The sequence below is a fragment of the Micropterus salmoides genome, unplaced genomic scaffold (assembly GCF_014851395.1).
Source record: "Micropterus salmoides isolate LMB-PRFRI ecotype aquatic unplaced genomic scaffold, ASM1485139v1 Ms_hic_scaffold_3, whole genome shotgun sequence".
Lineage (NCBI taxonomy): Eukaryota > Metazoa > Chordata > Actinopteri > Centrarchiformes > Centrarchidae > Micropterus > Micropterus salmoides.
Genome location: NW_024042261.1, coordinates 39,905,934 through 39,978,022, shown reverse-complemented (window position 1 = coordinate 39,978,022; position 72,089 = coordinate 39,905,934). Strand labels below are relative to the sequence as shown.

Sequence of the window (72,089 nt, the reverse complement as noted above, 5' to 3'; positions counted from 1 at the left end):
CACACACACACTCATTTACACGTTACAACAGTGCTGTGGCGCAAAAAGCACGTAGACGCGCAGGAAAAATTTCCATGAGAGAAAATCTTGATCATACAAGAAGCTTTCAAATCATCAATACTGTGATCGACCCCCCCCCCCTTCTTCTTCTTTTGTTTCTTTTTCATTTTAAGATAACTGTCAGCTGTGGTTTTTATATGTTTCAATAAGGCTTTTGTCTTCACTTGGAGGGTCCGCTACGAGCCCCGGACCAGATCTGCTCCTGTGCAAAATAAAAAAGGAAACACCAAACTGGAGGTCAAAGTGAGTGAAGTGTGAGCGTACCTCTGTGCCGGTGTGGAGCGGAGACATGTACGTCCAGCTGCCGGTGAGTCCCTGCAGACCCCGCTGATCTCAACTCTTCCCTCCCTCCCTCCCTCTCTCTCTCTCTCTCTCTCTCTCTGGTGTTCCTGCTGTTTCACCGGCCGCTCCGGACGCATTGGATCAAACACTCTCCGTGCTTTCAACAACTCACCCCCCTCTCTTTCTCTCACCCTCTCTCCCTCTCTCTCTCACACACACAAAACGGTCAAACACGCACAGAAAGCTCTTTCAGTCCTCCGGTTCGTCCGCTAACCTACTTGGCCACGTTTTACGCACCAAAAGCACAAAAAAGAGAAGTGAATCCATCCAACATCTGTCCGGTAAGATCTTCCTGAAGCCTCCACATCCGCTTTGAGGTTTAGAAAAAGTTCAGAAAAGAAGAATAAAAGTTTTAGAGCGAGTGTTAAGAAAGTGGAAGATGTGGAGATGAGCTCCGGGCGGCGGAGAGTCGGCTCCGTCTGCTGCTGCTGCTGCAGGGGACGGAGGGAGGGGGAGGTCCAAAAACCATCAGAGAGAGAGGGAGAGGGAGAAAAAGAGAGAGAGAGACTTCTGACAACCGGCCAGCTGTTTACAAGCGAACAAAACACTTTCTAAGAAACAGTTTCACTCTGCAGAGTCTGCTCTAATCCTGCAGATAAAGTTACAGCGGCTCTTTAAAGAAGCAGCAGTCAGTGTGTAGCTGCTGAAACTAAAGTTTACAGGAGAAGCGCAGGTGTGACTGATAACTTTAATTGAGGCGCTGATCATTAGTCTAATTAGTGTCCTTATAAACCAGGTGAGCCAACACTGCCCGATGGAAGGAGGCCTTCAGTTCTGTTGTTGGTTACATGATATGAAGTGTAAAACATCAGCCAACAGATAGTGTGACACTGAAGTTTGGATGGAAAACAGTAACACAGACAACAAATAAAAAAGAGGTTATGAATATATTTAAAGGGATACATGAGGGTTAATGATACCCAGATGCATGCATTTACAGTACACACAGACCACAGCTGGAATTTTACTTCACTTGAGCATTTTCTGCTCCTTTATACTGCAAATGTTGTCCTTTTTACTCCACTACATTTATCTTTAGATACTTTGTAGATTTAGAATATTACTACGAAATATAATCAAGCATTATGTATTATTATAGAATAAACAGTAAAGTAAAGTAAAGAGGTGGTTTTGTGCTTTTTGCCTTTTTCCTTCTCCTTTGATTTATAAACCTTTTCTGTGCTTAAACAGGTTTGCAAAGTGAAAAAGCCCAAAGAGAGTTCCCATCTCCCAAACACTAGCTACCCTCCAGGCAGTCAGTGGACATAAAGTTGTTCCTGTGATGTAGAGACAGAGCTCAGTTAAAACTTTATGGATACAGATTAATAACTCACCGCTCTGAAACTCTCGCTCCAGTCCGGCTGAACCCGAGCCGTTTACCGGCTTCTCGCCGACCCGCCCTTCTCTGCTTCTGATTGGCTAGTAGTCCTTAACTAGGAACTGAGCATGTGCAACTCCCAACAAAGATCATTTAGAGACAAGATGTATCACTCCACAGCTAAAACGAAGCCTTCAACACAGGCTGAAAAGAGGAGCTGCAGCAATGTGCAGTAGGACACAAATATAACCATGGAAACCTGCTCTGGTACAAACTCTGAATAAGATGAGGAACCTGGAAATGAGCAGAATATAACCTCTTTAAATAATTAAGAAACACAGAAGCAGTTTCTTCCCACAAGCCATCACTCTGATGAACAGCTGATTTCTGAATCACAGTGTCAGGAACTATTCCTGTGCAATAACCCAGTAACTCTGTCTCTAATCAGCACCTGTTTACTGGTTTCCACTTATTATCTATTTATTCACCATTCTCTATTTCAGTGCTGTTCATACTATGTCATATTGTATATACACCTCCCTCAGGTCATAAGGTCATAGGTCTTATTTATTTTTTCCAGCATCCTTTGCACTGTGCTCCATCACACTGTGTACATGTATGTGTACCTGTATATCATATCCACCTTCAACATGTACATAATGAGAATAATAGTTTACTCTTGCATCCTTTGCACTCTGATCACTGCACTATTTCTCAATATGTCTATATTGTTTTGTTCATAGTGTGTATATTAGTGTTGTCTACACTGTAGTTTGTGTCTGATTTTATTTATTATTATTTTATTATTGTGTTATTGTATCTTTGTACAAGTAAACACATCGTGAGCAATTTACAATCCTGAGTCAAATTCCTCGTATGTGAACACATACCTGGCAATAAAGCTGATTCTGATTCTGATTCTGATTAAAATGAGCTCCACTTTTACCAGCTGCAACATTAAAGTGATGAAGAAATTAAATCAGAATCAGAAATACTTTATTGATCTCAGAGGGGAAATTCTTGTCTCACAGTTGCGCGCATTGCACATCAAGGCATAAAGGACTAGAAATAATAATAGAAGTTAGAAGGTATATAAAGAAATGTATAAATATAAAAAGTATAAATATAAAATATAAAGAAAACATATAAAGGAGTATGGATATGTACAATATTTACATTATCAATAGAATTGTTAGTAGAGAATAAATAGAAGCAGAATTGCAGTGGAGAATATTGCACTTTAAATATTAAAACGGGTATTACACAGAATGTGAAGTATTTCACTACAAGGTCCAGTTTAATAACCAACTAAGGGTTTATTATAATTATAATCCAATAACATAAAATGGGCCGTTCTGCATGATGTGTACTTTTACTTTAGGCATTTACAGTGAATGCAGGACTTTTACTTGACAGAGAGTATTTGTACACTGTGGTAATACGAGGATCAAGGAGGATATAGTTATTGTCATCACTCAGCTATCAAACAAGCGACATGTAAACAGGCAAACAAATAAACATGACAAAAGAAAATACACACCACAGTTAAAATAAAATAACCATCTATAAAAATTATCAGTGGTATTATTACTTTTACTTAAGTAACACATCTGAGTACTTCTTCCACCACTGACAGTATTTCTTATATTTGTTTATTACATCGTTTTAAAATGATCTTTAGAATTTCTGTTTTCTTTTATTTATATTTATTTTATATAGTTCATTAATCACTATAAAAAATAAAAATATAAAAATATATATATTAATTATCTCTCTCTCTTTGCAAACATGTTTTAAGATTTGATGGTAAAGATTCAGCTGAGGACGTTTAACAGCATCAGGCCCGTCTTCTAAATGGATAGTGAGAGAGCCATAACTGCATTTCACTGGTCACTGGAACATAAAAACTGAGGACTTTGCCCCAAAATAAGGTTTAAAAAGTGTTTTTCCCCAGAGACTTTCCAACAGTGTTGGGGAGTAACAAGTTACCTGTAATTTAGTTATGCAATTTAATTAGAAAATAAATCCAACTGTAATCTGTTACTGGGAAATAATTACAGTTAGTCATGAAAATGTTCACGATTACTCCGGGGTTACATCTGAATACGTCCTGTAAAACGCTCGTCTATATGTTGAATAATATTCATTTTGTTGCTTTGCATGTTTTTCATTTGCACAGAGTTCCTGTGGCCGTTTCCAGCCACAGCTGTTAAGTGTGATGCTGTTCTGATGCTTCTGATTGGTTCTCCTAAATCCAGACATTTCCACTGCAAATTAGAGCAGAAAATGTCTCCAGACTGCAGGAAATTAAGTGCTTAATGCTCCCGACCAATTTTCAACAGAAAGTAAAACCTAATTCTAACCTGAACACTGAAACCAAGTCTTGATCAAACAGCACTTTCTACCTGTGTGGACAAAAACTGATCGGTGAGTGTGCATTAAGGTTAAAGGGTTAAAATCCTGAAAATAATTAAATATTTGGTATTTTTAAGCAGGGAAGACGTTTTTTAAGAGATTAATGAAAAAAAAAAGCAGAAAAAATATTGATGTATGATGATTTTATAGCAATTTTTTGTGCATGTACAGTTTTAGCCACAAAGGTGTCCAGAGGGTGCAAAAATTGAAATCTGACGCCACATAAAAATACTAATGCAAACAAATCAATTTTGTTGGAAATCTTTGACATATCCAAGAGTCTAATTACCACCAAAGCCTCACCTCCCTACTATTTATTTCAAGGAAAATAATTCACATTTAGTGTTTTTATATATATAATTAATAATTAAAATGACTAAACTGGTATTTAAAGGGTTAAAATCCTGAACATTATTAAATGTTTGGTAGTTTTGAGCAGAGGAAAAGTTGACTGAAAATGAAATAAATATAGATGTATGTTGATTTTATAGCAGTTTATTTGTGCGTGTACAGTTTTAGCCACGAAGATGTTCAGAGGGTGTAAAAATTTGAGGAGGGCATTAAGGTTAAAGTGCAAAAGCATGAAACACACACATTTACACAAAGAGCTACGTGGAAAAGGGAGACATTCTTGACCACATCTGTTCCTTCTAAACAACCAGTTTACCAGTCTGGACCAGTCAGCGCTTTATACTGGACACACACACACACTCACTGGTGGAATGCATCCACAAACAGAAGCAGATGTAAGCAAGTGTGAACACTTAAAATAAGGACACACACACAGACACAGACGGTAAACAGAGCTGGTGAGCTGGCACCGGTCCTGACACTGTTATTCCAAACTCAGACATTCCTCAGCTCACTTTCCTATTGACAAAAACCCTGCGTGTGTGTGTGTGTGCGTGTGTGTGTGTGCGTGTGTGTGTGTGTGTGTGTGTGTGCGCGCTTCCTTTATGTGACAATACACACAGTCCCCGTAACGTAAATCATTATATTATAGGGTGAAAGTTTGGTTTTACAGCTTGGGGTAAGTCTCCAGGAAATGAATGGAAGTCTATGGAACGTCCTCTGAAGTGATGGAAACGCCGCAGCGTAAAACACTTCCTGTCACCAGGATGAACTAACTGTTGCATCATATGAGCAGCTAAAGTATTCTGAAACTTTTTATTGGTTGTGTTCAGGTGCTCACAGCTCTTGGTTGATCATGGTCTTGGTCTAAAACAGAAGAAGTCTGCAGCTACTTGATTAATATGGATATGGAAAGATGATAAACTCTCCTTCAATGAACATATTACTGCTTTAGTCAAGAAACTTAAAGTCAAGCTTGGCTTTTGTTTCAGAAACAAATCTTGTTTTACTTTTAGTGCTAAGAAGAAACTTGTGGAAGCTACTTTTCTGTCTGTAATTGATTATGGAGATATATTTTACATGCATGCTGCATCTTCCACCTTGCGTCATGTTGATTCAGTTTAACATGCATCACTACGATTCATAACAAATACAAAGTCCCTCACACATCACTGCCTTCTTTATGATGTAGCTGGTTGGACAGCACTTAAAACAGCTCTGGTATATCTTTATTTATAAAGCTATACTTGGCAAACTTCCACTGCACCTCTGTAACCTCCTCTCTGTCTGCTCTGGTATCAGCAACGCTCCTCAAAGCTGCTTTTTAACGAGCAACGAGTTGCAACCGAATTGGGAAGAACTGCTTTCTCTTATTCAGCACCTACAGAAAGAGCTGAAGTTAGAAACCCTTATGTCCATTAATGAATTTAAAACTACTGTAGAGAATGTTGTGATGGAGACATGTTCTTGTTTTTCTCGAGAGTCTCATTGTGTTTTTTAACATTTTGTACGTTTTATCATGAAAATGTAACTCGGTGTTTATTATGGATGCATTTGTTGTGATTTGGCTGCTACCTTGGCCAGGTCTCTCTTGGACAAGAGATTGAGATTCTGAATGTCAATGGGACTTCCTGGTTAAATAAAGGTTAAATAATAATAATAATAATAATAATATTAACATTCAGGATGTTTCTCTCATCTTGTTTACCCTCTGATATAAACTTGGCGGACAAAATATTAGAGATGCTTCTCAGTACAATCCACTGCAGTTCAACAACATCACCGCAGGCGTCACTTTGAAACCAGATTAGGGGCGTGATGACACACTCGGGTCACAAGACGTAACGATGCACGAGAATAAGACGAGAAGATTTTTACACTATTTTGAAGAAATTTAAAATGCTGAAATATTTTAGCAGGAGGTCTTGTGTTCCTCCCTCAGAATATCGGCGCATTAAAAACTTAATTTCCTGCATTCTGGAGACATTTTCTGCTCCAGTTTACAGTGGAAATGTCTTTATTTATATAAAGGGAACCAAAAGATTCAGCTGGCAGGTGACAATTCATAGCAGGATCCAGACATCAGTTAATTGAATATAAGGTTATGCACAGACTTCATTACTCAAAGATTTCCCCTCTGTGTGGCTGCTGGAAATCTGCAGAAGGCTCTCTGGCCCACCGTTTCTGGACAAAGCTGCAGAATGTTTGGTGTGACATATATAAGTTGTTCTCTAAACCAAAGTGTCTCTGTGCTCTATTATGTATGGAATGGTGATCACAAAGAAAGTGATCTTAAGACCCTGGAAATCAGACACTGTGCCCCAGTTTAAAACCTGCCTTACTGAGCTCACTAGTATCTTCCATGTGGAAAAGGTTTGATACAACATGATGGACAGTCTTATTAAATTCTCTGATATATGGCAGCCATTTCTGGATCATCTTGCTCGATGTGACACTTGACCTGGGGAAACTCTTTAGTGTGCCGTCCACCTTTCTCTCTGAGCACTAAGTGTTCAAATATGTTGTCAGTGATACAGCACAGAAATCATATTTTTTTAAATATGCCCTGCCCTATATTTTTATTATTTGTTCATTTTATTTATTTTTTTATTTTTTTATATATATATTTTTATATATGCATATATACTATATATTTTTTTTGTTTGTTTGTTTGTTTGTTTTCTGCGTGTTTTTTTTATTGTTTATTGTATTAGTTTTGTTCCATTTGTTGTATTATGTAAAATTTCAACTTTTTAACTTACTCTTTTTGGAAAAAGCACATTTGTTTCTTCTAGATTTAAATGGCATTGCATGTTTTCTCTTTGTGCAAATAAACCTTTCTCAAAGCATTTTCATTTGTTAGGTAACATTTCTTGTTGCAAGCTATTTTTTAGAATATTTTCAACAAATGCTTTCAAAAAGTGATGTGGACAAAATCAGCCATTTCAAAACGTGGTCCCCGGCGTCCCCGGCGTCCCCGGCGTGTAAATGACACCACGATCCGGACCAAACAGAAGAAATCTTATAATTTAATATAATTTTATTTGGGGTCAAGTCAAAAGGCTCGAGTCCAAGAGAAGTCACGAGTCATCGGTGTCAAAGTCAAAGTTTTTGATTTTGTCGAGTCTAAAGTCTTAACATGAAGTTTGGAGCTCGGTGCAGACTTTCAGCTGTGAAAAGGCCCCAAAACAGCTTCAACAAAGACTAAAAAATGATGTTCTTCCTGGAGGTCGGATGGATTACAGGACTGTTTTACTGGACTGGGTTCATTTTTTCCAGGTGTACCTAATGAAACTCAGAAACCAGAAGATATTTAACCCAAAATCTGAGATGAGTCATGTGGAATGGACCGTTTTAATGTTTTGTCGCCCCGATGTGTAGTTGCGTTTTTGAGGAGGCGCGTGTAGGGTACGCCGTCGATTCGACCCGGAAGTATAAATCACCCGTAAGGTTGTAAATAAGGTTTTAGCCACAGATGGAAGTGACGCTGACTTTATACGTTACTGTCAGAGGTGGGCTTGCAACGCAAACGCAGACAGAACAGGCCGATACGGTGCAGTTCAAGGACTTTATTGTCCATAAATGAGCTTACATGTAGGTAAAGGCAGGCAGAGAGACGGGATTCATGTTCAGGTTACAGCAAAGCAGAAAATCAGAAGGCAGATAACAAACGAGATGAGCTGAGAATGAGAAAGAGAAGTGAATGTATATGCTGAGTGGCCGATGAGGGAATGAGTTTCAGGTGAGGGTGGCCGAGGGTGGCCCGGGTAACTACAGGGCTGATTGGGGAAGCGAGAACAGGCGAAAGAGAAACGAGTGCAGAGTCAGAGAGAAAGGACAGAGTCACAGATATGAAACTTGTGCAGTGATGCAGCCGTGAAAGTTCATCTTTGTTTAAACTAGAAACATTGCGGTTCATTTGGCGTGCACGTAGAACACCAGTTAGCAGCGAGGACTTTGTCTCAGCGGCAGATTCACCCCCGTCTGCCTGCATCCTGGTGAGTTCAGGGTGAACCGTCGTCTCGGCTGCTTCCTGTGCGCTGGATCAGCTAACAGCCTCGCATGAAGTCACCGGGGCTCGTATTGATATTCCATCTCTAATAGCCGACCACATTTCCACCGCTTAATGACACGGCGGCGGCCATCTTGGCCCCGTTTGCCGTCTCATTACAGGCTATCTGAGAAACTGACGGCAGCGTGGCGGCACGGCGCGCCCAAACCTCCAGACCTGCCTGTGTGTGTGTCTCTGTTTGTGTGAGAGAAAGGGGGGGGGGGGGGGGCATGGAGGGGGAGGTCAGAGGTCATCAGCTGGAGGAAAGCGTGTGTGTGTGTGTGTGTGTGTGTGTGTGTGTGTGTGTGTGTGTGTGTGTGTGTGTGTTAGGCAGAATGTCTGTGGTATTTAAAGCAGGAAGACGTGTTAAAGTCTGCAGGTGGCTCTTAAAGACAGACAGAGGGAGACTTACAGTAAAGAGAGAAGCATTTATATTTGAGAAAGCTGCTTCACTGAGTATATTTACATGCACAGCAGCATGAAAAGGCTCCTTTCATCTCTTTTTAAGCCCTGATACCCTCACATTAACGGTTTTTGTGTGTGTTTCGCTCCAGTGTTTCAGTTTCTGTTCATCGTTTTCGACATCAGCTCCCCTAAAATCAGGATTTGTGATATTGTGGGGGGTCTCTAAATTATTGACAGCTTGCTTTATTGCCATTTGTTACGGCTACCGAGGACAGCCGTCTACGTATTCTACTGTTGCTGCTGTTTTTCTCTGCATGTTAAGGAGGCTGTGAGATTCCCGGCACAAGTATCAATTAATTTCTAAGATAATTTTAGGTAAACTTCCAAATTATTTAAACATTTTTAACTTTTCAAAGCCGTCATAATCTCAGGTCACATAACTGGCTACAGCTGTGAACGGTTGGTGATCGTACTACTACTGCATCTGGCGTTTCCCCGCAGCGCCACGCAAAGAAAGAAAGGTCGGCTGTGTGAAGCGTGATTGTTGCAAAATGGCTGCATATGATAATAATAATGGTAATAGCCTAATTATTCTTCTTCTTATTGTTATAAGACAAACACAGTCTGGCCTACATGCTTGCAGCAAGTAATGATTGAGGCCACGGTATAGATCGCACACTGACGTTCAGCTACAGCACTGAAACAAAGATGCATTTACACAGTTAGTGGGATTTCTTAAAGAAACGGGTGAAACTTTCAGGTGTCGGGAGGTTGGCAGTCCAAAAACGAAGCACATTGATCCATAAGGAGAAACCATAAATCCACAGAACACTGGAGAACATGAGAGAGACAAGCCAACGAGTGACAGCTGACATCCACAGGAGGCGCAGGTGATCCACATCAGACATCAGTGAACACTGAGACAGGAAGTAAGATAAGACACCAAGGATAGAAAAAACTTCAAGGTAAAACAGGAACACGGGACACATCTGTTTTCAGTCGTGAATAGACCCGCCTCCTTCGCTTCCAGCAGAGTTTAATCTCACTAAACTTTGACAGCCTGTTTGAGAGAGACGGTGGGACTGACGTCTCACGCAGGAAATATTGACCGTTTATATAGAGAGACCACGTCCAATGATTGGGACATAAAAAATGCGTCTGGCCGGAATTTTGAAATCGGCTTTTTCACCATTCATTGTGTGCATTTTTGCATTGCTTTGACTTTCTCTTTTGGACCAAACTCTGGTCAAACTGCATCTCAGTCGACACCCTCAGCACCACACAGGCGCCTGAACAGCGCAACAAAGCGCACAAATATAAATTCCCAGATAAATATCCCGTGTTTCTGTCTCGATCCGTGTGAAGCAGAATGCATGACCTGCAAAGCTGGTCCGTACGTGTCAGTGTCAAATTAAGGTGCTGGTGATCTAGAAGCCAAAACCCTAGTTTATATTCTTGTTTTACAAATGCAGGTGAAATAATCCTCGCAGCAGAGATGGAGGGACACTGTGAGGAAAGTTACTTTAAATTGTGTTTAAATTACAACTTTGTTAGCCCGCTAGCCATGCTAGCTGCCGCAGTGTATACGTATTTATATGTAAACTGTGAAACCACAGGTAGTAACAGAATAACCTTGTTTGGGAGCTTTGAGTGGACGTAGCTCACCCTGTGGTAACCTGAGCAGAGGTGTAGGTTACAGTAAAGGTGCAGTCGCTGGTTTTTAAAAATACAGGCTTCAGACTGCGGCTGCACCTCCAACATGACCTGGACTTGTCTGCCTTGAGACTGATTTACTTTAAACATTTCTTCTGACGTTAGCGAAGGCGCTCTTCACTTCCGACTCTCCGCTGTCCGGGCGTGGCCATGTGAGCCTGCAGCAACATCGTCACGTCGTCCCTTTCTCTCAGATTAAACGAGCTCGACTGGCGTGAATGGTCTGCGAAATGACGTGTCACTGAATAAAAGGAAGAAATGATCTCCCTCTCTAATGACTAGCAGGTTTGTTTGTTTGGGAAAAGGCTCCTTGGAGTGCATGTGTGAGGAGAAAAATCAGGTGAGAACACATCTAGTTTTAACGACCTGCTGCACATCACAGCACACCTGTTGCTCGCTGCAGATGTCGGATTATCGACAGCCTGATGTTTTCTCCCTGCAGCGTCCGCTGAACTCCAGCTGAGGGGTTTTTTGGAGCGTTTCAGTCTCATACTTGTTGGTGAAGCAGCAGATTTTGTTCATTAAATCAGAATTCTGCTCAGATCGTTTTACGGTCTTTAATTAGCAGAGGAGAGAGGAGGCTTTCCAGCCCTGCTGCTGATTACAGGCTTACAGTGTGTGAGAGAGAGAGAGAGTGTATGTGGGTTTGGCTCAGCCATTTTGTCCTAATCTCTCCGTATCTTTGCCAAGAAGCATTTACAGCTGTGGTATGTTGTGTGTGTGTGCATGTATGTGTGTGTGTGTGTGACCTAGTTGTTGGTTGCGTTGCGGTCTCTGGACCTCGATTGGACGAGCGAGCCTCGACACCACGAAAGAAATCTGGGTGTGGTCTGCGGTGCAACAAATCTGAACGCTGATTTTCAGTCTGGTGTTACAGAAATCGGCTGAACATTCGAGCAAATGAGCTTATTTGTGATGACAAACGTGAAATCTAATGTCTGTACAGAGTGGGAGTCAGGATTGTGTTAGCCTAGCTTAGCAGGGTGAAGACATGCTTTATTTATCCCAATGAAATTCAACGTCCTTTCATTGTGTTGTATTAGGGTTAGGTGATGTAACATGCACTGCACTCAGTATGGCGCCCCGAGGGCTAAAGGCCTCCTTCGTCCACACTCCGTATCTCTGGTCCGAGGTGGCGACCCTCAACCATGACACTGGTGGCGTTTAGTCATCTTTAAGTACGTTTATATTCAGTAGCCACATCGTGACAGGCCTATTGGACTGCACAGCGTAAAGGAGTTGCACATTTTGGCACCGCAGAAAGTTGTGATTAAAAGATGAAGTGCTTGTTCCTGCAAAAATGCAATAAGTGCAGTTTCAACCCAGCTGAGAAACATTTCCTGAACAGTTCATACTTTAGATTTTGGATTCATGCTTCAATCTCATCTCTACCATCATGTTGTTGGTCCGCTTTGCTTTCACACCAAAAACCAGAGACTTGGCAGCCGCTCGTTCACTGCAGCTTAGAGGGGTTTGTAATTATACTCAAGCAAAACTAAATAAGGACTTCAAGTTTAAAGAAAAAGGGAGAAGGAGGATGAGTGAATAGGGAAAACAAAGAAGAGAAGCTAGGAGAAGAGACAAAGAGAGGAGCAAGGGGCAAATAAAGTAAATGAAGGAGGGAAAACAGAAGAAAAGAGCAGAGAAGAGGGGAAAATGAAAAAGAAAACTGAGAGAAAGAAGAGGAGGAGTGTTGCAGTGTGGTTTCTGGCAGCCATGTTGGTCTTTTTAACACCAATCAGCTGTGAACCAGCACGAATATCAGACGGTAATTAGTCCGTCTGTGTGTGTGTGTGTGTGTGTTCGAGGTCCTTGGGTTCGTACTGTGGCACCGACCGGTGATCCAGTAACAGCTGAGGATTTAATTTGATGAGGATAAAATTTAAACATAAAAACAGTTTCGTGCTGATAAGAAACAAACAAAACAGACGAGGCGATCGATCAGCGTTCAGGGTTGAATGTTAAAGCCAAATGCACGAGCGGCTGGCTTCTCTGGTCTAATACAAGCACCTGCAGATTTCTGCATATCTGTAATCTAAAGAAGCACATGGATGATGGGAAGCGAACCCACAACCTCCCGATCACTTCTCCTGACACGTTACTGTAGGTGGGGCTTTGACTGTGACAAAACTGTTTCCCCCACTTTGGTAAATCAGATCTGGATCCTGGTCTTCATTTCTTCCTATGCTGTTATTTTTGTAGGCAAATGTGACGTTGGCATCACACACGTCACATGTCACTCACACGTCACATGTCACTCACACGTCACATGTCACTCACACGTCACATGTCACTCATGTTGGCATCACACAGGAAGTGAGTTTGCTGCAACACGTCCTCACTCCCGACTCGTCACACATTGATGTGTCAAGGCCCTTTTGGCATCACTTTTCAACACCCTGGGTCCCCCTTTAGCGTCATCTTTAGACGTTTAGGGCGCCGCAGTCAAGTTAGCAACTTGTAGCAACAACTAAAATGCAACGTCCGGTTAGATTTTCAAAATAAAACGCTAGCGTTTTGAAATATCGCCGTTTTGAAACGGTTATTAAAGTCGTGAAACGTTGCAATTTTGTTGGATTTGGTTTGGATTAAAATAACAACGTAGGTCAGTAAACACGTAAGTTAACTAATGTCACTTGCATAACTTACGCAATTTACGTAACTCGCGTAACTTAAATAAAAATATTTCACCAGTGTCTTACATGTTAGCTACAGTAATCCTACAGCATTGTAGCTATGTGGTTATATAGTCTATGTCAGTTATCATTGTATGGTGCTTGAGACTCATTTAGATTTTAGTAACTTTGCTAATTGTGTTTCATCTCAGTTTCACCCTTTCTCTGTCAATAAACTGACATATGACGATCCCAGTCTTCAGTGCTTGATGGGGGAAAGGGTTTAGCCTCTGGTCACATTGCACTCTGCGGTGATTATCCAAATTATAGGCTAAGTATGGGAAACACCGCTCTCACTACCACCCCCCCTTCACCCCTAAACAAAGCGTCTCTCCCGACTTTTTAACTAACATCATATTCATAACAGCAGCGAGGAGTGTGGTTTACAGAGCATATAGCCTGGGTCTGACGTTTCCTAACGCCACCGGCTGAAATAAAAAAATAAAGCAAGTAAATCCCGACTTTTAAACAGCGGTTTTAGCCTGTAGCAGTTACAAAACGTTACGTTAACGCCGCTCTCTCACGACGAGTCCAGCATCAGTGACAGCAGCTGCCGGAGTTTCTTTCTGAAAGTTTCACGTCGCTGCTTCAGCAGATGCTTCAATAAATCTGATGTTGAAATGTTCACGGTTGAAAGATCTTTGCTGGAGTTTACAATAGACGAGAATGTTCTTTGCATCTCAGACTGTGACACAACGCACTCTCGGGGAGTGAGAACGGGTTGTTTGCGGACGTATGACAAGGTTGAGCGCTAAAGTCAGTTCAAACCAAATAGAATCCCAGCTGGTGCAGGACGTCTTCCTCATCCTGGGTTGACTTTAATGGAAGAGACTTCCTCTGTCAGAGTGATTTGTGTTTCACTTTTCACCCACCTGACATCCGACTAGTTCCCACCTTAAAAGATTTTCAACATTCTTCCTGCGAATGGATTTTATGAGCTGCTGAGTGACTGAAATCCATCTCTCCCTCCTCCTGCCTGCCTTCCCTCCATCGTGTCTCTCTTTTCCTACAAAGTGCGTCCACCCCTGATCCGTGACCTTCACTCTAGCGTGTCGATGACCGGGAAGACAACAGGAAGTGGCCTTGACATGTGTGGCTGAGAAACGTGATGCTTTGAGTTTCCTTTAGACTTAAAACAACACTTGTGGTATTAAAGTTAGAACAACTTTATTGCAACAATAACATTACTGTCAGGCTGACATGTTTCAGCCATTATCAGGGTCAATATACAACATTTAAAAAGCTATAATATGCTTTTAGGGCGTGACGCTGTATGTGTGCCTTTTTATTTCACCAAAATATCTGCGTTCTGATTTATACCGGAATTGTCCAGCGACTACACTAAAGTTTTCTGCTCATGTCTAACGTTTCTACTCCTCGTGCGTTTATGTAAATATCTGGCTTCTCACTCGCAAGCTATACCAATCTGTTCTCATCCCAGAGTGTCACATGTGGACGCCTGGTCAGGACCCCTTAGGCCCCGTCCACACTGCTGCGTTTTCATTTTAAAACGGAGACCTTCTGCTACGTTTGCTCCTCCCGTCCAGACTAAAACGGCGAAAACAAAGGCCTAAAACGGAGACGTTTGAAAACACTGCCGACCCCGTTTTTCCTTTTGAAACTCCGGGTAGCGTTTTAGTGAAGATGGGCAAAAAAGGAGGACTTTAGAAACGATGACGCAGACAGATCTGAATGCTTGCAGTTGCTGACGACTGTGTGCTGCTGACTTTATACCAGGTAGGCTTTGTTAAATGTAGGTTTCACATATTGTCATTGCATGAAAATCTCGCAATTCCCATGATAGAATTTATTGTGGTTTGTGTGAAATGAAAGCTTTTGTTGGCTACAATGTACGGAAGCCCTAAGCAGCCATCGATTCATATCTTTATTTTACTCCGTTTTAATAATTATCTCGTGATGTCGAGATAAGGAACTAGCTGAATACAGGGGTCGGCAGGTGCGTTTCTTTGGGATAATTGTAGACCAATTTTGCTGCGTCAGCAGCAAGTAGTAGCAGTGGTGTAAGCTGAGTTGGTAGAGTGTAGGACTTGTATCCCAAGGGTTGCAGGTTCAATCCCTGCTCTCTGAAAATTTCTTTATTCTTTTGCGTGTTTTTTTAATCGTTCTCTTCAACATTTCCCAACGGCTGTTTCAAAGGCTCTGAAGTAGCCGTCAGGATATGTGTAGTTAAATGGATTCCCCTGAATGAGATGCGGATGAATCTCCTCGGCCTGGGAATGACGGGTAATGAAAAGTCCATAGGTTGATGAATGTGGACCAATCGCTCGGATGCAATCGGTCCACATGTGAATCAGTCATCTTCATAACAACTTTGTTGAACAGGAATATGAAACAGATTTTTTTTTTTTAAAGTTGGTCTTCCATAAGGATCCAACTCACAATCTAGAGACTAAACCTTGAATTTACCATTAAGAAACGTTCTTGCCAACCCCTGTGTTAAACTACTGTTTTGTTATCTCGAGATCGCGAGAAAATTATCCCGCTATCACGGGAAAACGGAGTAAATGTCACGGTTTGAGGTGCGAGCCCAAATGCAAGACACTCAGAGCCAAGATAAAGTTCAGGGATTTAATCCAGTTAGCAGCAACACAAAAACCTGGCTTACAGGTAGTTGAATAATAATAATAATAATCCAAAACAGCAGAGAAACAGGCAGTACGCTTCACACATAACACGACAGAGTGTATTCACACTACAGTGACAGAAACACACACACAGGGACTAACGAGCAGGGCGGCAGTAACACAGGTGACAGAGATCAAGGCTAACGAGGCAGGCAGAGTGATAACTGGCAGAGCAGACTGACAGAAACTGAATAAGACAAGAACTTGAACTTAAGGCACAGGCAACTGAAACAAGAGAAGAAACATACAACAGACTAAAACCTAATCATACCGACAGACTACAGACATAACAGGGAGAACAGACTGAACTAATAACAGAACGCAGAGCAGACATGGGGCAAAAATAACAACCAACACAGACGTAAACAGACCAGGAGTAACACTAAGACATGAAACCAAAACCCAGAGAAGGTAACAAGTATTATAACACAGACAAAAACAGACTAGACAGAACCCAAAACACAACAGACCAAAATAACAGATAAACTGACCAAAACTGGCGGACAGGCAGAATGTGGCAATAAAATAAAGATGTGAATCGATGGCCGTTTTGGGCTTCTGTAACAATGAGCTAATTATTTAAAATGTTGTGAGATTTTTGTACAATGGCAGTAAAATGTTGGATAAGACATGAAATATTGTTCCTTTAAATGTCTCTGGACAAAATGTTTATTTAGACTGTTTGAGGATTTTCATTGTGAACATAAAAGAAAACTGCTCGTCCACCACTAAACGATCCTGCGTTTGGTTTATACTAGTATGGACAGAAGAGGACTATAATACTGTTGCAGTGTGAAAGTGTATTTCATGTTAGTCTTTCAAAGGAAGGAGATATGAATACTTGCAGTTGCATAACACACTGTTTACTGACGACTGTGTGCTGCTGATTTTCATCCGAGAATAAAAGAGGAACCAGAGTGAGCGAAGTCGAGTGTGGCCCTGCCGTCCCTCTACACCATAGACACAAGGGGACACGTTCACCATTAAGTCCACAGAGAGACGCAGAGGGTTACATTCGTGCCGGTGCACGTGAACTAGACGTGCATTTTCAGTCCTTTTAGTACAGACGGAGATCAACTCTGATACGCAGCTAAAACGCTGCTGTGGACGAAGATCGTGTTCATTTAATTCTCCGTGTGGACGGGGCCTCTGTTGCTTATTAACAATACATAGACACGTCCGGTTAGACTTTCAAAATAAAACTAGTCTTTTCGTTGCAGTTTGGTTTAGGAAAAGAACATGGTGTTGGTTAAAAAAAAAAAAACTACGCAAGTTAAGTTCCATAACTAAAACTGGCCTCCTGGGCGAAAGCCCGCTTTGTGGCATGTTTTTATAACAAGCCTACTTTTAGCATTTAACAATGACACTAAGACATCAGAGACACCAGACCCATCGGCGTCAACAGGTCATTTTTCCGGGGCCCCGAATGTAACTCAACAACAACATCAAAATATGTTCCGTATTAATATTCAATAATCTCTAGTCTCGCAGGTCTTCAAAGAACGGAGGCTACTCGCAGTAATAATGTTGAAGAGGCATTGCACAAAATTATTTGAATATAAATGTTGCCAGTCAGTGTTTGCTGCACAAACGGTTAACAGTCCGCCGCAAAGTAGCGAGAATATAATATAACGCAGCTGACACGTGTCGCTCGCTCTGCTGTCTCTGTCCCCATCGCTCAGAGACACTTTGCTCTGTTTGACCGTCTCTCTGCTCCAGGATGCTTCATTCCCTCTGAAGCGAGTGAGCTAAACTTCATCAGAGGAGCTCAAGTTTACACGTGTGTGGATCTGTGGCGAGACGTCTGTCTGATCACAAGTGTTTTAACTTTTCTACATCTGAAGAAGAGCAGTGAGCTCGTCTCATCGAGGCTCTGTGTCTAAAGGGGGCGGCCTACCACCATATCAGCACAGCAGTACCGCAGGGGAAAGCAGGTAGATTTAGTTCAAATATTATGACTTCACTCTCATTAGATGTTTTATTCCCGTAATATTACGACTTTTGTCTCAAAAAATTATCCTGCAACTGTCAGAGAACACAGATCTGTGCCAGAGAATCTGACCTGCTGAAAAACAGGAGCTATTAAAAGTCCAGGAGTTTATTATGAATTAAAATGAATGAATGTATCACTGAGGTGAAAAAGTGCCACATGCACATTTAAATATAGTTTAGGCTACTTCAGTCATGCCTGCATGTGTGTAAATGTATGTATGTAGCAGGGATTAAATTAAATGGGAGAAGTTGATATACAGGAGAAACATATGTGGCAGCGGCACAGAATGCCCGAGAGCCTTTCTGCATTATATTACACTATATTTTCATTGACATTAAAGACATTTCCTCAATAAATTGGTGCAGAAAAATTCACCAGAATGTAGAAAATTAAGTGTTTGAAGCCCAAATTGTGGCAAATTGGGGCAAATTGGGGGGGGGGGGCTGACCAGACCAGACCAGACCCGGTGTTATGGTTCTGCTATGCACAGACACAGGAAACGGGGGGTTTTAGGCCCAGATGAAGACACTTACACAGAGGAGGTATAGTTATTGAACAAACATGTGAACACTTACAGAGACGGAGGGGTAGTGCAAAACCAAACAACTTAAACCCAGAGACAAAAAGGTGAAAGTCCATAAATCCATGTGCCAGAATGAGTAAACTCCACAAAACACTGCGAAACACGAGACGCAGGGAGAGACAGTGAACTGGCAGCAGATCACTTAAATTCACCAAGAGACATAACGAGACGAGACGAGGTAAAGCAAGACAATGACACCGGGGACAGGAAAACTTCAAAGAAGCAGAAGGATTATTCACACAAACTGTATGTAGCTCTGGATGACTTCCTGTAAGTTTATGGCCCTACACTTAGTACTTCAAATACCACCTGCTACTGAAGGTAATACTCCAAAGACTACACTTAGTACTTCAAATACCACCTGCTACTGAAGGTAATACTCCAAAGACTACACTTAGTACTTCAAATACCACCTGCTACTACAGCTAATACTCCAAAGACTACACTTAGTACTTCAAATACCACCTGCTACTACAGCTAATACTCCAAAGACTACACTTAGTACTTCAAATACCACCTGCTACTACAGCTAATACTCCAAAGACTACACTTAGTACTTCAAATACCACCTGCTACTACAGCTAATACTTCAAAGACTACACTTAGTACTTCAAATACCACCTGCTACTACAGCTAATACTCCAAAGACTACACTTAGTACTTCAAATACCACCTGCTACTACAGCTAATACTCCAAAGACTACACTTAGTACTTCAAATACCACCTGCTACTACAGCTAATACTCCAAAGACTACACTTAGTACTTCAAATACCACCTGCTACTGAAGGTTTTCAGCATGGTTCTAATTACAGGGGGGATTGGGGGGGTCTGACCCCCCTAAATAAGGCTTGGACCCCCCCAAAAGAAGCAAAATCAACAGTTAATAGGGGTCTTTCTTAACTGTAATACAATATATTTCCCATATTCATGCCTAATATTCACTTAAAATACGATATCAGACACCCCTAAAATGGACCGTACCATTTTCTGACAATGACGTTAGTTGAGCGTCTTGTCTGCCCACATCACTCAGAGACACTTAGTTCCTTCCTTTAGAGTTTTACCATCTGATGATAGCTAGCTGATCTATCATTTCATTATCTTTATGTCATTTCATTTGAAATTGAAGATTAGTTATCGAAGAGATACATTTTGACTTCAATGGAGAGTTTATTATTTAATTTTAAGTCTTTTGTGGGTATTTTAACATTAGGCTAAGCAGTCGTATGTTTTCACTCTGGAACTCAGGAGTTTTATCTTGCTTGGTAAATGTTAAAATCCAGGTCTCACGCATTCACCATGAGACACACGCGTTTCAGCCAGTTCACAGTTGTGCACAGAGTTGCGCCGCTATGTTCAATTAATGGACGACGATTTTTGTGCCGAGTTCATAGCTTTCTCTGTAGCCTACTAAATGCCAGAGCCGTTTAGCCAATTAGAAATTAAAATGTGTTGTTTCCGGGTAAACTCCGTGATGCAAGCACTGACTACCTCAGTGACTTCCACCAGGGAAATTGCCGAGAATCCCCCATCAGCCTCGAGCTCTGCCTCTACTAAAGAGGGCGTGTCAGTCGGATTTAGGAGTTCCTCAAATTGTTCTTTGCACCGCCCAATTACCTCCCCAGTTGAGGTCAGCAGGGTCCCATCCTTACTGTACACAGCTTGGACGGTTCCCCACTTCCCCCTCCTGAGATGGCGGACAGTTCTGAAACACTTTGGTGCCGACCGAAAGTCCTTCTCCATGTCTTCTCCGAACTTCTCCCACACCCGCTGCTTTCCATCTGCCACAGCAGAGGCTGCAGTCCTTCGGGCCCGTCGGTACCTCGCAACCGCCTCCGGAGTCCTCCGAGACAACAAATCTCGGAAGGCCTCCTTCTTCAGTCGGACGGCTTCCCTGACCACTATTATACTATGCATACTATATTAAAACTATTATATATTATAGCATTAGATTATTATTCCTCATGCATTGATGTAGTTGCTTAAGTCAAACTATTTTAACTGCAATTAATGATTCAGCTGATTAATTTCTCCATTAATCGATTAAATAATAAATAAATTCTGAAAATAGTGAGAAATGCTGTCACAGTTACCTGGGGGCCCTAAATGAGCCCTAATTAAAAATTACAAACCTTAAAATGATTTAAAAATACATTAAAATAATCAAAAGTAAAAGCAGCAAATCTTCACGTTTGTGAAGCTGGAGCCATGAAATGTTTTTACATGAAAAAGTACTAATACCAAAACCAATTAAATTTGACGTAGTTCTACTAGCTGCACATGCGCACTGATGACAATTTTGGATTTATTCACGCACTTCAAAAACATTTATTGGAAGATTTATTATTTTTACATGTTTATTTACAGCATTAAACATTGAAATGTTTATTGTAACAGGCTGTATATTAACTTATTGGGAGAAAACTGGTAGTTTTATGTAAAATCAGACGTTGAGCACCCCCATATCACCAAAATGGCGTGATCCTTGTTTGAGATATATATATATATATATATATATATATATATATATATATATAATAGTCTTTTATCAGATCTACCTATTGTTATACTTTCTATTTGTTCGGGTCAGTAATTAACTTTAGGTAAAATCTAACTGCTAGTAAAAACCTGAGAGAGTTGGCTGGGGCCGAGGGGCCGCTGCCGCAAATATTTCAGTGTCTCCTCCTCTTACACGCATTATCTCACTCCAAACTTTTGATGTAACTTGAGAGCCCTGGTTTAATATTATTTACAGAGACCCAGCGATGTATTATTTAACCCAGATTAGGCCTACAGTGCATTTACAGTCTACACGAGAAAGACGAAAGGAGATACTTGCTAAAAAAGAGCAAGTTGAAACTTAAAATGATAAGAATTAGCAATTAGAGATGATAATGCAGCCTGTATTTTATTATAGTGTCTTGTGCTCGAGAATCCTTGGTGACCCCTGACTACAAAAGTTGTTGTATGGCACGGGGCCCCCATCAACTGGTGAAATGATTTTCATTTATCATCATCTACAGGCTGCAGACATTAGTTGAATTAGCAGGGATATTGTAAGATTCTAGTTTCCTTAAGCACGCGGCTGCGCTGGACTGGGTTTCCTTTTTGACCTGGAAAAAAGGTTTTCAGTAAGAGAGGTCAGGGGTGTGACTCATTGTGGATGACGTCATATTTGGTCAATGAACAGGAGACGTACACGGGAGGTCTTTCCCATAAAGATGCAGACCGCCAAGCTAATCAGACCAAAATATATTAATAAAGATGAGAAAATATTTGGCATCAGAATTCACACGCTGATAATAGAACAAGAACTTACTGACACACGTGGAGTTTACATGATGTTGGTGTGTGTGGAGCAAACATTCCCAACACACATACCAGCACTCCTTCAGCTTCCTGGCAATGGTCTTAAAACGCAGGCGTGTTAACTGCTGCTGCTGTACGTGTTAGCGTGTGCCAGTAGAGCAGAAGTGACTCAATGGATTAGGTTTTTGTACAGTCAGCCCTGTGAGAGTTATCTCTTCTCACTCTAAAATGTGAGGTAAGTGTGTGTGTGTCTGAGAAAAAGTCTAACAAAGACAAGCAGACTCTTTCTGATCATCGTGTGTGTGTGTGTGTGTGTGTCTTTATTCATGTCTACTGTTTCACCCTGCAGGCAAAACACACACACTGATATTATCACGCACTGAATACGCCCACGCATTCTGCTAACAGGATGGCCCCCGCAGCAGTGATTCAACACACTGAAGAGCGCGCACGCACACACACAAAGTCATTGTCCTTTCTGTGTGGGAAACTGAAGGGCAATCCACACCCTCAGCATTTTCTAAGCATTTCTGGAGCTTTTTTGACATGATGAAATAAACAATCACGTGCATAAATAAAGGAAATTAACAATGTGTCACGACATGATTCCTGACAGAAGGACTCAAAAGCAAGACCACAGACAACTGGAAGTGGAGCAGAGAAAGTCTTTACTGACTCGCTGACTGGTGCACTGGGAGTCAAACAGCGAGGATCTGAATCACAGGGCAAAACGCAGATTCAAGGTTACGCTGCCACCAGCAAATAAACAGAACGCTGGAATGCTGATAAACTCTGCGTCGAATCGAAGACGGTACCTACACGGAGCCGCCTGCCCTACGTTGTACGTGTAGTTACTCAAAAAAGTTAATACTAGTTACTTTTTTTAAAGTAATGCCTTACTTTACTAGATTACTCACTGCTGACAGTAACTAGTTACATTACTTTTGGATTACTGCGTAACATCACCTACGATGCACAATAACAATAAAATTACACCTCATATCTGCTCAGATCAACACAAATCCTTGTTAGAATGAGGACAAACACAGGATCTCTCCTTTATAACAAAGCTGTGAACATCAGCCCAACATTTGTCAAGAGAAGAACGAGGCTACAGTACAGCATGCTCAGAACTTTGATTGGCATTTCATTGCAAACATGAATTTAATTCCTCCGTGAGAGGGAAGAATTTAGAAAGTTGCGTGGCGCTGCAGAGAGCCCCCAGCTGCACTAGTGCACGGATCACACGTAAAATTCATCCGGCCAGAGGGAACGATCACCAACTGATTTTACGCCTGGATCCATGATTGGCTCGGCTTGGGAGCATCGCATTTCCGGCTCGTCCTTCTTTTTCCTCATCCGGTTCAAGGTCTCACTCCCGAAGTCTCGTCACATATTGACGCATGGTCAAGGCCCTTTGCCGTTGCCTTTTAACCCCTTTAGCGTCATTTTTAGACCTTTAAGGCTCCGCAGTCAAGATAGCAACGCTTGGTAACGTGTGGTTACGCTATCAAAATAAAACGCTAGCGTTTCCAAACATCGCCATTTTGAATTGGGCTGATAGATTCCCACAAGGCTTTGCAACATGGATGTGGAAATAAAAATGTAGGAAATAATAATAACAGTAATAATAACACAGGATAAACTACCAAACACTATCCATTGTGCCTCAGAGACCTTGAGTAAGACATCATGTCTTTATTCTTCTACAAATAAATATGAGACAGCATGATTGCAGCTTACGAGCCTCCATGTTGTGTCTTTTATGGCTTTTCTGTGTGTTACACTCGCGCGTGTGCGCCCGTGTCTCCGGTCTATCGCCATGTGAACCAGACAGCTACCCAGTTAGCATCGTTACCACTGAGCCAGTAATGACAGGGCCCGTGCCCCGGCAGCCAGGTGAACTGTGAGGCGATTGGCTAAGGAGGATCTGAGTGGCTTGTAATCACATCTGACCAGATTACAAAGCAGCAGCAGGTAACAAGAGACTCTGTGTGTGTGTGTGTGTGTGTGTGTGTGTGTGTGTGTGTGTGTGATGCCTCACAGCCAAGGTTATGATGGTGGATGATCACAAAGCAGCAGTCTGCATCATGGCCCTGACATAATACCCCACTAACTGCATTTCAGTCAGGACAGTTTTCATTAAAGAAACAGGAATATTTGCACCGCAGTAAGTTATGTTTGGCGGTATGGCTCTTTCTCGTTCTGGCATCTACCTGCCCATCCGTGTTACATACATGGAAAGCCAGAGGCAGAAAGCAGCAGTAAAGAACCTCCGGGGTGCAGCAGGCATTAATAACAGAATGACATGATTAAAGGAGGCTGCTGTCAGCTCATGCGCCGGGATTGTGAGCTGAGCTCGACTTCGTTGCCTGCCTGAACTAACTCTACGTTGGATGTATTTGTATTGAGGCGCTGCAAGATTTTCCTTTACAGCATCCTTACAGATGGACTGTGGTGGGACTCAAACCCACAACCTTCCAAATGAACATGTATTTATTATAATATTTCGACATTTTGCTACGATTACGCTTCACACAACAGCTGCGGCTGTGTTTCGACCTTTCTTTTCTTCGTGAGAGGGAAGAATTTAGAAAGTTCCAACTTGTTAACTGGAACGCTGTCAACGCCATTCCCAGCCAGGGCTGGACTAGTAATCTGGCATATGGGCAAATGCCCGGTGGGCTGACGCACCTTAGGGGCCGGTGTAACATAAATCATTTATTTATATAACTTATAAAAACGGGCCAACGATCAGCCCATAAAGCAGGGACAGCGGCCCATTGGGTAATGTTCTGTCCTGACACTGGTCCGGCCCAATCACATCTCTTACTGGCCCCCACGCCCAAAAAAAACAAATGTTAATTAACAAATAAAAATGCTATGAGAAAGGTTAATTTGCACAATAATAAGACCTGCGATGCAATGTAAATATAGAAGAAACCTCTGCGTTGTCTGTAAAAAGTAACTGAAGCATAATAAGCATAATAATAAGCTACTGATTACTGCTTTATATGTTAATATATTTTTATATTGGGAATTGTCACCTGAATTTTCTGCTTCTCTTTATAAAAATTAAGACTTTTCCACCATAAATTGGTGCAGAAAATGTCTCCAGATTGCAGGAAATTAAGTGTTTAACGCTAAAAATCTTCGGGGGGGGGATCCCCAGACCCCCCAATCAAATATTTTATCTATTAATATTTTTTCCATCTAGTACGTCTATTAAAATATATTCTTGTCACGTATTCATGGACCCAATCTCGTGCAGATGTTACATCTAAAGTATTGTAAAGTCTAACTACTTACATGAGTGCAGCACAGAGACCGTGATGTTACTAAATCCCCTTAATATGCAGAATTTTGCATTTACTTGCCAGTTTGGTTCACGAAAAAATGATTTATGGTTGTTTTTTCTTTCATCTGTTATTTTATCTGAGCAACAACACAAAACGCTGAGTTAGATTTGCAAGTTCACCACATGGGCATATAATAATTATTCAGTTATCTTACGTCCTCCACACAGAATCCCAGGTTTCATCTGCAACAGAGGAGTTTCTTACTTAGATATTCAGCTGCAGCTGATCTGAGAAAAACCCAACAGTAGACACATCAGATCACACAGAGGCTTTTAGAGGGCGACTTACTATCCAACAGTTGTGTTACTACTCAAACGTATCTATCAAAAGTATCTTTTTATATTTTTTAATGATATCTTTAGGGGGGACAACCCTCAGATGCAGGGAGGGACAGTGATTTGTTAGTTCACACTGTGCCACACGACTGGAAGGGTCACGGTTTCTCGTGGGTTAGCTCGGCGTGAGCATCCCCAGACCTGCTGAAAAACAATCTGTTGAATCAGAGTGATGACTAAGAGCATCAGCTATCTGTCTGTTATTTTCCCCGGGGTTTAGCCAGATGGTTACAGAGGTCAGACGACTGGGTACTCAAGACAAACACACACACAGTCTGAAGTATTTTCCATCTCAGCAGTTAATATTTCTCAGGCTCTTTATAGAAAACAACCTCTGATTCACTGCGGCTCTCTCCTTTATCTCTCCATTCCTTCATCCTCAGTCTCTTTCTTTCTATCTTTAGCTGCGTAGGATTTATTTCTGTCATGTAGGTGGAGTGATTTTAACATCACAGTGATTTTAAAGTCCCGTCTGGAGGGCAACCCGTTCTAATCCCGGTGCGTCACATATGGACGTGAACTACTGCTAAGAACAGATCATGGTCTCTGTTAAATAAAGTTACGTTACGTACGTCAGTCCCTCCAGTATTTTGCAATCGTAACTATGAACACAAATTCATCAAATCCCTGTGAACCCACTGCGACTTGCAATTTTGACCAATTGCTGCAACTTTTCTGCAGTTTCCCTCAAAACTTTGTCACACATCAGCAATCTCGCTTCCTTGTTCAGAAGACGCAGCAGACGTGTGTGATGCCGACGTCTCACATTTACCTACAACAATAAGAGCCGAGAAGACCGGGATCCAGATCTCCTTTACCAAATGGTATTGGAAACACATTGTGACTCACCTGTAGTGCATCACAAATGAGAATCACCTGTGATAAATTGTCTGTGCCCGTGTGACATGAATTAGCCAATGAATGATGACTTCTGTGTTTCAAATAGCCATCTGTTACCCCCTGTTGCTTTGTCACAATGGTGAAGACATAGGAGCTGTCCGAGGACATCCGAAGTGCGATCATTAGTAAACACAAGACCTCCAGAGGGTATAAGGCATCTCCAAAGACCTTGGTATCCCTGTTTCAACAGTGCGTAATGTTATTAAGAGGTTTGCCAAGCAAGGAACTGTCAAGAACCTCCCTGGACGTGGGGGGAAGATTGGTGCGAATGGTGGACAAAACGTCAAACATCCGAAGACCTGAAGGCCAACCTGGAACAGTCTGGGGTCACGGTTTCAACAAGTACCATACGCCGCACACTGAACCACACAGGGCTTCATGGGCGAAGGCCAAGGAAGACACGGTTGCTGAGGGAAAGACATAAAAAGGAACGACTAATCTTTGCCAAAGAGAACCTGGACAAACCACAATCCTTCTGGGAAAATGTTCTGTGGACAGATGAAACTTTTTGGCAATGCACACCAACAGTTTGTTTGCAGACGGCGCAATGAAGCCTACAAGGAAAAGAACACCCTACCAACAGTTAAGCATGGTGGAGGCTCCAAAATGCTGTGGGGCTGCTCTGCTGCATCTGGTACTGGAGGCCTTCACCGTATCACAGGAATCATGAAATCAGAGAATTATCAAGACATTTTAGAGCGAAACGTCCTACCCAGTGTAAGAAAACTTGGTTAGAGTCAAAGATCATTGGTCCTCCAGCAGGACAAAGACCCAAAGCCCTAAATAAACTTCAATATATCCAAAACTCTGCTGGCCACCTCCTCACCCTCACACGTCACCCCTGTCCTCCAGAATCTTCACTAGCTCCCTGCATTCAGTACAAAGTCCTCCTCCTCACACATAAAGCCCCCCATAACAAGGCCCCTCCCTACCTCACAGACCTGCTCCACCACCACAATCCCTCCTGCAACCTCCGCTCCTCTGACACCAACCTCCTCTCACCACAAATCAGGACCAAGCTCCGTACCTCACCGTCGCAGCCCCCTCCCCTCAGGAACTCCTTACCCAGACACATCTGAGTCTGCAGCGACATGGACTCTTTCAACTCACTCATCTAAACCCCCCTTTTTAGACTAGCTTTTAACATCAAATAATGTTATAATGCACCTGCTGCTGTTTGTTATCTATATTGTCGCCCCTTTGCTCTTATGTATTTCTGCAGCACATGTTTTTATCTACTGTTATACTTTGTATTTATGTTTTTTATCTGTTTTTAATGTACACAACTTCTGGTTTTTCTGTAAAAGCGCTATAGAAATAAAATGTATTATTAATGTATTAATATTATTATGAATCCATTTTCAAAATAAAATACCCTGTGTAGACCCCGATCATATATATCAACAATAAACAGTTAAATGAGACGACAAAGAAACAATTTAACTACGTAGCCTTCGTAGTAGAAGCACAAAAATCAGCACTTATCAACAAATCAACAAAATCTAAACAGGTCAGCAAAAACCGGTGGACTAAAAATGCTCTTTTTCTGAAATGCTCCCTGCTTCCAGTGGAAGTTGAGGACGGAACTAAACCGCGGCGCACACGCCGCCTGTGTGAGTCCGTCCGTGGTCATAAATAGCTGCCCAAGTCCCTAAGAATTCCCATGATGCAGGGCGTGTTTCATCGACAAGAACGGCTGGGTTGGTTTGTTACTTGTATGTAGTGTCTGCAAACAACTGACAAATCATTTGCGGCCCACGTAATGGGGCCCCTATCCAGAGTGAGAACGTGTTTCATATTTTTCACTGCAGTAATAACTAACCTGACAGGCTGAAGCCCCATCTGTAGACGTCTTACATTTTAAACTTGAGTCCCTTCAGTGAAGTGAAGAAGGACCTGATGGATGCTGGCTTGCTCTGTCAAAACTGCTGCCGTCCTGCTACACGCCAACGCTCCTGTCATTTCAGACCCAGCCGGTTCCTCCTGCCCCGCACCAACCCCCTCTCCCCATCACCTGACACATCCCCGCCCACTGCACACCTGTTCCCACTGTCCCTCATCGGCTCTTCATTATACACACCGGCCCATTTCCACATTGTCTATTTTGCCTTCCAGCGGTTTCCGCCTGACCCCTTTCTGGATGGGTTTGCCTGTTTTAAATTGCTGGCCTGGTTATGACCTGACTCTTTGACCACAAGTGAATAGAATGGTTGATCTTGAGAGAATTGGCTAGTTATAGCCGCCACTTTGCCTGTGAAGAAGGAAGCAAGAGTATCAGCAGACAAGTCTGTGGGTGCTGGAGGAGGATTTAGTAGAGATATAAGTGGAAAATAATTTCCTCGAGTCAGTGGCGCTGCTAATTCTGTTATTATAGAACGCAGTTTTGGCGGCACTGATGATTGTTGAGAAGGAGGTTAGGAGCACTTGGTAGCCCTTAAGGTCGGCGGGGTCTTTGGTTTTTCGCCATTTTCTTTCTGAGTTCAGTTAGCCACGTGTGGGAACAGCAAATAAAAATGTACAGATAAGAGTTAAATGATCTCAGAAGATGAAAGCCTCCTGACTCCATTAAAGTATCGAGTAGCCATCCCTAGCCACCGCAGACTGAGCTTCTTTCATCCTAAACCTACATTCCCGGGAATCAAACCCACGCCACAGTGGTGAGAGCACTGAATCGTAGCCACTAGACCACCAGGGACAGCTGGCGAATGTTTGGCTGAAGATGTTTTGCTTCTCCTCTGAATGATTGTAATACCTTATGTTTGTTAATAACGTTGAGGTTCGGCCTGCTGGTCGGACACAACAAGCGTTGTGAAGGTGTCACTTCGGGCTCCGGGTAACGGCAGAATCTTTACAAACCAAACAGTCAGTCGATTCATGGGATCAGCTGCAGTCCGTTAAAAACAGTTCAAAATGAGCTCCAGCTTAACAACTACAGCAGTAAAATCCTGCTTGAGAGGAAATAAATACCCCAGTAGAATGAACCAATAAACTACTCTATCTGACTCCTTTTAAACATTGAGATATATATATATATATATTTAATGTGTGTTGTTGAAGTGTGCTATACAAATAAACTCTCCTTCCCTTTACACTAATACAAGAGCACTAATAATCTGATGAGAGAATATGTAACAGTACAACAGGCACAGGAGACATTTTACGTACAAATGTTGTGAAATTCAACACCAGGATACGCAGAGATTCAGTTTTACAATATATGGAGGAGGAAAGGGTGAGAGATGCTGGGAAGAAAAGAGAAAGACCCAGAGAGAGAGGAGGAACTGATGAGGATATGTGTGTTGGAGGAGGGGGGACTGAAATGTGACGAGACACTGAAAGCAGTTGTGGAGCAGTGTGTTTCTTTCTGTAGGAGGGTGGTGTTTTTTTAGAGCTGTTCCCACGACACCAAATGACCTCCATCTCTCTCTCTCTCTCTCTCTCTCTCTCTCTCTCTCTCTCTCTCTCTCTCTCTCTCTCTATAAATGGCTTGTCTGGTGGCATTTTGGTGACCAGTCAGACTTAAAAAGGACACAAAGAGAAAGAGACGAAGGGAAACGTGACTAGAAAAGGCCAAAATCAAACAAAATATTTAGAGAGAGAGGCGGAGAAGAAATTGTCCCATTTGGATAAGATTTGAGAAATAGTTTGGGAAATAAAGTTCTTCCGAAAGTGAGACGCTCAGATGGATTGTTGATCTGCTGTCTGTGTGTACAGAGGTGGTTAGCCTAGCTTAGCATAAAGACTGGAAACAGAGTAAAAAATCAGCCGTTTAGACTGCATTGAAACGGCGCGCCATTTTATGCCTACTGTCACGGGTAAAATGAGCGCGTGTGGGATATAAATAGCAATGAAAGTCCAACACTAAAGCTGATGATACAAAGGGCAACTTTTTGAGCAATGTTGCTGGGCAACGTTGCTAGTGGCAAGTCCGACTATGTTTTGAACGGAGAGCGGTGGCGGAGTGATGGGGGAAGGGGATTACGGTATTAATCTTTACTGATTACCATTGACGGCAACATTGCCCAGTACCATTGCTCTAAAAGTTGCTCCGTGTATCATCGGCTTAAGGTGTGTGGGGGGGAGTTGGTCCCTGACCCAGAAGACCGGCGGTTGTTTCCCGAGTTAAACCATAATTACACAACATTAGTATTTGTTTTGCTTTTTTGGTTTTAATTTACGTTATGTAAGTTACCATGATACATCATTGCTAACGTTAGCTACATAGTGTTAGCTACGTTAAAGTTCAAGTAGCTAGCTAGCTACTTTACTGCTAACCTTAACCATCAATAATAAAATATGCACGTCGACCTCCTTTGTGGCGTGTTTACACAACATGGCTGTTTCTCAATACCAAGTTCGCCAAGTTCGGACTTCTGTACTTTAAAGCTCAGACTTGGCGAGTTTGGCTCGGAAGTACAACCTCCCAGGAACGGGAGCACGCACTCCGTCATTCAGCAATTGGAACAGCAGAGGACTTGATGGCGGCCGGACTCGTTAGCGAGCGGGACCTCACATCTCCGAAAATCAACCACATATTTGTAGTTTAAACAGCTATATTCCTGCATGGAAAACTCTTAAAACTACAATATGTGACACAAGAACAGCAGTATAATATGTTACAGTTTTCTCGTCCGACATTTCCGCTTTTTGGCGGCGAAATGCATTCTGGGCTATCCGAAGTCCACACAAGTCACCACCGATGCAGGCTCGGTAAAACGGGCGGAGCGAGAACACATCTTTGACTGTACTTGGCCAGATGCCGACTTTTGAATTAGAACAGTACTTTGGCTGCAGTCACAGCATCGCCAGCTGTCCCTGGTGGTCTAGTGGTTAGAATTTGGCGCTCGCACTGCCACGGCCGGGGTTCAATTCCCGGTCAGGGAACTGACATTTAGGGTAGCGTGAACTCAGTGGACTTGGCGTTGGAACCATTGCTCTCTGTGCAAGGCCTTGTCTTTGCAGGAAAAATGTCTTCAACCATCATTTCAATTGTATAAACTGGGGAATATTTCATAAACTCGTACCATGTTTTGTGTTTAAAAATGGCCGAATGAAGATGCCCCGGTGTTCTACTGAGCAGCTCAGGCAATTAGACTTTTTAATTAATATTTCTAACAACCTGCAGCTCTAATCAGGCTTCAGAAGGCTTTTAATGCGTGTATTGTTTTTAATTCTTGTCCTGTGTGCAAGTACTGGCCGTCTTTTTGGTTTATTTTGTTTGATGTGAGCTGAGTTTCCCCTTTTGGGATTAATAAAGCTTTCTAATCTAATCTAAAGGGTAATTTCAGTATGTTTATACCTGGGCCCTATTTCCACATATGTTGGTGTTAAAATGATGAGTAGGTACAAGCCATTTTGAATCTGTGCAGTAGACACTAGAGCCCAAACCGCCCAAACCGAGGCCAAGACAAGACCAAAACCAGTTCCCCACATTACATGACACAGCAATTTATTGATATTCCCAAAGTTACGGTCTTGACTGGTCTTGAAATAGAATCCCAAGTCCTCCATGACCGAGACAAGACCATCAGAAAGTGGTCTTAAGACCGGTTTTGAAACACACACAACACTAGCAGCTGAACAGGCTGCAGAAGCTGCAACGTCTTCCTTCAGGGCGATTGCTGCTGTCAAACTGACGTCCATAAAAAGTGCTTGTTGTTGCCAGCGACAGGCTCAGACTGTTTCACCAGGTGTCTGACAACATCAAGGAAAGGATCCCTACGAGGAACTCCCGGGGAAACCCTTTGTTTTTAACAGGAAACTGAAATCTCACTCCTGTGAGTTGTTGCAGGAAGACGCCGGTGGAAAGGAGGGAGAGGAGTTTGCTGTGTACATAGAGGAGCTTCTAGCAAGACTTTGTTTCCTAACTTTACTCCAACATAACAAACTCCTCTCTCCAGCTCTGACTCACGTGTCCTCCGTCTTCTTCCTGTAACAACTCGCCTCTTTAATAATGACCGTAATGACCCTTTAACATGTTGTTGTGGGCCTCAGCTGACTTTGCCTTTGCAGTTGCCTTTTCCGGGTTGGTAATCCAGGAGACAGGGAAAGGAAGGGGGGGTGATACACTCTAAATAAGCGTCATTATAGCTTGAATAGAAACCAGATGACCTGCTCTCTCAGACACACACACTTGTTATATTGTGAAAGAGCAGGCACTAATAGTAGCCAATTAATGAAAGAATTACGTCTAATGGTAAGAAAATGACCCTGAATGACACACGAGAGTTGTGCTATTACAAATACTGACACCTCCCTAGTAGTACTATAATAATAATAATAATATCAAAAAGTTTTCCTAACAAGATGACAAAACATTAGTTATTTACGTTCAGAACAACACGTGCTAGTGTTTTATAATCTGACGCCGCTATCAGCAGGACAACAGCGTTTGTCTGCAGCTTCCAAAACTGTTTCTGCTCTGTCCTCTGTGCATGTAGGCAACCAACTAGTGTTGTAGTCAAGGCCGCCCAAACCGAGACCAAGTCAAGACCAAGACCAGAGTTTATCGAGACAGAGAAAAGACCGAGACTTTTCGGGTCTGAGACCAAGTCGAGACTAAGACCAGTTCCCCACATTACATGACACACAATAAAATGTGGAACGAGATCAGAGGTGCTTCTCAAACTGAGCTGGAAGATCCACATTCCCATTAAAACCCCCACATACAAACACTAAGAGCTGAAATCAAAGATAGCATCTTTATTCAACGCTCCTTTTTCACGCTGACCATCGTGGGGAGGGGGGGCAGGCGTTAACGGCAACAACACATTTTAATCAGGGTTATTGGTTGAAATTGAAGCAAAATGTTTTACATCCAGTCAAAGTTCGGATGTTAACAAATAAATCAGACAATGCAAAAGCAATTTATTGATATTCCCAAAGTTACGGTCTTGACTGGTCCTGAAATAAAATCCCGAGTCCTCCATGCCCGAGACCGAGTCCAAGACGAGACCGAGACCATCAAAAAGTGGACTTTGGACCAGGAGACCGGGTTTCGTGTCCCGTATGAAACAAAAAGTCAAACTTAAATATTTTTATAAAGTAAGGCAAATGAGGATAGTTAACTTAAGTGTTAATTGACCCATGTAGTTATTTTAACCCAAACCATGAACAAGTACTTTTTGTGCCTAAACCCAACCAAAACTGCAACTTTTCACATCTTTAATAACGTGCCGTTTCAAAATGGCAAAGTTTCGAAAGGCTAGCGTTTTATTTTGAAAGTCTAACTAGACGTTGCATATTTATTGTTGCTAAGCGTTGCTAACTTGACCGCGGAGCCTTAAACATCTAAAAATGACGCTAAAGTGTCTTGACCAAGTGTCAATATGTGCCGAGTCGGGAGTGAGAACGTGTTGCAACCCCCAACATCATGTTCAGGGACACAGTTTAAAATGATATCTTGACTGTTTGTAGGGCAGCGGTCGCCTGCATCTTAGTTTGATGTCTTGTTGACTCGACCTCTGTCCCTTTGTGGACCTTTGTAGCTCTACAAGAACGTCACACTACTTCCTTCTTTGCTGATCAATCCTACGACCGGTCGAGGTCTTAACCGTGAACGGAAGTTTTTTTATTGGGTATTTGCTGAAACAACAACAAAGTCGTTTCTCTTGGAAAGACTCTCCGAACTGGGGAAAGCATTTCTTTATGGAGCTGGCTTTGTGCACGGGGGCAGAGTCATGTTGAAACAGGAAAGGGACAAACTCAAACTGTTGACAAAGCTGGAAGAACATGGTTGTCTTCATTGAAACTAAGGCTGAAACCAAACAAGGAAAATCAGATCAGGCGTGTAAAACTATCAGCCATATTTGTAATTGTTCTGTTTCTTCAAGTAATTTAGGGTAAAGTATGACGTCGGGGATGTAAAGATGACTGGTATCTGTTTCTGCACAAACAAAAAAAACCCAGCTGACTCACTGCAGAGCTCTGACTGGGTTCCATACCTGGGAAGTGAGCTAATATCAGAGTCTTCAGGGTCTAATTTTAGAGTTGTGTGTTTTATTGCAACACCAAGGGCACACAGTCTCACTCACACACACAGGCCAGATGTTTCCTCTTGAACAGGTCCAGGGAGACCGAAGCCGGGTCGCAGGCAGCCAGCTGGGCCGGAGACACCGAAAAACACACCAAGAAACCGTCAGGAAAACATGGATCAACCACAGCGCAGAGGATCCTCGGGCTGAAGAGTTCAACGCAAGATTTATGTTAAAGCTGCTTCACCAACCAGCTGCAAAAGAGGAGGGTGGGGAATTAGTTAAAGGAAGTGTGTGATGATTGTTTTGTTGTGTCTCCAGAGTCAGATGATTCAGATCGGTTTCACCTGTGTGTGTTTCCAGAACAAAGATAGGTGGGAAACTGCTAGTCTAGTTTCATCCAAGGAGAAGAACACGCCTTCCTCGTCCATTATTGTGCCCTGTGGATGTATCCCTCGTGTTTCGTTGGCGTGAAGGGACCTCACTGCTGTGAGTGTAAAAATAAGTCTGAGTAACCACAAAATCAAACATTTCTTTCTGTTGATTATATTCATCCAATTGTAGAAAAGCATTAAATTCATAACATCCTGTCACAAATCCCCGGCTGTGAACGTGTATGTGTGTGAGTGTCTTTATGTTTGGATTGCGTGCTGGGAGCTCGTGACTGCATTACGATGGGAGTTCAAACACCTCAGAGTTACCTCAGGGTAACAAACTCTGACCGCCTACGCTGGAGTTAACGGTACTACGACAGAGGAGAAGATGTTGGTGAGTTAACCCGATGTTAACTTAATTGGAGTTGGTGCGTCTTCGCATTTGTTTCGCAACGGCACATGCTCCGTATTTCTCCAGAGGAACGCACGTTGGCAGTGTCAGTTAACGGCAAATCTAATAATCGTGGCGGCCAACAAAGCCAAGGAGGCTTGTTGGAATCGCATGGAGTAAATTTGTAGCCTGATTATCTTCACAGGGTTCTTATTGTAGTTAAATCTCTATTCTTTATTTTACAGGCTCTTCTTTGATGTGTAATATGATTAAGATGTAAAAGTACAACTGCACATAAGGCCTACTGTAATAGAAAGAAAGGAGCCAGCGGAGAGGGGGAATAATCCGAGACAGAATTTAATTTCCAAGATTAATGACATTTATGAGAGAATCTTCACTTTGCAAGGCTGCATCATCACACAGTCTGCCGTGTATTATGCATGCACTGGAAAGTTATATTAAACTTTGCAATCGGATTCAGCAGTGAGGAAATAGTATAGTTTAGCCCACAATCACTATCATGCACCTCAGAGACTTTGCCTTGGATCGGGCGTGACATTAATTTCAGGGAATTTCCGATTTTTCTTCTTGTAAATTTCACACTTTAATCTAGGATTTATTTTTCTCGGTTTATTAACCCTCACCCTGGCTCCATATTTTTTGGACACGTAAAACAGTCAATCTAAATATGTGAAAACACTTAGGATAATTCAATTATAGACTGCAGATGGGCTGCATCTAAGAAACTGTCCCGTTAATTAAGATTTACTCTCTAAAATCCCAGCTCGGCTGCAGGGCTCGCTGTCTGAACGTGACGCTGTTGTGTTCAGAATAACTTCAGTGCATCCTCAGTGGAACAAATCAGGATGAAATCTAAACATATTTTATGAAGTGGTTTGGATTAATATCCAACGTCTCCTCAGTAACACTGAGTACAGGTGTGGTTTGTAGTCCACGTGCAGGGTAACCTCGAGTTAACCACGAACAAAACCTGCTCGGAGCAGTTTAGAGATGCAGAGTAAATTGCCATGGCAACAGACCTCGGGTAACACCTGTCCACCTGTCGCAGTGCGGGTTAACCGGGAACTTCCTCCTGAAGTTACCCCTGAAGTTCCCAACCTCCCTGCACTATTCTCTTTGTTAAATAAACTGTGAACTCTCTGCCGTGATCTGCGTTTGGCTGAAGGTGAAAAAATGCATAAATTACCATAAAACATTATTACAGCAGAAGGGATTTTTTTAGTTGGTTGGTCATGAACACAGATATATTCCATATATATAAAAAATATTCCCTTTCTATGATTAATTGCTACAGATCTTGCCCACAATTTCACTCGTCATGCTCAAAACTAGCTTGTACGATTCTTCTTGGAAATTGAAAGTTCAGTTAAGCCGTGTCCTGTGGCCTCAGCAGTGACAAAACAGCCAAGACCCTGAGGTGTGTTTCATTCGCTGACCTTCCCTAATGTGGCAGCGGCTGCAGAACCAAGCTTGGAAAGCTGAACACTGACTGACAGTCGCTAAGGTGGTGTCACGGTTCAGGGGTGTTGGTGTTTTGTGTTGTGTCAGTATTTCTTGTTTTACGTTGTAGATATTGTGCCACTGCTGTCCTGGTCTTGTTTTACTTCCTGTCCTTTCTGGGTTGATTGTTTGCACCTGTGTTTCACATGTGTCTCGTTATCTCCATCCACTCAGGCATTTAAGTTTCAGTCTCACTAGTGTCTTGTTCTTGAACCTGTGTTCGGGCAGTTTTTCATCTCATGTCTCAGGATTATTCCTCTAGTTTCCCTCGTGTTGTCCGGGGTGGTGGTAATAACAACTGTTCTCCCTCCATCTAGCCTTGACTTTAAATATTCTGGCTGGGAGGAGTGGAGCAGAAATCCTGGGTGCATTCTCTAAATCCTTTCTGGTTAGAAGCTGCCCACAAACACGTCCTCATACCTAAACAACAAAATAGGTTGATTGCCAAGTGTCCCACAAGGACATGTAGAGCCGTTTGAAAGTACAAAGACATATAAACGTTTCCCAAAATGACATGAGTGTTGGCAACTAACAGTCCAGGGACAAAACCTGACCAAGTGGTTTTGTTGCTTAGACCTGTGTGGATGTTTTCCACATGTTAAACGCGATGTGACCTGCGTAATGTAGTGGCGGTCCGGTAGATCGTGGATTGGGTTAAAATAAGTCACATGACATAAGTCCTCTACAAAAAAGAAATTTACTTCCATCCCACCGCCTCCTTTTCTGAACTTGTCGCTCTTTTTACCACATCACCTGACTTCTTCTGTCACTAGAAGTTGTGTCCTAACAAATAAACTGAAAATGCGTCCTAAGAAGCTGCTGCACAGGTTTTCTGGCTGTGCAAGCGGACGTCAGTTTAAACCCAGATGTGGGTTCCCTAACTTTAAAAATCTTTGATCACAGAGTCAAATATTCAGTCTTTCAGCACTTACTAAAGTTTTATTTTATCAAAATATAAGAAAATAGACCTTTCAGTGACTCCACACACACATCCAAGCTGTCAGCTGAGTGTCGTCGACAGTTTAACGCAGCTGTGAGCCTCGGCCTACTTGTGATCTTGTCCCACGTCCAGCTCATTTTTAACCGCTTTGGAAGGGGATGTATGTCTGCCAGTTTGTTTATGAAACGTAGATGCATCATCTATATGTCAGACTTAATTTCATGACATGCTGTGAGGTTGTCTCCTCCTCCTGACAGCAGCTCACTTCATGTTTCTCCACGTGTTGCACATTTTTTCTGCATCCTGTTTATTTTCTGTGGTCTGTGAGGGGGATTTCAGCATAATCCAATAAGCCAGTTATAAATACCATGATCTGATTATCTGATCCAGTTACATTTCTACACTATACGTCTCCGACCAAAAATGCAGAATAGATTCCACAGACAAAAGTTGAGTTTATTTTTTACAGTCTGACTGTTATTAGCATTCGACCGCTGTGAGACATAATTAACCGTTATTATAAGCTGCTGTGGATAATGTTATACGTGTAATCTCACAGGCAGAAGGTCAGGCGTTGGCTGAGTATTCACTCCATTAGATCATGGAGTCCACAGCTGACCGCGAATGAACGACTGGTTAAAGGAGCAGTCTGATAATTTGTGAACTTGTCTTGTTAACCATCTTCCCCGTGTGACCAGAGAATGTGTTTAGCGTAGCTTAGCACAAAGACTGGAGGCAGAGGGAACTGTTAGCCTAGCTCCATCAAAAGAGAAATCAGAGTAATTTATAATTTAACTACTTTTTGATTACTTTTCTAAATTTCTACCGATTGCTTTTAACTGTCAAAAGACAGCTTGAGCAGCGCTGCAAAACTAAAACAGAAGGACCAATCAGAAGCCTTTGGACAGCATCGAATTACTAAACACCTGTGGCTGGAAACGACAAAGGAAGATTTTGTGCACATGAAAAACATGCAAAGAAACAAAATCAATATTATTCAACATATAACCGAGCTTTTAACAGAAAATATTCACATGTAAATCCCAACACAATAAGTAACCTGAATTTAATAACACCCATTTATTTTGTGATTAAATTACTGAACTAAATCACATCCGAACATGATCATGTGACCGGTTTATAACCTTGCTCTGAGGATAAAGCTGCTACTCAGTGTCTTGTTATAACAGATTCTCATTACATATTTTCATGTTTACACAAAATCTATATGTTGTTAAATCAAGAAACATTTCTCATTGTAAAATGATAAGTTGGTATGTATTTATAAGAAGAAGCTTCCATATGTGTGCATTGGATTCTAATACCAACATTATTTGTCTTGTTATAATCAATCAAAAGCCGTCTGATCAGAATCAATCAGAAACACATTTATTGCAAGTAGTTTTTACACTTGCAAGGAATTTGTTTTGGCGACAAGGTGCGTTACAACAGATAATACAACAATGGATATAAAGTTGTATAAAAGATTTAGAAATACTGAAATAAAAGATTGATGATTATGATTTATACACATGTTGTACTTTTGTTGTAGAAAGCAATGGCGTCACTTTGTGTTGAAAAGTGGTGGGACAAAATGTCTGAGGTCAGGAGTGTGAGGAAAGTCTTTGGTCACGAGAACAAGACAAGAAGATATTTTAACAGTATTTTGAAGTAATATTTGATGCCAAAATATGTGAGTTGGGGGTCTGGGTTTCTCCCCCAGAAGATTTTTAGCATTAAACTCTTAATTTACTGCATTGTCTTCACCAATTTATGAAGGAAGGAAAACACGAAATTCAGGTGGCAGGTGACAACTCAAAATATAAATAAAATATACTGGAATATAATGCAGTAATAAGTAGCTTTTTTTGTTGCTTAAATTACTTTCCTGGACAAAGCACATTTGTTTCCTCTAGATTTAAATTACATTACATGCTTTCTTATTGTGCAAATAAACCTTTCTCAATGCAATTTCATTTGTTATTTAACATTTCTTATTGCAAGCTGTTTGTCAGAAAGATTTTAACAAATGCTTTCAAAAATTAGTAAGTTATGGGGACAAAATCAGCCATTTCAAAAAGTGGTGGGGACGTGTCCCCAGCGTCCCCAGCGTCCCCAGCGTCCCCAGCGTCCCCAGCGTCCCCAGCGTCCCCAGCGTCCCCAGCGTCCCCGCTGTAAATGACACCTATGGCAGAAAGGAAGCATCAAAGTTTCTGATGGAGAACTCTGTGAAAGCTGATCGCTGCTGCCATCTGCTGGTCCAAACACAGAATGATACGCTAAACTTCATTTACTCTTCATTTATTATTTCTCTCACAGTTTGTAAGAGGAGTTTGAGTCACACATTTATAAACAAACCTAACTGTTTCTGAACCAATCAGAACTCAAAATACAGTACACTACATCCATCCATCCATCGCCAACCGCTTATCCTGCGTACAGGAGTCCACTATATATGTGTATTAATTATATATTACTATATGGACAAAACTACTGGGACACATACACATTACTTTTATGACATCTCATTCTGAATCCACAGGCATTAATACGGAGTGGGTTCCCCTTTGCAGCTCTAACAGCTTCCACTCTTCTGGAAAGTTTGCTTACAAGATGTTGGAGGTCTCCGTTCTAGTTCATCCCAAAGGCGTTGGATAGGGTTAAGGTCAGGGCTCTGAGTGGGCCAAACTGGGAAAACCATTTCTTTATGGAGCTGGCTTTGTGCACGTTGTCATATAGAAACAGGAAAACTGCTGTAGCGTTAAGATTTCCCTTAACGAAGACTACACCACAAAACAGCCCCCACCAAAAGTAGTAGGACATGGATGTCCCATTACTTTTGTTCATATGTTGAGTTTTTTAAAGATTAACGTTACATACGAGCCTGATGTCATGTAACATACTTATTTGAACCGCGTCTTCAAAGGGCGTTTCAGACGGACGCTGAACGGTGACGCTTGTATCTGACGCCCTGGGATGAGCTGATTAGCCACCGTATTAGCAGACCTGTCAACCAATCAGTGGAGTTTTCTCCCAGAGGCCAAGGGAAGCCAGGCTTCCTCTGCGTTTATCATTTTAATAAAAACCCAATGTTTATAGTTTTGATAAATCTTACGTGCTGTTGTGGTCATCTCTTCCCCATTTCTTAATATCTTACAGTAAGTGAAACAGCGCCCCTCTGAATGCAGCGCGTTGGATGTGTGTGAAGCAAATCACAGCACGCGTCATTCGGACGAAATAACGGGAGCTGTTAGCAGCTGGTGCAGTTATGGAGGGTGGAGATTTGGAGTTCATAGTTTAACTAAACTACCACTACAGCAGCAATTTAAGATCAAATCTGGTGGAAGACCAACGCCAAAACTGGAGCTGTGTGTGGAGAGGAAAAAGGGGGTTCGGACATTCAACGAGGAAAACTAGATCCGTACTGAGAGGCTAGCTGGTAGCACAAACTTCGACTGACTCTGTTGTTGCGGAGGAACTAAAAGCCAGTAGGACTTTCTATAACTTGGTTATTGACCACTTCCTTTTCAGAGAGGGGGAGTGAAATGTCTCCTCCTCCTCTCTCTGAACTTAACTGTGTGCGATTTCTGATGTGGTTATATTGTTTGTTTTGCTTGCCTGGATGTAACTGTGAATGAACAGTCCGCTGCAGTAACCTGATTGTTTTTAGTGCGGTTGAGTACACATAGATAACGAGCACCACAGACAGCACCTGCCTCGGGGCCCTGGGCCAGACCACCTGAATAATACTCTGGTCTGGCACTCGTTATTTGGCCGAGCATTAAATAAGAAGCATGTAGGCCTACACTGCAAAAAGTGAGCTCTCAAAAACAAGCGAAAAAACATTAAAATGTGGGAAATATTACTTAAAATAAGCAAAATTATCTGCCAACAGAACAAGAATATTTCACTTGCTACTTAAAGCCAAAAAAACTTAAACCAAGTGAAATTCTCCAACATAAAAGCCGCCTGGTAAGAAGAAATATCTTGTCAGACAAAAAACAAGTATGTTTTGCCTTCAATTAAGATAATTAATCTTATTTAGATTTTAGTTTTTGCAGTGTGTGATACATGCACCACTGCTACTATGCAAATGTCTTCAGTCGTCTTCTGGTCGAGTTTGTGAATGATTCTTTTATTCTTAACTGTAGCCTATTGGTACTGTGCACTATAAGCAGTTATTACTGTATCATTCTCAGAAACGAACACCAAAACAATCAGACTGAAAAGAAGGATGATGCAGTTACATAATGAATAAACAGTGAATTTGTCCTCCTTTGGAGCTGTTGAAAGGTGTGTTTGTAGTTTCTCTGCTTCCGGTCTTTGTTTATTGAGGTGATCTTTGGCATGAATGTGTGTGAATCCCTGCTTTACAAACAGCATCTCTGTGTCTAGAAAGCATCCTCCGGCTGCACAGAAGTTGTAGGTTGCATCATTTCCTCCGCAGCCTGTTCCTCTGCCTCGCCGACTGACTGGTTTCTGCAGCAGGGGAACATCCTGCAGATCGTCTGTCTGAACGGCGCGTAGAGGTAGAAGAAGAGCAGGGGGTCGAAGCAGAGGTGCAGCACGCTCAGCAGCAGCGTCCACTCCTTCCCCAGAAACAGCTGCCTCCTGGTCTGGCAGTCTGTGATGACTTTGGTCTGGGCCAACGTGTACGGCGTCCGGACGACGTGGTAGGGCACGAAGCTGACAATGTAGGCCAACGCCACGGCCGTCACATTCCCCGCTGCCTGCCTGGCGTCGACCCAGAGTTTGGGATCCTTGCGACTGCCCAGGAGTCTTTTGAGAGCCAGACCGCAGGAGACGAGCACGGCGATGGAGGCGTTGAGGAACAGAGCCGTGCAGAGGAAGATGGTCAGGGCGTGCCAGTGGAGGCCGATGTCCGTCTTCAGAGATGAACAGCTGAGGTACCGCTGCTCCTGCAGAGGCGAACAAACAAACTTTTAATCTCGGTCACTTCATTACAAACATCAGCTGAGACAAACGGACGCCATGATGAGGAGCAGTCGAAGCTGTTCCAAGTTTCAAGTTGAAGCAGTTGTAGAAGAATTAGAAGTAACTGTTGTTGCAGGAGCAGCAGCGGTCTAGAGAGGACCCCCCCCCCCAGGTTTTATACATATTGATAGACAGACCTAAACCTGCAGCAATGCAACAGGACCCTACCAGACCTGATGAGACTGGATATGATTTGGACCTGACCTGCCTCTTGTTCTAGGTCAGGTCTTGAGTCAAGAAGCAGTAGCAGCCTTAGTAATAGCAGCAGATGTATTACAGTACCTTTACTTCCTGAGTGGGCAGAACCATGTTGGGCACCATGATGAGCAGCAGCAGCAGCCAGACGACCAGCGTCAGCAGCCGGGAGAAGCCGACCTCCTGCAGCCGCAGAGAGCGCAGAGAGTGGCAGTCCTGCAGCAGAAGAGACAAATCGACACTGACTCACATCGTGGGTTAAAGTTCATACCTCCGCGGTGAAGCTGTGTTCCTGCGTAGCCTTACCTGCATGTAGCGGTCAATTATGATGAAGGCGAGGAAGGCGATGGATGCGTAGAGGCTGATGTAGATGGTGACGGCGCTGGCCTGGCAGTGGAACACCATAAGGCTCCACGACGCCGACCCGAGGTCATAAAGGATCTTAAAGGGCAGCGCGAGCAGCAGCAGCAGGTCGGCCACCAGCAGGTTGACCAGGTAGACGCTGGCGTTCTGCTGCTGCAGAACCACAAACGGACACACCTTTAAAAACCGCAACTAACATCCCGCTTACACCTCACTTCACCTTCTCTCATCTCACTTTAGGTCAGGCTGTCTCATCTGAATTTATCCGAACATCCAGTCCCAGTCCTACCGTGGCTCGGGGGCTGCGGATGAAGGCCCACACGGACAGCAGGTTTCCAGGCAGACTGATGACGAAGATGAGGATGTAGAGGACAACGAAAGGTCCCATCTGGTCGTTGACGATGCACTGCTTCTCCTCACCAGATCCTCCACCGCTGAAGTTGGAGGAAGGAGGCATCATCGAGAGCTTCGGTGCTCACCTGGAGCTGACACACAAGAAAGGAAAAATCCTCGACGCTGCGCTTAAAGAAAAGCAAACACAGGGAGCTGCAGGTGCGATGTTGTGCTTACTGTGGAGCGACTGGAGGATGTCTGAATCTTCAGCAGCTGCTCAGATTGTGGTTCAGATGTCACAGTCTGGTTCAGAGCAGAGGCCTGTGGGAAGGAAACCCACACTGAAAATCTAATTCGGCCTCGGGTTCCTAGAAGAACACAAAATGTTTCCTGTTAGTCAATAAAACACTTTTGGTCAGTTCACCTGAGATATTTATTTCTGCATTCATATTTTTGTCTGAGCTCTTCTCGCTGGTGTTAAGTGGTCAGGCGTGCACCAACCAGTGACGGATGTTTGCAGATCTTTCAGATCTGTCGATCACACCGCAGTCTGCTGCTGAGCTCGCTGGGAAACTCTTAATCACTAATGTCTAATGATGGTTTTTAATAACATTCAGTGTTATAGAGAAATACTCGATGGATTTGAAACCACATTTAAGATCAAGGAACGTCTGGGAAACAGTAACACTGTCGGAGTGACCGCTTTTCCGGACGGAGCTTCTTAATTTAATATATTGACATTTACTGCAAATACTTTAACAGACTCAACAAACTGATCCAAGACCAGTGAGGTTGTGGGGGCGGAGCTGGACTCTCTGTCGGTGGTGTCAGAGAGGAGGATGCTGTCCAAACTACATGTCATCATGGACAGTGTCTCCCACCCGCTCCATGACGTGCTAATCAAACACAGGAGCACTTTCAGTGCAAGACCCATTCCCCCAAAATGCACCACAGAGCGCAGGAAGTCCTTCCCGCCTGTGGCCATCAAGCTTTATAACTCCTCCCTCTAAGTGTCTGACACACGGACACATATTATCTATTTTCGTGTTCTCTGCTGATGTTCATCCATTGGTCCTTTTTGGTTCACCATAATAATTCTTAATAATGTAAATATTGTACATACCCACACTCCTTTATATTTATACTGATATTTATATTCTCTTTATCTATCGACCTTTTATTGCTATTTCTATTGCTTATGCCTTGACAAATGTGAAAAAGAATTTCCCCTCGGGGATCAATAAAGTATTTCTTATTCTGATTGTGATATCCTGATTCCTGTTCCTTTTTAGACCGGTTCCTTCCACCAGCCTCTGTTTTCAGTTCATTTTATGCAAATCAACTTGCAGAAATTTAATTCCTGCTGCAGACAGATGATTGTCAGTTCCACTATCTTCATCAGAGCATGGGCTGTTTGAAAACTCTCATTGTTGTTGTCCAGTTGTAACCTAGAAGTTCATCGTTCATGAAGAGACATACTCATACTTAAGTACTTAAGGAACCATGTTTGACTGATAAAAACAAAGTCAATAGCTACTGAAAGTCTTTTAACATTTTCTTTTATCTGCTTGTTTTATGGATCGTCTGTGCAGGAAAGGAACAGCAGCATTGTTAAAATCTGCTCCGGGATCACTGGAGTCCAGCTGACAGACCCGAGCCAGCAGGTGGTCCAGAAATGAGAATTTGATTTATTAAAATCAAAAACTTACATATAGTCACTTTAACAAGTACATTCATTTTGAAAGTCTAACCAGACGTTACATATTTATTATTGCTAACTTGACCGCGAAACCCTAAACGTCACAAAATGACACTAAAGGGTACCCAGGGCGCTAACAAGTGATGCCAAGCCACTATAACCATGAGTCTATATGTGACCAGTTGGGAGTGAGAATGTGATAAAAACAACAGTGAGCAGCTGTGAACAGGAACTGAGCACTTTTTATTAAATGTAGAGGTGTTTTTAAAGATTTACACCTTTAGGAGGAACTAACGTGCTTAGATCTGAGAACCACAGACAGGAAGTCAGACAGACCTGAGAGACTGGCTGACATGTGGGTTCTGCTGTGCACATGAGATATGATTGCATAAAGAAACCTTATAGTTTAACAAAGTGAAACAGGGATCACTTTTAAAAAATAATAAAACAGTGCTGGTGGACTTCTCGCTTCTTGCTAATCTAAAAAGTAACTGGTAACCACAGCTGTCAGATTCTCGTAGTGGAGCAGGAAGCACAATATTTCCCTCAGAAACGCAGTGTAAAAGTGGCATTTACGTTACTACTAGTATCTCAGAATTGTACTTAAAGCTGCGACAGGCAGCACTGGAGAAACCAACAACACACAGCTAGATTCTCCCTTCAGGCCTCCTCCAAAGCTACTTCCCCAAAACACATGTTCATGAGCAGTGAGTGCAGGCAGGTAGAAAGGTAGGTCAGCAGGCAGGCAACAAGAAATGCTTCTGAAATACATCACCTGATCCAGCTTTAACGTCCTGCACTTGAGTCAGGGGCGAAGGTACAGACAGTGCAGCTGCACTGGGGCCCGTGACGGCTGCGGCCCCGCCAAGTTTCGGGTTGGTTTTTGTCAGTTACATGGTAAAAACGCACAGCCCCCTCAGTCAGCTGTACACTCCCAATTCACAACTGTTTTTCTCTTCAAACTATGTAGACGCCGGCGATCAAGAGCTATATATACACTCTTATGTGCATTTCCCTCTTTGCCGTGGTGTCTGACACCAAAGTCTTCTGTGGGTAAAACTACTGACTGCAGTAAAGTAAACAGTGAAATGTCACAAAATTGTTTCCACAGATTCAACAGAATGAATATTTTCTTATTTTCTTTGCTATTCGTGTCATATAGCCCACATGTGCAGTGATGATTGCTGGGTAATATGTAAATGAATGCCCATTCTTAAGTTTCTATTTGATCGTGTGACAAGAAGACAAGACTACAGAAACCAGGTGAAATGCAAAATCTGACAAGTGGACTAGCAGAGCACACGTGCAAGCTAGAAGTCCTGCCATTCAAACATTGTTTCAAGAAGAGACCGGAGAGGAATGAACAGGAGCAGAGGGTCGCACAGCTCCCAGATAAGATTGTTTTGGATTACTGAGGACAGGCCTACCTGTTTAATTGTGTGGATGTGCTTGTGGGTATTAAACTGTGTGCGACGCTTACTGTTACTGTTACGACCTCTGACACATATAGCAACTGTAAGTCGCTTTGGGTAAAAGTGTCAGCTAAATGTTAGAAAGAAATCAATTTAAGGAGCTTTAAATTAAATATTTACTGCATGTTAAACCGAGGCAAAACGAGTAAACGTGGTACATAAATTTGCCTATATAGGGTTCCCTTCTGGACACAAACGCAGTGTGTGCATGTGTGCCTCGTAACGGTGTAGCCCAAGGGCCCGTTGTTACTACCATACGTTATGTATGTATGTTTCACTGAACCACAGCAGATAAAACACGATTCAAACCATGTGGAATAAAAACGACAAACAACAAACAGAAAACACTGACCCACGCTGAGCTGAAGTGCGCTGGATTCGTCTTGTTGGATGTGCAGGAGCTCCTGCAACCTCATTGTTGAAAAGCAGGATGTGACAGACAGACGTAGGTGAGCTGAGCTACTGTGCAAACTCTGTGGTCAAAAGCAAACCTGCCTGCAGCAGGAAGTCGTGAATCAGGAAACTTTCACTCGTTGAACCCTGACACAAAGCAGTGACTTTCCTCAAACATCATTCACACACTTTCCACTCACGACGATATGCAAATGTTTAAACAGGTAAAATGATCCTCTGCTCTATCAGATCACCGACGCAAGAATCACGGTGATGCTGGAACTTGTGGCCTGTGTTTCAGGAGTAAACCTCAATCAAACATTTCTTGCCAGCTGGCAGATCGCCGCGGGTTAAAGGTGACAACTTGACAGACTGAGGGCCAGTTAAGCAGAAAGGTGTGTGAATGGACGGGAAGGGATGAACGGTGTAGGCAGGATTTAGACAACGTAAAGTGTAGACGTTCGAAGAGCGTGGGAGGATGTCATGGATCAGCAACATGCAGTCTCTCTCTCACTGTCTGACTTCCTGTCTATGGCTGTCAGACCTGAGCCCGTTAGTTCCTCCTGAAGATTTAAATCTTTAAAAGCACATCACAGATCATAGTTTCAATTGAGGAAAAAAATGGGGCTCAGTTCCTAAATCAGCTCCTCGCTGTGGTTTTTATCAAGCGAACAGGATCTGTTCAACACGCTTTCACACACAACACGTCACACATGGACGCTTGGTTAAGATAGTTGGGGGTTTTTTTCACGTGAAGGGCTCTGCGGTCGCATTTGCAAGAATAAATATTGTGACAGTTTGACTCTTAATTTATTTATGTCTGTGGTGCCAGTCTGATCCCCCTCCTGACATATAAGATACTCAGTTTTTTTGTTTATGCCACTCTCACCATCACTGTTTCCAGTTACTGCCATCAGCCAGACGATATAAAGTTCCACTGGTCCAGAAAAACATTTACAAGAAACAATATGCAACGTCTAGTTAGACTTAAACATCGCAATTTGGTTAGATTTAGGCAACAGAACTACTTGGTTAGGTTTAGGAAATGATCAGCCCGTCCATCCGTTGTCTTTACCCGCCTATCCATGCAGGGTTGCTGGAGCCAATCCCAGCTGACATCAGGCGAGAGGCGGGGTGCACCCTGGACAGGTCGGCGGTCCAACATAGGGCCCACAGAAAAGAACAACCACTCATACTCACGTTCACACCTAAGGGCAATTTACCATGAACCCATCTGCCTGCATGTCTTTGGATGGTGAGAGGAAGCCGGAGCACCTGGTTTGAACCCACACGGGGAGAACATGCAAACTCCCAGTTAATCTGATATGCTAGCCCTTTTATAAATTTAATTTAATTTTTATTTGTGCAGGTTGTGTCATATTTTAATGTTGTTGTTTTTAACTGCTATAATTTGAATGTTTTTTCTTTCTGTGAAAGCACTTTGTACTGTGTGCTAAACAAATAAAGTTTACGTTATATAATTACATATTTTATATCTGCTTTAATGTTAATGCACATTTAAAATGGTTTCCATATGTTTCCATAAGGTATTGGCTGTTATTATATTAATGTTATGTTTCATTTTATTTGTGGTTTTCGATGAAACGGTTTCAGCACATTTTACATTTATTCATTTATTCATCGCCTCTGGAGGAGTTAAGTGTCTTGCTCAGGGACACATTGATGTTTGGATTCGAACCCGGGTTTCTCACATCAAAGGTATGTGTCTTATCCACTGCACCATCACCCCCCCATATATAAGTATTTTTTACACTTGTTGTTGGATGTGTCACAGTGAGGAGTCAAACGCGGGTCTCTCACATCAAGGGCATGTGTCTTATCCTCTCCGCCATCGCCACCCCACCACATTTCAACAACTCCGTGATGATTTCGGTCTCTATATTATCGTGAAATGAAATTTTCATACTGTTTGATCTGTGGGAGTGAGGTTGGATATGCTGGGGAAACGTATTCAGCGGCAGATAATTGGAGTATTTGGGGCAGCAGGACGGCGTTTGAGGGACTGAGTCAGAATAAATTAAATAACATGTGACCCAGTGCAGCAGGGAGGCTCACTGATGGGTTTAATGGTTTCTGGACAACAATGGAGCTCAATGGCTCAGAGGAAGAAGAGACTTCGGCCATTGAATAAACATTAAAATATGAAGGTTTGACTTGGATATAAAACAGTTTGTACAGGTAAGAACAATAAACCAGAAACCATTTTCCATTTTCAGACAGACAGATGAAAAAAACCTTGAGTAACAGATTGCACTGACTCACAGGCGGTGGGGGAACAGCTACTTAACAGGAAGTGACATCAGGACTTCAGCTTTCTATGGAAATGAAGGTATCTCTGGGCCTTTCCGAAAATGCTTGCTCCTCCCTCTCCCTACCTACTTCCACTCCGTTCATGCGGAGAGTCCGCATGAGCGCCATCCCAAACCAGCGAGGGCGCAGTGGGAGTGGGTTGTTAAACCCTCCAGTGCTTGTTGAAGGTGTACTGCTGCACGAGGGGGGACCTTTCTTTCAATATGAGTCCCCTGTTAACATGAAGGATTTTTAAATTCGGAAACCACTCTAACATTTCATATCACCATTCACAGGTTATCAACTCAGCCCACAGTTAGGCTGTACTGTGTTTGATTAAGAAATGCTCTTGTCTGATCGACATTACCACTGTTTATTTTATTGAATCGTATTAATCCAAAAGTAAATAGCCTACATTACACAACAGAATAATAGAAGATGACACAACGAGATACACGGGGGGATCAAGTTACAAGCAACAAAGAACAATCATTAAGTCTTTATGCATTCTACGTTTTAAATTCTTCAGACTATATAATGTTTCAATATAATGTTTGATTTCTTTTGTAATGTTGTATTTGTGAATGTTTTTTTTAAATAAGATAAAGAGGTTCAAATAGGCTTTTCTTTTATAGTCAATATCAATCTTTCCATAAAAGAATATATTTATTTTTTCGTAAATATCTAAATCTAAATGTATTTTAAATTAATTATTTTAAGTCTAAATAAACTATAAAATACAGCCACCACGTTATTTTTCAAAATAAACTGTATTTTTATGATTTAAATATACTTTTCCAAACTGCCATGAAATCACTTTGCAAAAACGTCTGTCTATCATTAATGACATTAATGCACAGGTGTGTACATTTAACGAGTTACACCAACCCGTTCTCACTCACAAGTCGTCACATATGGACACGTGGTCAAGAGCCATAGTTGCAAGTTACCTAAATTGACGTAGGTGACGTTAGTTAGTTAACTGACATAGTTATTTTAACCCAAACCATGATCTTTTCTTAACCTTAACCAAGTAGTTTTGTTGCCTAAACCCAACCAAGTACTTTAATAACGCGCTGTTTCAAAATGGCGATGTTTCGAAACACTAGCGTTTTATTTTGAAAGTCTTAACTTTACCAGAAGTTGTATATTTGTGGTTGCTAACTTGACCGCGGAGCCCTAAACGTCAATAAATGACGCAAAAGGTCTACCCAGGTCGTTAAAAGGCGACGCCAAAGGTCCTTGACCAAGCGTCAATATGTGACGAGTCGGGAGTGAGAACGTGTTGGTGACGGCGTCTCGTGGCATCAGGGGCGCACAGACATATTTTGGGGGAGGGACTTAAGTGAAAAAAGGATACTTCTCATAATCATTTAATTTTAAAAATGTTTAAAACAAAACACTCAAATAACAAGTATATTAACACAACTCTGACTTCTTTACCAATTTATTTTAATTCCCAGTCACGCAATTGTTTCATACTCGGCAGATTTCTGCGAGATAATCATGCAGTTAACGCAGAGACTGTGGTCGTCTTTAGGATTCACACACACAATGACTGATGAATCCACATGTGAGGGAGGACTGGCTGTGTCATGTAAAGATCTATCAGCATAGTTAAGGATAGTTTTTACGTGAGGAGCCTACGATCAACATTATGAAGTCATTGTTTAAAGCAGGACACTTTTTTACGTAGTAGTCAATTTTAAGATTTTGGACTAGTTGGCTTTCTTGTATTTTAATTTAATAGAAAGAAAACTTCCAAAATACACATTTAAATGTTTGTTTCAAGTCTACTCTCAGACCCTTGTCTGTTTGCATCTGTAGATTTCTTCTAAATTAACCAAACAAGCTAATCTGCATATTTAAACATAACATTTCAGCGTTCTCACTCGTTTGCCATAACAGTATATATTTATATATCAGGGTCTCCGCAGGGTCTTAAAAAGTCTTAAAAGGTGATAAATCAATTTTGCGAAAATTAAGGCTTTTAAAAAGTATTAAAGTATTAATCACCATTTAACAAGGTATTACATTTTGAAGATATGTTTTTCAACATGAAAATCCTGTTTGCTAAAAGTGTGGGTGAACGTACACGTCTGTGTTTCACAGGAAATCTGACCAGTCCTTCACATAGAAAACCGTTGGCTCATACAGGCTGTTATAGGCAACTGGGAAAGTTGGTTAATGCCTCAGTTTTTAGGTGGCGTTAAAACCTGATGACATATAGGCAATAAATATATTTAAATTCCTTTTAAAAACTCAAAAATGTCCCTTGTACTACCTAAAGAAGGTTTAGTCCCCTTGGGGTTAGAGTCCCTAAAGGGGGGGATAGAGAGGGAGATGGGGAATCAAAGGAGTAAAATAACCAAAGGTGGGAGGCCTGCCTGTTTTTATTTTCTATTTAACTTTTAAACCTTTTTATATTTCCCTGTTGCTTTTATGTTTCATGTAAAGCACTTTGAATTACCTTGTTGTTGAAATGTACGATACAAATAAATTTTAAAGGTGTGTGGCTGATTTAATTGGTTTGCTCAAAGTGCTCAAATATGTTGAAAAAGTCTTGAAAAGGTCTTAAAAAGGTTTTGAATTTTATTTCAAGATTCCTGTATATACCCTGTATATATTAGTGTTGTCCCCGACTAAGGATTTACATAGTCGAATCAGAATCGCCAAGTTCTGCCTATAGTCGGCTGTCGAATCGTGTGTTTTCCTGCGCGGTGATTGCGAGGTGAAGCTAAACTGAGGCTTATTGTTGACCATTTTCTCTCTCTTTCTCCCGCTCTCGCTTCTGCCATTCACCGGTCTTGTGCAGAGTTTTTGCCGTGCTGCACAGCTGCCTGCATGTCGCTGTTCCTCGCAGGGCTATTTCAAGTAGCGGCTGTTTAAAAACAAGTTCATCAACGGTGATGAATTATAATAAGTCCTGCGAGGTGCCGACAACTCGGCACAACACCGGTGAAGCTGTGGCTCCATCTCTTCAGCAAGTGTTCTTCTTGCCACTGCACACATTCACGCTACGCCTACATGCGCAATGACGGGTCGTTTATTTACGCACTTTAAAAACATTTATTGGAAGTTTTTTTTTTCTTTTTACATGATTATTTACAGTATTAAACGTTGTAACAGGCTGTATATTAACTTATTGGGAGAAAACTGGTAGTTCTATGTAAAATCAGACGTTGAGCTCCCCCATATTGCCAAAATGGCGTGATCCTTGGGTAAGTGTTGTTGCAATACTTGTGTGTTCATGATGCGCAGTTCATAATTTCTCTCATAATTTCATGTAATAAATAAGTAATTAATTTAACGTAAAGTTAAAAATATAATGCATGTTTAAGAGCTAATGGGTAAAATAGGCAGCTGAATAGGATGTGATCAACAGTGTATTTAGTCCACTTTCAAGGGACTTTAAAGGATTTAATAACCTCTTTTCACGACAAGCGGCCAACGAGGTATTTTACCACTTCGTCTTTATGAAGCTAGACGTTGTTTGTATTTTCTTCTGCTAAGGTATGTACTGTAGAATGCACTGATACATGTGTACTGTGTTCATTTATAAATGTGGTTCTCACCGCGTAAACAAATCGTGGACGTGTCAGAGAGACCAGACGTGCCCACAGTAACAAACGCCCGTTTCAAAGAACCGACCGGTGTCGTTGCGAAGCTTTGACTGTGAGATTGAGTCGAATTAGGCTCCGCCCATCGACGCATCAAATCTTCGACTATTTGGGGTCAGCCCTAATTTATATATACGGAAAAAACGTCATCAACACTTTTTTGTGCAAACTGAAAGTAGCAAAGCTGAAAGTAGCAAAGCTGAAAGTAGCAAAGCTGACGCTAACTGTGAGGGTCAGATAGCTAGCTAGAACATTACGTAAACTGGTTAACAAACTAGCCAAAGCTGCTGAAACGAACACTAAAACTTAACAGAAACTGTTAAATTGAAGGAGTCTGTGCTAAAAATGGATGAAAATCTGGCAACATACACATCAATTTCTGTTCTGATCTCAACAAGCCTGGGCAATTTAAACTGAGCAGGCACCAATCAGAGGCAGCGTTTTATTGACGTCATCCATAGACGTTTTTACAGTATTTTAACACTAAAGTATTTTGATACAAAAGATGAAGTTATATATTAAATACATGTATCATAAATACTGCTTATCCCTGCTTGTCCATAGTTGTTATACACTGTCAAAAATGTAAAATATTTCATCATAGATCTTGTTCTCAAAGGAAGCATTTTATTTAGTTTTAGTCAGCTAATACTTTTTATTACAGTTTTCACTGACAAAATGAACAGTGCTCTGATCTGAGTGCTTTCAGGCGCCTCTTGTTTCGGGAAGCAACGTTCTCATTCATGTTTGTCATAGACAACGTGAGGAGGACAGTTGGAGCTCTTCAGCTTTTATTGGCATGAAACTCTCCTGGTTGAATCTTCAAAGGTTCAAGCTGTCCTTCCTTCAAACTGTCAAGCTTTGACCTGTATTTGATTTTAATTACTTGTTATTTCAGTCAAGCTGTGAGTGAAGAAGGATCTTCCATCGTGAGTATATTTCAACATCAGTCTGTAAAGGTTTAAATTAAAATAAACCTGAAGGAGACCTTACCTCTTGTGTCGCCCTCTCTGTGGACTTACGCAGTCCTCTCACAGGTCCTCAGACCACGTGTTGGATACCAGAGGACTGGCCGGGCTTCGAGCTTCTCCTCAGGTCCTCGGGGTACGTTTGATTTGGTTCACTGGCGAGGTTCATGTGATCGGGCTGCGGAAGCTGCAGACGGATGGAAGGTGTTTTCTTGACAGTTAGCAGCATGTTGCTGTCGTCAGTCTGACCACAGGCCACGCCTCCCCGCAACACACACACAGGCAGCTGTTAAAGGTCTTTCCACTAACTGAGTGATGAATAAGTTTAGTTTCAAAATGAGTGTATGTCACATATGATTTAAAGTAACAGACCGACGGTTGCTTGAACTGAATGAGACTTCTGCTTTCTCTGACATGTTCGGGGGGGGGGGGGGGGGCAGTGTGAATGGTTGTGACCAAGTGTGACATATGAGTCTATATGAATAATAACACAGGAAAAGACTTATTTAGGCCAAATAGATCAGTATGAGTCAACAAACCCTTTCACATTTTTAACTTCACTTCAGAGACACTTCAGAGACACTTCAGAGACTCTTCAGAGACACTTCAGAGACACTTCAGAGACTCTTCAGAGACTCTTCAGAGACACTTCAGAGACACTTCAGAGACTCTTCAGAGACCACTGTCCTTCATCTGAAAGTGCTTGTCACATGTTCAAATATTGGAAACCTCCTCCCCCAACGCGAGTAGTGGTCTGCAGGTCAGTAGTGGTCTGCAGGTCAGTAGTGGTCTACAGGTCTATGGAAATGTGGGGTGTTTTGTTCCGACTGTGTCCAACAATTTTGAAACTTTCACGCCAGGTGAGCGAAAAGGCCAGAACCCTCTTTTCTTTAAATTTTTATTATTAGTGTTTCTGTCACTTTTCAGGTGAACTGCCGAGTTCAAGCCCTGTTCATGTCTTCAAGGAGAGACTGTCTGTAGATATGAAACAAAACCACATCGCCCCCGTGGCCGTTTAGAAAAGCTATGAACCAGCACGTCCTCACCAGAGACACGGCCGCATGGGTGGATGATGCAGCAGCTCGTTACAACTCATATCTACGTTTTTGTTATCTGTAGTGGCAGAGGAAGTCAGGTGACGTAGTATGAAGAGCGAGAAAGTCCATGGAAGGAGGTGGTGAGGTGGATGGATGAGTCAAATAAACTCTTCACTCAGGAGACTGAAGTTTGAGACCCAAACCACCATCTTCTCCTAAACATGATCAAGTGGTTTTGTTCCCTAAACCTAAACCACCAGTTTCACATGTTTTCACAATGTGTTAAACCTCTCGCTGAACTGGTACCAGCACTCATAACTTTATGACCACTGACAGGTGAAGTGATTAACTCTGGGTCAGCGTGAAACCTGTCAGTGGGTGGGATCTATCAGGCAGCAGGTGAACACTGTGTCCTCATAGTTGACGTGTTAGAAGCAGGAAAAATGGGCAGCGTGAGGATTTGAGCAATTTTGACAAGGAACCAAGCTGTGATGGCTGGACGGCTCCAAAGCGGTCTGCAGAGGTCAGTGCCTATCAGAAGCGGTCAAAGGAAGTAAAAAGAGGTGAACCGGCGACAGGGTCACGGACGGCCAAGGCTCACTGATGCACGTGGGGAGCGAAGGTTGACCCGTGTGGTCCGATCCACCAGACGAGCTACTGGAGGTCAAAGTGCTGGTTCTGATAGAAAGGCATCAGAACACAGAGCAGACGCAGTGGAGTCCAGGCCTCGACGGGGATAAAGCGACTTACAATTGCTTTATATGTCAGAGGTCGCACGCCTCTGGAGCAACAAGGGGTTAAGTGACTTGCTCAAGGTCACAGTGTCGAACCCGGGTCTCTCACACCAAAGGCATGTATCTTATCCATTGCGCCATCACCAGCCCAGGATCAGCAGGTGGTCATAATGTTATGGCTGATCGGTGTACTGTATGTCGTCGTACTTTCCAAGGGACACACAACTCGTTTTGGGACACTAGACAATCGACTTTTATGTTTATGTATGAGGACGTGTTGCAGAAAGACCTGAATTGGTTCTGTTCAAACATAACCACATAACATTTTCATTTGTTATTTAACTACAAGCTGTATTTCAGAACGTTTTTAACAAGTTATGCTTTAAAAAAGTGGTGGGGACAAAGTCAGCCATTTCAGAAAGTGGTGGGGACATGTCCCCAGCGTCCCCAGCGTCCCCAGCGTAAATGACACCTATGCAAAAAATATTATCGGAAAGCATCGGAAACACACAACACCACTACAGTCACCTCTGCAGAGGTAACGATTTCTAAGAATGATAACAGGCGATGTGGTGACGACCTGAAACACTAAACAAGTGTGTAGGTGTGAAAACACCTGGTAAAAGACATTTTTAAGATAATTTAGGTAATTTAGTTCTAAAGGTCAAGCCCCAAAAAAGACGATGGTCTCAGCTCACCGTCTTTATCTCACACCTGTGGTCCACAGGAGACATGCAGATGTTTATCCATCAACCAAATACTTACTTTATATATAACCAGAACATATGAAGGATTTTCTGCAGCCTGTCATGATCCTGGTCTGTCTATCTGTGTTTGTAATTATTTGGGCCTTGTCTGGGTTCTGTGTTTTAATTCTTGCTTTGGTGTTTTCATGGTTATGGTCTTTGTGTCAGCGTGCTGGTCCTTTAGTAGTAGTAAGAATGCAGAATCAGCAGGTTGAGTCAGACCAACAGCACCCCAAGTATTAACATACAGCACCCTAAATTAATCAATGGTCCAATGAACATGCTGCAAATTACTGATCCAGCCTAATTAATACATTTAAACTGCGGGTCTGCTTCTCCTCTGCTCATCTGAAAAGCCTCGTTTGTTTCTTTAAAGTCCAGTAAGCATTCGTGAGTCTTTGTGAAATTACTGTTCAGGTTTAAGTCCTTCAAACTGCATTAACTGATCTCGCCACTTGGGGGCTGTAAACATCTGACACATTATCAACTTCAGAAGTTGGTGTAGGGAGCTTCCTCCAGTCTTTACACATCCAGGAGACGTTGGAGTCCAATATGTTTTTATTTAGCAGCAGGACGAGCGGAAGTCACATCCCATCTGTAAGAAAAGTCTGCTTTGTTTGCAAACCTCACCAAACTCTCCTCAGAACATTTAATATTACTACTAATGAGAACAATAATAACTAGTAAGTAACCAGTATTCTGATGTAACATGCCCAATACATGTAGCTTAAATGTTTATTTTGTGTATTGCACACATATGGGCCTAATAATGTTCTCATGCAGAACCTCTGCAGGTATTTATAATTTATCACATTCACTGTCAGTACAGGAATAATGACCACATCTTTGAACGACTCAGCCGCAACCAGTTTGGTGTTGTGCTCATTGAAGGCTGTTGTCTATGGCGTCACTTTCGTGTCTTTATTAAGCAATGAAGACACATTGCACCAGTTCAAACATGCAGGCATTCTTGCATCTAATGTCTTCTTCAAAACTCTTTCTCACGTTTACTAACTGGATGTTACCGAGCTTTCACTCTGACCTCCGAGCAGTGCTGCTGAACATAAACATGTGTTGAAGCTTTACCACAACTTGTACCAGTTAACTTATTGTGCATGTATATGAAATGGATAAAGATCCTGTGGGTATATGTGGGTTACACAACAGTAATAAAACAACATGTCTTCCCTGTATTTTCATATTAGATTCACAAATATGTACAAAAGTCTACTAATTAAATAATAATTAATAATTAAAATAATTTAATGGCATGTTTAATTAATTATAAATCAATATCAGTATTGGCAACACTTCTTCCACTGCCACTGTTGTCTGTCTCAAGACAGCACCTGTCTACCAAACAGCTTCGCTGTAGCCTGTTTCCTTTTCAGTGACGTACGTACGGCCAAAATGTCCTGGTTTGCAATGCAAAAACATGAGGCAGCGTAGCTCCAGCGTCCAGGCTCATAGGTGTTCAGGTTGTTTTTCTTAAACTCCAGTAGTTTAACCTCGCTGGTGATCCTCAGGGACAGATACTCATTACTGTTTCTGTACTGGAATTAATTTGTACACTGATGACACAATTTTAATACCCTTCAAAACTGGATTTCGAGGGAAAGCTACTACAAAATCTAACTTTTCTTGTGTTTTTGGTCACTTTTAATATCAACAACAGGTAACAAAGGCCAAGTTCTTTATTTTGTTTCATAAAATACTTTCAGTGGATGTTTCTCACATCACTGGCTTGAAGACACTTAAGTTAAGTTTTACTGCTATTACAAAGAAATAATGAGTAAAGGTCCCTCATACGTTCTGTAGCTTAAAGAGAAAAACAGTCCAACCACGGGTCGGCTGGTCTTTCTTGTCAGTCTTTGCACATATTTCCCATTGTGTTATAGTTTATATAAGTCATGGGTGTCTATGTCTGTCAGCTTTAAGCTACAGCATGTTGGTCTGCTTTGTCGCCGAGCTGAGCGACGTCTTCCTGTTGATTTTGATGGTGCTCAGCCACAAGCTGCTGCTCCTCCTCTCGGCGTTTGCTTCATGCGTTGCCTCCTGTGTGGGGCTGAACACCCTCCTCAGGCTCATCTGGGCCCGGAAAGCCTTGCAGAAGATGAAGTAGATTAGCGGGTCCAGGCAGACGTTGAGAACCGACACAATGAGGGTCAGCTCCTTCAGGTAGAAGAACGCCTGGCTCAGCGAGCAGCCATTCTTCACGAAAGCGTAGGGTAAGCGAATCAGGTGGTAGGGGACGAAACAAACGAAGAAGACGCTGACCAGCACCAACATGTTCCTCCGTGACTTGGCGAGCTTCTTGGAGCCGGAGGATGCCGGCTGCCTCTGCTGTGCCAGCGATAGCTTGCGGGAGGTGCTGTAGTAGAAGAAGACCAGGGAGACCAGGACGAGCAGGAAAATGGCAGCGGAGCAGCAGTGGATGATTTTGTATAACAGGCTGAGCTGTTTACTGTGCAGGACGTCACAGCTCACTGCCTCGGGGACCGAGGTTAACGCTGCCTGGGTGAAAAGCGACATCAGGACGTAGGTGCTCATCATGGTCAAGAGGAAAACCCAGGTTACCACAGAGACGATGCGAGCAACTCGCACCGTCTGCAGGATGTGAGTTCCTAAAGGATGGACGATCTTCAGGTACCTGGAGGGAGCAGAGGCAGGCGTCAGGGGAGGAATCTTAACCTCTTCCTGCACTGACATTAACCTCACACTGTAACATCCAAACAGACACCTATTTCCAGGAAGAGTGCCTAAAATAACCAACCCAAAATAAACAGAAATAACTCTTAACCAATAACCATTTGGCCTAGATGCATAATTCAGGTTTCCTTTGATAGGAAGCTAAGGAATATGAGTCAGCTGTAAATGAACCTATTTGTTCTGCTATTAAAGAGTAAATGGAGATGTAATAAAGGAAAATGTGATATTTTCATCCTGGCCTGGTATAAAATCTATATTTTAACAGCAATATCACCTTTAAAACCATCATCCAACTCATTATAATGCACCTGAATATCTTCTTATACACCTGGAAAACAACTGTAACTGTAAATTTGATGAAAAGAAACTGATATACAACAGTTATTACACAATTTGTCAAATATATACCAGCCGAATGTCCACGTTTTGGCCGTAATTACTGTTTATATGTTCACTTTTATTGGGAGTTTTCTTCAAAACACTATTTGTCTCCATACAACCATGTTACAAACGACATTAAGCTTCCAAAACAACAGTCAATATTCCTTTAACCAAAAATACTCCAGTGCTTTACAGGCGCACAGCTTGATAACAGAACTTCTTACAGGGCTGTAGAGTCTCGTCCCCGGTACCGGGTAAGTCCGTGCTTACAAGTTGGCACTGGACGTAAACCATGAGGTGCAAAATATAATAATACTGGGCTACTGTGTGTCACGAGGCATCGAGTACGTGATCTAGCTGACGGGAAGCACTCATGAGATCACTTTTACACTTTTACTTTTAAAGAGAAAATAAAAAAGGTTGGTTTTATGTATAGAAGCTGTTTTTATGCAACATCTCTAGCTTGAAGGACCGCAGCTCTGAAACCGCATGACTAAAATAGGCGTTTGATCTGTATTAATAAACCTACTGACGCCTATTTTCATTTCCCTGACACATTCAACCACACATTTACTGACGGCTTTATCGGTGTGTCAAGCAGGCCAGAGACTCTTTTGAATGTTCAGAACTTTTCAAAATAAAAGCTCTGGGTTTCAAAAATGTTTGGTTTCAGAGACCTGATGCTGCGTTTCTGTGTTCATGTAGACAGGGCCTCAGTCTGGCAGCTACCGTAAACGAGATGGTTCTTTACAGGTTTGTCCCAATCCTGGACTCTAGTCAGGCTGAGTAGATTCAGAGAGACAGTCCGAGGGTCTTGCATCTATATGTCAGCATATCTAATAACTCGGGATGACCACGTTTTGGATCAGGCCTAAATATGTTCTGGTTTATTGAACCGGATTTAACTCTCCTTGGTTTCTTTTTAAAGGCCACAATGAACGTCTCGGGTTACGTATGTAACGCTTGTTCCCCAAGAAGTGGAACGAGACACTGCCTCGGTGACGACACTATGGGAACGCCTCTGGGCGTGGCAGGGCTGAAATCATGAATGAAACTACTCCAATCTTATTGGCGTTGCTAGAACGGTAGCGTGTGACCCGCCTCAAGGAAATGGGCCCTCTCAAGGGCCAGACCCACAGTCTCCACAGGGCGGGGAAATGGTGAAAGACCTGGCCCTCCGCCTGAGTCCCTCAGAGGGACCTGCCATGGCTCCCTCCAGGAGCAATATTATTATGTGCGAGACTGTAGAGAAATGATGCTCCTGCCAGGAGCCTCTCCCAAAGCGGCCATCCATGACCGGGCCCCACCCCGTGAGTGAGGCGTCTGTCGAAATAATTGTCCGGCGACATGACGCTCCCAACACGGGACCCTGGGACAAGAACCAAGGTTTCCTCCATACTGACAGGGAACGAAGGCACCTGCTCGTAACCCGTATCAGACGGAACGGATTTCCCCTCGGGGAGAATCCCTTGGATTTTAACCACCACTGCAGGGCTCTCATGTGCAGCAGGCCAGGCGGGATTACGCTGGACGCTGCCGCCATGAGACCCAACACCCTCTGAAAGTGTTTCACAGTGATGGTGCGGCCTAGCTTCACTCTGGTCACTGAGGACAAAATGGACTCAGGACCTCTTCCCCCGACCCCTGCGAGACTGAAGAACGGTCCTCAGATCCGTTGTCTCGGGGGGATGTGGGCGAGAGCGCCGCCTCGAGTCCCGGGTGTGCTGAGGGGGACCACGAGAAGCGACACTCTGCCTCTGGCGGTAGGAGCTGGACGAGGGCTGGGACCGTCTCTCTGCAGCCGTCGCCATCCTGGACCCAGACCGGCGTGGGAGATACTGCTAGAACGCCTCCCCTTGCGTCCTGGCATGCTGAAACCTGCTGACGACGGCGTCCACCGCCTCACCAAAAAGGCCAGAGGTCGCGACCGGTGCGTCGAGCAGGAAGGTCTTCTCCCTTTCCTGGATGCCCGACTGGTTGAGCCACAGGTGCCGCTCCGTTGCCACCAGCGCCGACATAGAGCGGCCAATGCTCCAAGAGCTCTTCATAGCTGGGCGCTGACTGATGACGTTGATCCAGCTCCCGGAAGTCTTCCTCCTCCATAATGCTGAGCACATCCAGTTCCTCAGAACCGGACAGCCGCAGCCTCTCCGGGCTCACACCTCGAGCGGGAGAAGCCGAAAAACGGGCTCCCGAATGGGGAAGAGGGGAGGCAGAGCCAGCAGACGAGGAACGGGAAAAAGCCTTGGCAGTCCCGATGCCCTCGAAGATGTTGCGCTGGGAGCCCCATGACCGAAGCCGCCGCGCCGGCTCAGCGACCGCCGGACCCGAGCCACGGGGAGAGCGCATCCGGCCGTCTTTGGAAAAGAGAGCCACACGGGACCTCAGCACCCTCAGGGGCAGGGCCTCGCAATGGCCGCAAGCAGCCCCCTCGAGAGCTGCCTGGGCATGCGGCATCCCCAGACAGGAAACACACAGGGCATGAGTGTCCCCAGCCGTGATCTAGCGCGGGCATGGAAAACACACCGCCTGAACTGCTCACCAGCCATCTCCTCTGCTTCTCCTTCCAGGTAAGAAAACTTCCTCTCGTGGTTGCTTTTTTTCTGAGTAGTCTCAAACATGCCAGAGTGCCTGCTGAATAGAAAAAAGCTAATGTGTCCTGCGTGCCGGCGTGCTTATATACGCCTCCAGTTACGTCGTCACACGCTACCGCTGTAGCAACGCCAATAGGAACGGAGTAGTTTCATTCATGATTTCAGCCCTGCCACGCCCAGAGGCGTTCCCATAGTGTCGTCACCGACGCAGTTCGAGTTCCCTCGAAGGGGAACCAACAGTTACACTGATTTGCATCCTCTACGCTGATGTGAAACTGTTCATCACTCAAGCATGTAAGTGATAAAATGTCAAAGGTGCGTTTTTTATCAGCTTGTTTCATCTTTTTCATCTTTACAAGAGCATCAATATCATTTCATTTCCCCCACTCCTGTTTTCTTTGTCTTTGTTTTTAGATTTTCAGTGAACACGGTTTACACGGTGAGAAATGAGTAGGTACTTGAGTGAAAAGATAAAGAGTGAGATCGAACAGAGTGAAGGAAGTGCTGCTGCTCTCCAGACAAAGCATGCAATTTGCTTTGCTGGCTGATTATCTTTAGCTTTTTCTGTTTAATAATTATTTTCCTTTTTAAATCTCCATGAATGTGTTGATAAGATCACTTTAAAATATCAGCTTGCTGCCCAGCCGACTATTGTTGCCTGTATTGTATCTTTTATTATGGACATGTAGCCAACCAAAGCACAGGCAGCCTAAACAATCTGATTATTCCTGAAGCAACTAAACAATCTTTACAAGGCAAACAATGATTGTGGCAGTGACACGGAGCAGCTGGTTGTTGAAGCAGGTAAAGCTGCATACAGAGGAAGCTGTGCGTCATGCATAAAACCAACAGGACTGTTTTATCCACCATATTTTCTCACTCTGTGCATCTCAAAAATGATTGTTTCCTGAATAAATAACAGCTGGTAGCTGCTGAGTGAAAGCTATTGAACAGTAACCAATGTAAAAACAGTCCCTCAGAACAGCACAGAACAGGCCGCCAGCGCCACGGTGAGGTTCACTGGATTTCACTTGTTTCAGAAGAACAATAAAGCCTTAAACTGAAAAGGTATTTGCCTGATTTTATAAATGTTTGCATCTGCCCAGCTCATTCATATCTGTGATACGCGCCCGTCTCTGTACCACAGAGGAGACCTGGGCTCTTCTGCGTAACTGCGCACAGCCTGGCTGACGGCTCATTCGGTTACAGACTGCTGAAGTTATGAAGGTATGAATGTAAAATGTAGTGAAATTAAAAGTAGATTACTGGCCCACAGAAAATACTGGAGTAAAGAGTAAAAGTAGGCTACAGTTTTAAAAAAGGAACGTGAAAAGGTGCCACTTACTTTTTTATTTAATTTATTTATTTTGCAAAATTACGTTACTTGGAACACGTCCCTTGTCCGCGTTTCAACCGTTAATCATCTCTGATGCAGAGAGTGTGATTGATTGATTAACTAGACACTCAAACCGCCTGGCTATGAGCCAACTCCAAGATCAACGAAAAAAGTGAGGGGGACTAAACATTGATTTCGAAATGTGTGTGTGTGTGGGGGGGGGGGTATAATGGCTCCTATGCGTATGATGTAAAGCACTTTGAAGTGCCTTGTTGTTGAAATGTGCAATACAAATAAACTTGCCTTTCCGCTCATTTTATCATTAGCGACCCTCATAAAATACTTGTTAGGAGATCTTTTCTGAACATGCATCTGAAAAATACACAGAATAATAAAACGCAGCTTGAGTTTGGAGTTACGGCCCCCTGAACTCAGACACGACAGCGTTTCACCACCAGAGAAACTGAGAAACTCTGACGGAAGTAAAACTGCATCACTGCTGCAGCCTGTTTGAGTTGGCACACCACATCCTTGTGCTTTTTAAGCATGCATGACCTGATAATAAAGTCTCAGATCCTGATAATGACATGAAAGGCTGCTCAGCAGCTGAGACCAGTTTTACTTCTCTGTGTCTGTCACCAAACCAAAATCTGAGGTTTTTAACTAAAACAACTCTGTTGTTGACATCTCACATGTTTCTGTCTCTCTGATTTATTTATTCCTTCAAACTTACTAGTCGCTATTTAAAATTTAAAAAATTAAGAATAATTAATTGCACATTTTGCTTGTATTTATTATTTAGATACTAGTGCTTATTTTTTTGTTACTAGTAACTATTCCAATATTAGTAAGAATGAAAAAATTTCACTAGTTATTAATGTATGAAAAACATTTACTAGTCAGAATGAAAATGTTCTTTCTTCTTTTTCTTTTCGTTTGTATCTTTTGGAATAGTTAAAAGTGACTAATGAATACATATTTAGATATCTGAAGTGCAATTAATTACTAGTAAATACAAATAGTTACTAGCAACAAAAACTGAAGTACTACCATCTACTCAATTGTTACTAGTAAAACAGGAATAGTTACAAGTGGCTACTGAAAGGTACTAATAGATAATAGATAAATAATAGATACTTTTACATTTACTATTCGAATAGTTACAAGTAACTAATGAAAAGTCTGAACTGCACAGATTTCAATGGCAAAAAATGTGCAATTAGTTATTAGTAACTAGAAATTAACTATCTACTCAATTGTTACTAGTAAAACTGGAATAGCTACTAGTAACAAATACTAGTAGCTTTTAAATAGCGACTGGTAAGTTTTAACAGATAAATGTTCAAACGGCTCGTCTTAGGCTTCTGGGTAGAAAAAGGTCATCAGGGTCGGCCCTTTCCTGCCACCACGTGGAGTTTTGTGAAGCTAAAGCCATAAACTTTTTATGATAACAGGGCTCGGAAACGAAGGTCACTATGAGGTTATAAAAGGATGTGATGCTGTTTAATAAGTGAAAATGCTCCTGACCCGTATTTATCAAGCTTCTATTCTGAGAATAAATTTCATGAATTCTCAGCACAAAATGGCGCTTTGAGAAGCTTGATAAATACCGGCCCTGGTCCGCACATGTGCACAGAGGTGGGGTTCGGGTTCTCTTAAGCTGTTAAGTTTGTGTGGCATTGGAAACAATTCTGTAGTAAGCAGTAGTCAAGCCTGTACGCTGACAACATGTCTTCAGTCCTTCTTGAAATTAACAGTTGATGCAGTCAGAAACCGTGCACGCTTGTCGAAAGCTTCTTTCTTTGGACTTCTCTTTAGATAAAGCATTAAATCCCTCTGTGCGCTTGCAACTGCAGGTTTGGAAGTGCTTCCACCGTTTTATTGTCCTCACTAAGTGCTCTCTATCAAAATGACGAAGGCAGAACCTCAGTGAGAAAAACCCACAGCTTCATGGAATTACTCCTGATAGGCGAGGTCAGGAAGTGGTCAACCGACCAACCAACTACCTCTGCCACAGTTCAGCAGAATAATCTGTGTGGGACTCTGACCTCAAAAAAACCCTCATTTACAAAGACACATCTAACCACATTAAGTTCTGCCCCCGTCCTACCTGTTAGCGGCGATGTAACCCATGAAGAGGATACTGGCGTACATGTTGAGATAGAAGGCGGATGCGCCAAAGTTGCAGTAGACCAGGCGCACGGGGACGGAGTTGCTGGCGTAGTTGGCGATTCGGATGGGGAGACAGAGGCTGAGCAGGAAGTCGGCGGCGGCCAGGTTCTTCAGGTAGACGGTCACGCTGCTGGACGCCTGCTGAGCTCGGCAGAAGTAAACCCTCAGGGTGAAGCCGTTGAGGAGCAAACCCACCTGCAGAGGAAACAGGCAGAAGACAGCGACTGGATTTGGGGGCGACAGCTCGGCGGTTAATTCTTCAAGAAATTGTGCCAACAGATCAACAACATCAACGACATTTGAGACTCACCAGAAACACCAGACTGTGGGCCACCATGAAGAAGAGGTGGGCCGAAGTGTCGACCTGACCGCAGTGGTTGGTCTGGTTTGAGAGCGGGGTCACTCCCACTCCTTCAAGGTTACTCATGTTTCTGGCTTTCTGTTTCTGAGAGATTTGAACACAATGACGTTGTAAGTGTTGGAAAATGGTTTAAACGTCTGTTTGCAAAATGGTTACAGCTGAGAGGGAAGTGACAGCAGCAGCAGCAGCAGCAGCAGAGGAAACCTCTGCATGACAGAGACGACACTAAAATACACATAGCCGAACGCGCTCGACCTGACAGCTTTCTAAATCTAACAAGCCACAAGAGTTGTGATGAACCACAGCTCAGAATCCAAAGCTGGTCTGAGCTGCTAACAGGATTATAATATCAATTATTATTATTGACATCTCACATTGTGGATAATTTCACATTTCCATCCTGCGTGCGTCTTTATCTCTGCAATGCACAAAAGGGGGAAGTGAGTTAATATCTATAAACAGATTTGTGCACATGAATGCAGACTCTCTGGGCAAGAAACAAGATGTTGGCATCAGAAGTGTTGTGGTTTCAGTTTGTCCTCCGAGTAATATTAACATGTATGCAGGTAAACGGTCCGTTAGCTGTTTATCTATCTTGGAACCCCAGAGATGAGCTTTTGATTAGCTTTTTTAAAAACGTATTTGCATTCAAATCATTGTCAGATCACAGCTGATGGGTTCCTAGAAGGTCTATCTGTAGGTGCACGGTACTACAGGACACGCCAGCTGCATGACGCACCCTCTCTGCGGTCGCAGCTTGGTTGGGTTTAGGCCCAATGATTGGTCGTTTCACTCACATTGACAAGCAACTTTCTGCACACGGCTGCATGAAAGGCACCTGAGCTTCTGCCTATTCTCTTCTTTAGCTGGCAAGTGAGAAAGGGAACAGGTGAGCGACACATGGTGCCCAGAGAAAAGAGAAGAGCCAGCACGCAAAAAAAAAGTCCCGGTGTTCTTTCACAATATGTGCTGCCCGTGGAGAAGTACATAGCCGCTCTGTGCGTGCACATGTTAGATGCACCATGGGAGCATTTTTCAGGAGGCAGAAATCATCAGAACTCCGGCCCACTTCTGGTGCTCAGTTTGGGTTTCAGTAAATAAATTGTCTGGATACATTAATCCAGGAAGTTACGAGAGAAAGAAATGAAAAAGCACACACGTCCCGTAAATGGTTATTGTGGTTGTTCTTTTCTGCCACATTGCATTAGCTAAGACCACATTTGTCCTCACGATCTTCTATTTTCATTTTCAATCTTCGTGCACCTTCTACTGCTGACTGAAAATGTTTTCTTTGGACGGAGCCGCTCTTGACGTTTCCAGCCTGTACAGACTTGAGAGTGGTATCAGTCTGAACATCTAACTCACAGCGAGACACAGAATATGTCCCCATGCCCCAAAATATCAAACTACTGTTTTAATTTATCATTTTAACTCTTAAAAATATCTCTCTCTGAAAGTTACGTTGCCTCCTTTACATCAACAGCAAGCCTAAAAATGAAACCCCTAAGTCAGCTTGTGGTCAGGACCAGTTCACATCTCTGTGACCCAGTTAGGAATCTCTCAGAGAGAGGAGCTTTGTCTCTAATCTAATGTTAGCCACTGAAAACAAAACACTGCATGCTGTCATTTCTGCTTTTCTCAGAATAATTTTGTTGTAAAAACTTTAAATGTTGGGCCCAAGTGTGTCTTTCCTCACAGAATCTGCAGCAGCAGTCACCTGATCAGTACATAAAATCACATTTATATTCAGGTTCAGCTCGATAAATATCAGAATCAGGAATTCTATAAATCTACAGAAGAGTCAGTAAGTGGTAAATTCATCCAGGACATGTCGAGTCAACAAAGTTATTGTTCATGCATGAGTAATTTGTCCTCAAGGCAGCGGCCACAAAAAGTTGTTTATCCGGATTGAAAATGACATGTCGAAGCATTGCAGAAGAAATAAATAAAAGTGTTTCTGAATATAGAAATGTTCAATTCAAATAATAATATAAAAAAATAGAAATCTAAAGAACAAAAATTACATCTCATACGCAACCAAACATTTCATGTAGTTAAAGTTTTATCAGCTTTATCTAGTGTTCTGTATTTTTACTACTGATACTTTAACTGCATTTTGCTGATAATACTTCTGTACTTTTAGTTTAGTAGGATTTTGAATGCAAGATTTGTACTAGAACATTTTTAAGTTAGTTAGTTAGTTTTAAGTAAATACTTCTTCCGCAGCAGCTTTCCTGAATATAACTACATGTACAGCTCACAGATGTAACATATCAGCTATTACTGCAGTAGAAGTACACAGAGCAGAGTTACCTGCAGCACTCACCTGTCCGTCTGTCTGTGTGAGTCTGCTGATCTGACTTCCTTCTTCTCAGCTTTCACATATCGGACTGAAGCGACTCAGAGAGGGAGGGAGAGGAAGAGCAGCTGCTGTGGTTATGACTGCGCTGTAGATACTGTGTGTGATTAACAAGTCAACACACACGCAGCTCAGGTCCTTCAGCGGAGACGCTTTTAAAGCTGATGTTTCCTCTTTAAAGGTCCGATGTGTACGAGCTGAGACTCTCCACCTCTAATTCATTCTCCACAACACAGGGGGCAGCATATCGCATGTCAGGTCGGAACTGCTGCCGATTGCCGTGAGCTAATCAGCTCAGTTAGCCGTCTGCCAGAGGACTCTGTCTCCGGGGACGACGAAGGCGAAGGAGTGGAGGTGTTGAGCGGGAGGTCGGCCATCAGATAAGCAGCGACAGCGTGTAGAGACAGAATATTGGCGAGGCGAGTCAAGGCGAGGCCGGCGAGTGTGTTTCCACAACAAGGCAACACAAAGTGCCTTTCATAAAAACATAAAGCAACAGAAAACAGGAGAGTAACATTTACAGCAGTGTAAGATGTCAATCAAAAGATTAGATTTAAAAGAACTGACAGTTTCAGCAGAACTGCAGTTTTCTGGGAGTTTGTTTCAGATATGTGGAGCATAATAACTGAACGCTGCTTCTCCAGGTTTAGTTTTGACTCTGGGGACAGAAACAGACCTGATCCCAGACCAGCTGAGAGGTCTGGATGGTTCAGAACGTAGCAGAAGGCCCTAAATCTAAACCAGCGGCAGTATTTTAAAATCAGCTCTCTGACAGACAGGAATCCAGTGGAAAGAGCTCAGAACCGGAGTGATGAGATCCACTTTGTTGGTCTGAGTGAGGACTCGAGCTGCAGCTGTCTGATGGATTTCTTAGGGAGACCTGTAAAGACGCCGTCACAGTAGTCGAGTCGACTAAATGCATGGACCAGTTTTCCCAGATCCTGACCTTTAATCCTTCATTTACATGTACTCATTTGACTCGTTGCTGTACACGTCAGCGGTCGCACACCTCTAGAGCAACCAGGGGTGATTGTGACAGGACACCAACTCTCCTGCATGAAAGTAATTTTCGCTGCAGCCACCTGGTTAAAAATGTTTTAAGAAGACATTATTCATTTTTGTATTTGCAGACAATCAAACATTCCAATTATTATTCTTACTGCAGCTTCTGAAAGCAACTGTGCATGAAAAACATGCACATGAGTAGGTCCCCAAACGCCACATCAGTTTAAATTTTCATATTTATGAGTCATCCTATTGAGGGGGGGGGTCCATGGACGTCATTCAGGTGACTGGCCCTTTATCAGCCAGCTCTGCTGCAGCAGGACGACGTCTCTGTGCCGAAGAGAAACTGCGTTTCAGGAACAACATTCCTGTTTGCATCTGATGAGGAAGTTCAGCTCGAGGGATTCTCCCCAGCCGAGCTGTGAGGGGGAAGAGAGCTGCAGCAGCAGTACAGAGCAGATACGGTGTTATCGGTCGTAGTTATCGCAGCAGCTCCGGCGATGTCAGGTTTTTAAATCATCCTTCATCAGACAAAACAACACTCCTGTCTGAGTTTGATACGACCTGAAGGCACAAACACATCAGAGCGCTTGTAACGGAGTGTTCACAGCCCTGTCACAGTTTTTCAAACCTTTTTAACGCCCTTTGTAACCTTTAGCATCATTTTTGGATGCTTAGGGCTCAATTTAGCAACAATAAATATGCAGCGTCCGCAGCGTCGACTTTCAAAATATAAGTACTTGAATGTCGCCATTTCGAAATGGCACGTAAAGTTGGAAAACTTCGCAGTTTGGTTGAGTTTAGGAAAAGATCAGGGTTTGGGTTAAAATAATGGGTGCGTTTGACATAATAGAAATTTTAGAAAATAGTCAGATTTTGTCTGACTTTAACCGGCGCTGCAAAACCTCACCGTGTCACATGACCTCACGTGAGCAAAGCGGCTGCAGTTTCCTGAGTGCAGAGTAAGCCAGAGATCAATGAAGCCGACCAAAACCTGCATGGAGGGTTCCGTGTAGGCCCAAAAACGAAATCCAGAACCTGCGACATCCAGTCGCATTTGGTTAGATGATAAAAGGCGAATCTAAAAAAACTATTCGGCCATCAGTGACGCTGCGTTGGTGTTTGGGAGGTGATCCTCGTAGGCGGATTAAACAGTGACGATCCGAGTCAGACAAACCCACTGAGTTTGTGCAACCATGCAGCTGCCAGAACTATGGTTCTTTTAGACCAAACCAACTTACCGACAAGCAAAAAGAAAAATATATTGAATACTGGAAAGAAACGACCGAAACACAAAGTAAATCACAATGTTATCTGACCCTAAAGAGAGAATTCACACTGGCAAATTACCTGAGGACAATAAAATGTCCTAAACTAAGAAAAATGTTGACAACATACAGACTGAGTGAACACAGCCTGGCCATAGAAAAGGATCGACACAGACAGAGCTGGAGGAGGACAGACTCTGCTGTCAGAGACTCAGAGGACAGGTAGAGACAGAGGACAGGTAGAGACTCAGAGGACAGGGAGAGACAGAGGACAGGTAGGGACTCAGGGGACAGGTAGAGACTCAGAGGACAGGGAGAGACAGAGGACAGGTAGGGACTCAGGGGACAGGTAGAGACTCAGAGGACAGGAAGAGACAGAGGGCAGGTAGAGACAGAGGACAGGTAGAAACTCAGAAGACAGGTAGAGACAGAGGACAGGTAGAGACTCAGAAGACAGGTAGAGACAGAGGACAGGTAGAGACTCAGAGGACAGGGAGAGACAGAGGGCAGGTAGAGACTCAGAAGACAGGTAGAGACAGAGGACAGGTAGAGACTCAGAAGACAGGGAGAGACAGAGGACAGGTAGAGACTCAGAGGACAGGTAGAGACAGAGGACAGGTAGAGACTCAGAAGACAGGTAGAGACTCAGAGGACAGGTGGAGAGACAAGAGGACAGGTAGAGACTCAGAGGACAGGTAGAGACTCAGAAGACAGGGAGAGAAGGACAGGTAGAGACTCAGAGGACAGGTGGAGAGACAGAGGACAGGGAGAGACAGAGGACAGGTAGGGACTCAGAGGACAGGTAGAGACTCAGGGGACAGGTAGAGACAGAGGGCAGGTAGAGACTCAGAGGACAGGGAGAGACAGAGGACAGGTAGGGACTCAGAGGACAGGTGGAGAGACAGAGGACAGGTGGAGAGACAGAGGACAGGTAGGGACTCAGAGGACAGGTAGAGACTCAGGGGACAGGTAGAGACAGAGGGCAGGTAGAGACTCAGAGGACAGGGAGAGACAGAGGACAGGTAGGGACTCAGAGGACAGGTGGAGAGACAGAGGACAGGTAGGGACGCAGAGGACAGGTGGAGAGACAGAGGACAGGTAGAGACAGAGGACAGGTAGGGACTCAGAGGACAGGTAGAGACTCAGGGGACAGGTAGAGACAGAGGACAGGTAGAGACTCAGAGGACAGGTGGAGAGACAGAGGACAGGGAGAGACTCAGAGGACAGGGAGAGACAGAGGACAGGTAGAGACAGAGCTGCACTTTCTAACCTCATGCCCCAAATATAAAACACTAAGACAAAAATACTTTGCAAACATTTCCCAAATATACCCCGAATTCAAATTCATATCAGACTCACAGAAACTCCCCTATTTACTGGGAGA

General features: G+C 42.9%; 3 protein-coding genes across 5 annotated transcripts in view; all 3 read right to left on the bottom strand.

Moving 5' to 3' along the window:
• The window catches only part of plekhg2 (pleckstrin homology domain containing, family G (with RhoGef domain) member 2), a 125,878-nt gene extending 125,021 nt beyond the window's left edge, over positions 1-857 (bottom strand). Inside the window, exon 1 of the mRNA XM_038692564.1 lies at positions 325-857. The gene's annotated coding sequence lies outside the window, so the exon portion shown is untranslated. The remainder of the gene's footprint in view (positions 1-324) is intronic.
• Positions 858-38,714: 37,857 nt separating this feature from the next.
• Positions 38,715-54,167, bottom strand: gpr171 (G protein-coupled receptor 171). Of its 2 annotated transcripts, none has more exons than XM_038694156.1 (6): positions 54,029-54,167; positions 43,779-43,909; positions 43,498-43,693; positions 43,152-43,361; positions 42,933-43,061; positions 38,715-42,574 (listed from the first exon to the last, which is right to left on the bottom strand). In XM_038694156.1, the coding sequence occupies exons 3-6, from the start codon at positions 43,666-43,668 to the stop codon at positions 42,047-42,049; spliced, it is 1,038 nt and encodes a 345-aa protein (XP_038550084.1). In that variant the 5' UTR covers positions 43,669-43,693; positions 43,779-43,909; positions 54,029-54,167; the 3' UTR covers positions 38,715-42,046. The 2 variants fall into 2 exon arrangements, with proteins under 2 accessions (XP_038550084.1, XP_038550085.1); XM_038694157.1 differs by lacking the exon at positions 54,029-54,167 and adding an exon at positions 47,065-47,218.
• A 3,076-nt stretch (positions 54,168-57,243) lies between these two features.
• Positions 57,244-68,946, bottom strand: LOC119883568 (P2Y purinoceptor 14-like). 2 transcript variants are annotated; one of them, XM_038694283.1, is made up of 4 exons: positions 68,387-68,946; positions 66,023-66,157; positions 65,651-65,907; positions 57,244-59,170 (listed from the first exon to the last, which is right to left on the bottom strand). In XM_038694283.1, the coding sequence occupies exons 2-4, from the start codon at positions 66,137-66,139 to the stop codon at positions 58,459-58,461; spliced, it is 1,086 nt and encodes a 361-aa protein (XP_038550211.1). In that variant the 5' UTR covers positions 66,140-66,157; positions 68,387-68,946; the 3' UTR covers positions 57,244-58,458. The 2 variants fall into 2 exon arrangements, with proteins under 2 accessions (XP_038550211.1, XP_038550210.1); XM_038694282.1 differs by having other exon boundaries at positions 68,400-68,940.
• Between the last annotated feature and the right edge of the window lie 3,143 nt (positions 68,947-72,089).

Coding starts and splice junctions, on each gene's coding strand:
- LOC119883568 (XM_038694283.1), bottom strand. CDS start 66,139: ATGAGTAACCTTGAAGGAGTGGGAGTGACCCCGCTCTCAAACCAGACC. Junction 65,908..66,022: donor CCCACAGTCTGGTGTTTCTG/GTGAGTCTCAAA, acceptor TTTCCTCTGCAG/GTGGGTTTGCTCCTCAACGG. Junction 59,171..65,650: donor GGTTACATCGCCGCTAACAG/GTAGGACGGGGG, acceptor TGCTCCCTCCAG/GTACCTGAAGATCGTCCATC.
- gpr171 (XM_038694156.1), bottom strand. CDS start 43,668: ATGATGCCTCCTTCCTCCAACTTCAGCGGTGGAGGATCTGGTGAGGAG. Junction 43,362..43,497: donor TCCGCAGCCCCCGAGCCACG/GTAGGACTGGGA, acceptor GTGGTTCTGCAG/CAGCAGAACGCCAGCGTCTA. Junction 43,062..43,151: donor TAATTGACCGCTACATGCAG/GTAAGGCTACGC, acceptor CTTCTGCTGCAG/GACTGCCACTCTCTGCGCTC.